We start from the raw sequence: 54,072 nt of genomic DNA on the forward strand, positions 1-54,072 counted from the left end.
TCCAGAAACAACAGCTCAGATTTCCACACCTGAATGCTTGCAGCTGTGCCACTCTCCAACTTGCACGTGCAGGTCCTGTGAATGTGCTGAGAGTATTTGCTCTCACAGACAGGTAACTTCCCTAGCTAGCTGAGCAGCCCAGGTGCCACATCTGACTGTACTCACAGCTGTAGCCATCACTGCTGAAACACGTGGAGCTAGTTTGGGAAATCTGAGCTCTCCTTTCAATAAATACAATCAGAAAGGCATTGGGGGCACTTCTGCTTTTTTTGTTCCAGGTATGTACAGCACCTAGCACACTGGGCTCCTGGTCTGTAACTGAGACCCCCAAGCACTGCCATGGGACAAAGAAATAATACTAATTCAATCATTAATAAGTAACCTGAATACACAAGAATGTGTGAACCCTGAGGAACCTTTGATGCTTTATTCCTTGCAGGGCTGTAGGAGGCCAGCCCCCTGCTGGACATGTTTTAGATAGTCTGGATTGATGGATTTGTTTATTAACTCTCAAACAGAAAATCATCTGTCTCAGCATCTGCCGTTGCAAAAGACACTCCTGCACCAGGCAGAGTTTGGACTTGCGGGGAGTCCTGCGTGGGTGATCAGGCGGGAGGGATGGTCTTTGTTCAGCCCCTTGCATGTCAGCGTAACGTGTTTAAGTGGGAGTGCTGACATGGGCAGAACCAGGCTGGGTTTTAGCCTACGCAAATGCCCTTCTTGCCTAAAATCCATCGCTGATTCCACTGCCCTGGCCCTGCGCTGCCCATCCCAACCCAGAGCAAGTAATGAATTCAGCCTGCTTGCTCTGGTAGTGATGCTGTTTCCATGAGCCCATGTGATGCTCCGATAGTGCAGCTGCTGCTGCTCTCTCCTTCCCCTGTTCTTCCAATCTCAGGCTGTCATGGCGACTCCCAACAATGTTACTCCCACCAACTGCAGCTGGTGGCCCATTTCAGCTGTCGATAACGATGCAGGGAAATCCAAAGAGGCTGAGGAAAACCAGGACCTGACAGACCCTGCTCTCAGATCCAAGGACAGACTCGTTTTGTATCACTGGACGCAATCTTTCAGCTCACAAAAGGTAAATGCTCTGCTGGATTCCCAGGAAAGAATCACCTCCAGTATCCAGGGCATACGCCTGCCTCGGGAGAATGGCTTGCTTATAGAAGAGGAGACTGGCTGTTTCACAGGGATGGAAAGGGGAGCTGCTGGCAAGGAGAATGTGTAAATAGCGGGGTATTTTGTGCCTGCATTTCTGCAATTTAACTGGCTTGCTCGGGGTGGAAGGGGGGAGTTCACGGTAATTTTGTCTTCGGGTTAGGATCAGATTTGATTCTGGGAGATGTTTCTGATTTATCATTCATTTGAAGCCTGAATCTCACATGAATCTGAGTGGAAGAAGTGTGGACAAAGACAAACATAACTGAAATACTGGCTATCTAGGACTACCCTGGTACTGGAGGCAGGGGAGGGAGCCATATCTACAATGGTTACCTTGAGTTCCTATATATCCTAGTACCAAACTCTACCCAGGGAGGTGAATATAGGGCTCTGCTCTGTGCCAGGAAATGCATTTGCTCTGGACACTGCTGCAATGCTATTGAAATCCTGTTCCCCAGACTCTCGGTCTGCTTGGGGCTGTCACGCTTGCATGTCAGGGATAAATAACAATCAATCACCTTTTCCAGTTGATAGCCAATGTTCCATGCTGCATCTTGGGGGAGCAGGGGCTGTGCAACAAACCTGCCAGAAGCAGCCCCAGCCCTGCACTTTACATTAATTATATATGGGAGTTGAATTATTCATAGCAGAGAAGGTGAATATAAAGTTTGCAAGACGCCAGGGCCCTTGGATTGCTCTCCCTTGCAGCCCAAGCCCAGTCAGGGAAGCAGGTGGGGGGGGAGGGACACTGAGAAACCCCAGGGCACACAATGCAGCAGGATGGCTGCACATGTGCTGTCTGTTCTTCCCACTCTCCCTCCTGAGACAGGTGGCTGAAGGGCTTATTCTGCATTTGCACTACTGAGATCATGAGGCCGATTTGGCTGCTTTTCCTGGCTTTTCCTCCTTCCTTCCCTGGCTTGCCATACCCCTTTGGTGGAGGTGGCTATGTACGCCCTTATGTTTTGTTTTACTCCTTTGTCTCCCAGTGCTGGGAAGGAAACGGTTAACCCTCCACTCACACAGGATTTTCTACAACCAGTCCTGAGCTAGCACCACCTCTGCCAGAACCCAGGGGAGTCCATGGGCAATGCATCGCACATTTAAAGTCACAGCACAAAGAGTAGCACTTGGGAGCTGAAACCCAAGTCAATCTTTTTAAATCATCTGTGAGGAAATAGTAATGCTTCTACAATGTATTCACTGCAACTGGGGCTCAACCAACCAATATACTGCATATGACAGAGCACAATGCTGTATGTGCAAGTGCATTGGAGCCAGCCTGTGGGACTAGGCACATCCCTGCTGTGGACTGAAATACCCTTCAGAGCTTTTGTCAAACAGGAAATCTGCTTCCTAACAGCCATGAAGAATCCTCTAGGAGCTCCCTGGACACTCAGATGGACCCATCAACTTCCCACAGAGGCTTCTGAATATTGACTTTTAGGTGGGCTTTGGGGGTCAGGTTGTGAGAGGTGGGGAGCACCTGCTGGGCCCTTGCCAGGCTATGTCCCACCCTATGGAGAAACAGAAGGGCTTTTATGTTGAAGAGGTGTCTTGTTTAGAGCAAGGTGTCTGGCACAAATAGACATCACCAAATGTTGGAGCGTGCAGATGGGTGAGCACAGGAACACCTATAGGGACCCACCAGCAGAGCACTACAGGGCAGCCTTGCCAGCAGGCCAAGGAGAGAACAAAGGGGGTTGCACAGGGGCTGGGCCCAGGCTGGCTGTTCAGCACCGTGGCCAGAGCACGAGGGGCACCAGTCTCCTGTTGAAATTGAAATTGGGGGTTTTGTGCCTGGTGTCACCCACCTGTGTTAGTCGCACGTGGGGTATGTTGGGCCCAAGGATTTTGAACAAGGCCTCGGGTGCCCTGTCATTAACAGACACTGCCAGTCACTGAGACTCAATGCCTAGAAAGGAATTCAGGCCTTGAAGTTATTAGTAAAGCTCCCAGTGACACCAGTGGTGCCAGGATTTGACTCCAGGCCTCTAGGATGAAAGATGCCATCAGTGACTTTTATTCTCTGGGCATATAAATACTAGATTGCTAGTTAAGAAAATAAAACTTACCTGAGAAAAGAAGCTGGTTTTGCAGGCAGAATTTCTACACCCAAAGACACGTCTCAGAAGCTGACTTCAGTCTTTAGGGGACTGATCTTTGGCAAGAGCCTCTCACAGCCAGCTTTCCACTTCAAATCCACTGGGACCCAGAGTTGTTCCCTTCTGACAGACCATTGTCTGTGGCTGCGGGGGGCAGGACACAGAGCGATGGTCTTCAGTTGCAGCAAGGGGAAGTTAGATTGGCTATTAGGAAGAATTTTCTCACTCTGAGGCTGCTTAAGCATTGGAGCAGGATATAGCAATTGTGGGATCTCCATGCTTGGAAGATTTTAAGAGCAGGTTAGATGGGTTTAGTTAAGTATGAACCTACCATGATCAAGGGTCGAGACATGATTTCCTGAAGTCCCCTCCAACCCTACTATTCTATGATTCAGTGGCAGGTCTTGGTGTTTTGTATACAGAGAGTTGGTCCTGGAAGATCCCAGCAGATCACATTTCCATCTTTGAGAAGCTGCCAGAGCAATTGGTGTTAACGGCTGCCTTGTTAGCAATCTTGTTTAAGAGCCTGATAACAGAATAAGCTCTCTGGAATGGACTCAGCCCAGAGGCAGATCTGCTGGGCCAGGGTTGAACTCAAGTGGCTGAGGGTGCCGTGTGGGGGCACCATGTGCTGTGATTAGTGAGCCAGGCCAGCCATGTCCTGTTTCTTGGCATTCATGAGATACTGGTTATGCAAGTAGATGTGTGAAGGTTTATTCAGGGATTTGAACAGGGTGGAATAGGATCACACACAACCACCTACTAGGTAGATGGGGATTTGGTCCTGAGTGTCTAAGGAGTGCTGTCAGGTAGTCCTCTGGAGCAAAGTGCTGTGCCTGACATGCAATGAGCAGGGTTGTCACCATGACCTGCTGTAACTGCTGTCAGCACACGGTGACACCTGATACTGGCTCTGCCTCCGCTCCAGAACCAGCCCTTGTCTTCTTCATGGCTGCATGATGGGCTGATCTCCCTCCATTCCGGGATGGGGCATTCCAGGATTGCCTAGGCTAGGATCTAATGCCTTTTCAGCAGGACATAGGTAGAGAGGGAGCAGTCTGAAAATAAGATGCAATGATTGCCACTGCTTTGAGTTGGAAAGGAAAAAAAAGTCCCCAGTGCTGTAAATAATTGTTTGTTACATTCTACAGAGACTGTCCTGTCCCAAAGAACAGGATTGCATATTTTAAGTTTTATTTTTAGCAATGTCTAGTTTTCAAAAAAAACACTGCTCACTTGTGTTTCCATTCAGCACCTCTGTAGCAGGCACCTGTTAGGTGCCACATCCATTTCCTTTGTTGCCAGTGTGACCTATTTAGGTTTTAATGGTCTATTTTCAGAAACAAAGGGACCTAAAATTAGATTCCAAAATCCATATGGGAGACCCTCAGCTAAACAGCCTGATGTTTAGATGTGCAGAGTCCCCCCAGCATTTCTTCAACTTAGGAGAAGCTGAGAATTTTCAGCATCTTGGAAAATCAGGCTAGATATTTAATACCTTCAGTATGGGCATAAGAGCTTCACCTGGGACATGTGGCTTGGAAAATGTTGGCCATATATACTGTTCACATTCCTAATGTGTTTCCACTGAGGGTCTGGCAGCACTTTCTAAATGTTAAGTAGTCTCATCTCAAATATTCCTACCTTGTGGCAGTTGGTATCATTGTTCTAATATTACCCTCGGGGAAACGGAGGTTAATCACCCAAGATCACACAGGAAGGCTGTAGCAGAGTGAGGATCAGAGCTCAGCTCTCCCAGTCCCACACCATAGCTGTGTGCTGCCTGTCCTGCCTGATTTTAGTTTCATTCAGGAGATACTTAAAAAGATCTTGAATTCATATAACAGAGCAGTGGAAGGTGCTGAGCATCAGTTGGAATATCAATTAGCATCCCAGGTGTTTAGAGAGGTTTGACAAGGAACAGCTTTCATTGCAATCTCAGCTGTGGGGCCGACACACTGGGAAGGAGGAGAGGTCACACTGGCTTCTTACTGTACTCCGCAGCATTTCCTATGATAGCTCAGGGTGCCGGATCAGCGGCACTGAACTTCCTAGGGGTTATTACCCAGGTGGGCTGGCTAGATGCAAAGGGCATTAGGCTGGGATCAGGAGACATGCATTCTAATCCACATTGAGCCACTAGGTTGCTGGATGACCTTGATTATGACACATGACCTTTTGTGCCTCAGTTTCCTATCTGAAAAACAGGGATATGAAGCCGACTTTCTCTATGGATCTATGGACAAAAAGCGCTAGATGAAACCCAGGTCAGATTCCTTCTTGTGTCACTGACATTAGAATTGTTTAGCCCCAGTGGTGAAGTGCAAATAAGCCCCCACCCAGATGACAACAAGGGCAATAATCTGTGAAGTTGAGAGGCCTCCCCACCCCATGAGATGCAGTGTTTGGCTATTAGCCTTATGTGTGGCCAATGGGGATGATATGGCCCTATGAGGGGCAGGCCAGGGGCACTAGATAATGCAGCTCTATCTTGCTGCCAACTTTCAGGAGGTGACTGTATCTTAAAGACTGCAAAAGGGAAACACTTCAGGAGCAGGGAAAGAGGCAGAAACTGGACAAGGCATCGGAGTTGTGATCCCCACTGGTGAAACTGCTGAGCAGCATAGGCAGTGCAGAATGTGCAATCCGTCTTCCTGCCTCGGCAGATCCCAGTGGTGCTGGAAGGGAGCATGGACTGGACGGACACATCAAAATGCTACTTTCCCTGAGTGACAAACAGATCAGCTGGTGACAAAGCCAGGCATTCTTATGGAAGCTTAGGGGCTTTCTAAGTGTTCAGTGCCCTTTACAGCTAATAACGTAAGACAGGGCACAGCTTGAGCTGAACTACAGAGAGCTGACAGGCAAACCCCTTTGGCCAGGATGGGGTAGAAGCCCTGTGTGATTCAATCTCACTACATTTACAAACCCATGCAGATGCGTACACCCACAGAGACAGGCGCTGGCATATACAGTCTTATATACACGCTCACAGCAACTGTGACACCTGCTGAGGAACAAACATGCTTCCACAGTGCTTCACATCCACATTCACACAATCACTGTCCTGCAATGTGGTACTGCATCACACACCCACACCAGAAGCCCTAGGGAAGGAGCCAGAGCATGAACTGTAGCTGCTATCAGCATTACCAGTATTTATGATTTGTATTGTATTGGCATTGGGAGCTTCAGTCCTGGCCCAGGACACTTCTGTGCTAAGTGCTGTACAAAAAAGAACAAAAAGACAGGAGTTGACCCAGACTGCTCACTAGCTAAAGCACTTGTCAGTTCCTTATTAGTGGTTTTGATAGACTCCTGGAGCCATGTGAGTGGTTCGGGGCAGAACAGGCATGGACAGTACGAGCAGTAGCACGGTGGAACAAGCCACTCAGGGGAGTCATGTAATCCCTTTCACTGGCAATGGTTGGAGAAGAGATTGAAGGGGCAGCTCTCTGGGATGCTTTAGGAAGAGTGAATTTTGCATATGTACAGAGAGTTGGCCGAAGTGACCCTCGAGGTCTCTTCTGACCCCATGTCTTTGAGAAACTCACATTTTTCATAAAGGCAAAACAGTCTCTCTCCCTGATGCCTATCCCCATGTATTTGTCCTGTATTAGAAACTGAGTGCAGGAGAGTATCAGGATGTAATGAGAAAGGAGGAACAGGCTGGCAAGGGAACAGATAGGAGGCAAGAAGATGAGGGATGTCATGGGCATCAGGACAAAGAGGAGAGTAGCAGGTGGCAGGAGAAGTTGTGGTACTATGGGTGGTGAGAGCAAGTAAGGGTAAAATAGGCAGTGCAAACAAAAGGGTGCAACAAACAGGTGGTAGGGAGATGCCTAAGTTTCACTGTGATTGGAGTGAACATCTTTAGACCAAGGCTCTCTGAGTTCTGGGGCCGTGCTCTTCCAGGCATGCACTGCCTGAGTGAGCTCCAGCCTCCCTGCACTTCTCACAGTGTCAGGTGAAAGCACAGAGGAAAATGAAACAAGATGTATTGGGAGAGATGGAGCAGAAAGTAAAGCAACATGACTGCAGCACACATAAGCAACTGCCATCCCCAAGTCTCAAGCAAACCCAGCATGAGACTTTTGTTAGCACACTGGGTGTTACAGGCAGAGGCAGCCAAAGCTCCTTTCAGAGTTTGTTCAGAGGCATGCTGGAGGAAATGGGAAATGTGATTCTCTGGTGCCAAAGGCTGCATAGGAATGGTAATGACCGAGTGCGCAGTTACACTCAGAGGTAACTGCCTCTCAGGGAAGAGGAGAGGACCTTGTTCAGGTGCAGAGTGGGCCAGTGGCACAGCTGGGAATGGAAACCAGGAGTGTCACCTCCCCATTTCCTGCTCAAACCAAGCAGCAGAAGCACTGAACAGGGGGCCTCAAGGAGCCAAGGCTCTGCTTTATTGCCAAACTCAGCTCAGAGAATGAAGGAAACCAACCATAGGCCAGAAGGGAACTTCATCTTGCAGGACAATGCTGTCCCACTGATTGTTTGCAAGCTGCATGAGGCCTGTGAGGGGTTCAGTTGCAGTCCTCCGGCTCCCACCTAGCCACCGCTCCCCCTATTGCTCTGGCTGTAGTAGCTTCAGAGGCCCATGGGGTGCAGCACAGCACAGCACAGCACAGTCTGTGATGCCAGGAGAGCTGGCAGTAAGACTGCGAAATTTCGCCTGCAGTTTCGTTTTGGCACTGTTTTGACTCGTTTCGAGCTCAAAACAGCAAAATCAAAATGAAACAGAGAACTTCGAAACAGCCTCAAAACGAAATGAGGCAAGTTAAAATGTTTTGAAATTTTCAAAACATTTCGAGTTTTGAAGCTCAAGCTGGGCCTGCCTGCAGCGAAACAGAAACTAAAGTAAAGAGAGGTAGGGGGAAGATGGAGGAAGGGGAGGAAGGAGTGCTCTTGTTATTGACTGCATAGCTGGCCAGTGACTGTCACCCTTCCCTGAGGTCCCTTCTAATCCCAGTGCTCTGGGGGAGGGATGGAAAAACTGCATAAAGGGCAGCATTATTTGAACTGCCCTGCTTTCTGCCTTGGTGTCAGTTGAGTGAGGGCACACCCTAACACAAGCACCCATGTCACGAGTTTTGCCTGCCAGCAGTGAGAGGTGCAGGGCCCAGAACCCAGAAGCCCTGCACCGATCTCCTTCACAGCTGGCAGGCTTTGTTGCCTCAGCAGGGGCCACCATCCCTGCAGTTTTGACCCCACTGTGGCTTAACACATCTACGTGACATGAGTTTTTTGCCTTCAAGACTTTGAGGTGTAGTGTCCCTGAAACCCCTGCACCTATATCCTTGCAACTTGGCAACCTTCATGTCCTCATAAGGGGCTACCATTCTTGCATGTTTTCATCCAAATCAGGCAAGAAATGACAAAGTTATAGGCTGTTTCGAGCTTCCCCATTATAGATTATGGGTGAAATGTTGAAACAGCATTGAAACAGCAAAACTGTTTCGGCAAAATGAAACGGAGCAGTGGTTTTGAATCGAAATGAAATTCAAAACGAAACACTGTTCCATCAAAACACAAGTTGAAATGGAACGGTGCCATTTCGCACACACCTAGTAATTCCCACGTGAGCAGGGAAGGACCCTGGGACTCCCCCCACCAACTGGTGAAACTGCGCAGCTCTACACAAACCTGCGGGGCTTCGTCCCCGCTGCCCAGCCCCACGGGCCTCCTGCTGCGATTTGCAGGGAATGCACCTGTTCCTCAGGGGGTTCATGGCCTCAGCAGGGGCTAGCAGGCCTGCAGTTTTCACCCTGCTGTGCCTTAACACACACACACACACACACACACACACACACACACTGTCACCCATGTCACCAGTTTTGCTTGTCAGCAACTTGAGGTGCAGTTTCCCCCAAACCCCTGCACCTATCTCCTTGAAACTTGGCAGGCTTTGTTGCCTCAGCAGGGGCAGTTTTGACCCCACTGTGGTTTAACATATACACATGACATGAGTTGTTTGCTTTCAAGATTTTGAGGTATAGTTTCCCTGAAACCCCTGTACCTATCTCCTTGAAACTTGGCAGACTCCATGCCCTCAGAAGGGGCTACCACTCTTGTAAGTTTCATCCAAATTAGGCCAAAAATTACAAAGTTATAGGCTGTTTTGGCTTCCTCATTATAGCCTATGGGCGAAACGTCGAAACAGCAAAATCATTTTGACAAAACAAAATGGAACAGCGGTTTCGAATCGAAACGAAATTTGAAACAAAATGCTGTTCCATTGAAATGTTGAAACGCAAGTTGAAACGGGATGGTGCTGTTTTGCACAGCCCTAGCTAGCAGCCCAGAATACCTGAGCAGTCAGTGCAGCAGGAGAGCATGGGCAAGGCAGGCAGTGGGGAGGGGTGCTTGGGCACACAGTACAGCAGTAGGGAGCACTTGGGTGCTCAGGTCAATGGCAGCACAGAGGTGGCATGTGGCTGAGGCCCAGGTCCCCACTGATGTGGCTTTTGCTAGTGCGGCTTAAGAGGCATGCAGCCCCCCACCGTTTAGAAGTTGAACAGCCCTTTATATGAAACCCTTCTCCACAAATACTTCACAAAGAGAAATGAGAGAGATGGGGGAGGAGGTCAGAGGCAAAAGAGGAATGAGTGGCAGGACAATGAGGTGGATATACTGGGTAAGGTGGTTTCCCAGGGGGAGCTACAAAAGGGAAGGCTCTCTCCCCTCTGAGGCTGGCACTGCAGGGACTGAGGGGGGCCAAGGCAGCGGGCTACAATGCCAGGCCACTCTGTCCTTGCACTGCTGCTTTCCACAGTTTCCCAGGAGATGCCTGCTGCTTTTCCCGCTCTTACAAGGAGATTCTGTCTTCTCTAGGGGGCAGCTCAGCAAACCCACCAAACACCCTACCAAGGCTGCTTCTTCCAGCACTGGTGTGCCTGCGCTCCTCCCCTGAGCCTCCATTAGCTGGACTGCAACCATCACTGGGTAAGGCGAGTAAGACTGCTATGGGGTGCTGTGTTCAAACAGTGTTCCCATGAGCAAAAAACTCCAGAGCAATAAGTCTTGGAGTTTATTCATGTGCATTAATCACATGTGTAGATGTACCCCATGAGTCTTTCAGCCTCTCTGCCCTTAGAGGCGTCAGAGCCAGCTCCCCAGCTAGTATAAATCGCTGCATCACTCTCAGTTCCAGTGGAGTGGTACTGATTTATCACTGGGGGCTGGCCCTCTTTTTACACCCCTTGTCTCCTCTACACTTTGCCTTCTGCTATGCTCACTGTTCCTGCGAAGGAAGTGCTTCGTGATCCTTGCTCTCCTCCTCGGCTAATTACATATTGCACTCCTATTGGCTGAAAGGCAGTGAGTCAGCAGTAGGATGATACATGCAGACAAATACATGCAGACGCCTGGACTATATCCTCACCTGATGGCACTGTGCCCGTTTATAGCAGTAGCGACTAGTATATAGTATAGATGGTATTTCTAGAGAAACAATACTTCAGTTGGGAATTTCTGGAGGTCTGCAAGCTCATGGCTCCATTGCACAAAGAAGCACAGGGAGTGATCCTAGCATTGATGCTCTACATACTGCTTGTTTTCATGAAGAGCTCTAATGAGCCCTGTGAACTTCACAACGCAGAAGAGGGCCTAGTGCTGTGGACACCAGAGACTGCCTGGTGACCAGCCCTGAGCCTTCTCTACCCTTCTCTACCTTCTGCTGTAGGTCCGCCTGGTCATTGCGGAGAAGGGACTGCCCTGTGAAGAGCGGGATGTCAGCATGCCACTGATTGAGCACAAAGAGCCCTGGTTCATGCGTCTTAACCTTGGGGAGGAGGTACCTGTGATCATCCATGGGGACAATATCATCAGTGATTACAACCAGATCATTGACTACATGGAGAAGAACTTCACAGGAGGTAACAAGGGCTGGGTGAAAGATTAATCAGCAGCAGTGTTTTTTCAATGGAGAATTGGGTTTAGCCATAAGAACTTTTGTTTGCCAAAAACATTCTGCTTTGTATTGGGGAAAGTTCAACTTTCCCTCAAAAACCCTGAACAAGAAAACCTAAGAAGTGTTTCACTAAAGTCAGAAAAACTTCATCTGGAAACCAGTAAATACATAAATAAATAAATAAATGCTACCACAGGGTCTGGAGGGATCTGTACATCAGGTACCTCACTCCTCATGGCCCCAAAATGGGTCCCAAGCCCAACTTCCTCTCCCATGAGGCACCACAATCATAAGCAATCCCATAATGCACTATGGCCATTCAGCAAGAAAACCTAGTGCATCATGGGTGATATTGGCCAGCCAGGAAGCCTACTGGCCAGCCTGGGAACCCATTGGCCAGCCCAGGAGCCAACCTGGAAAGAAATATTATTAATTTTTGCTCCATTTCTCCCTGGGAAAAAAATTCTGAACAATTCTAGCCTCCATGGCACAAGGACATGAGGGGATCATGGGGCAGCATTGGCACATCATGCACTTTCCTGGGGCAGGGAGCTGAGGGCTCTGGGGTTGCAGGCAGGCTTTGATGACATTGTCCCAACCTGCTTGTCTGAGAGTCCCAAGAGCAGACATTTTTCGGGTTTCCAGGTCCTTTAGATTTTGACTCAGTTGCATGTCCCATCAGCAGTATTTTTGCAGTGGTTTTGATTCTGGCCTCCACCAAAATGGACAAGGGCGGAAGAAATGATTTAGGACAAAGAACTCATCTAACTTTTGAGAGAGAGAGAGAGAGAGAGAGAGAGAGAGAGAGAGATGCTTTTTGACTTTGCCTTGGAGATGGGGCGGGAATTGGAAGAAGAGTCTAAAACTGGAAGCAGACACCCTTGACCCTTTATGTGCATCCTCATGATGAGAGCATCTGCACAGTGAGATGGAGAAGAACTGGAAAAAATATCATCCCTCCCTCCCCTACAAACTCTACAGCTCTGAACCAGCCAGGGGCTGAGGTTTAGTAAAACCAAAGGCATGCCCATGAGGTTTGACAAAATCAAAGCCAACCATGGGTTTTGCTCAGTTTTACTTAAACATAACAGAACTGCAGAGTTTTGTCACTGACCCGGAAGGATTCAGAAGTTCCTGTCCTGCCACCAAGCTGCTTTGAGACACCTTTGTCCACGCACAGCTGGGCAGGCTGGCTGATTTCATATGCTGGTGTTTTACAGTTATGCATTTGATAAAGCTTTTACTGAAAATGTTTATGGAGTGGTAACAGGGATCAGTCTCTGAGTGAGAGCTGTGCTAATCCTGTGCATGGCACTCAGCTCTAAAGATTCACTTATTACCATCCTAAGCATGATTTCATTATTCTCACATCCATTAACCCTCTTGTTTCCTTGCCTCATGTTTAATTCTCCTCCTGCTATTCTCATCTCTAGATTATCACACTTAAGGGCAAGGGCTTTGTCCTTATGAATACCCCATCATGCAAAACACCATGCGCATCTCTGGCTCTATATAAATACCGACAAGCATGTCCACCTCTCTTCGCTTGGAGGGAGAGTCACTATGATGTTGTGCTTAACGCTGGTCTGAGGCAGGGTGAAGTGTGAGAACCTAACCTGGAGAACGTCTGACTGTGTCAGGCTGTCCCCTCTGGAAGCTGGAGTATGATGCCCGGGAGGGAAGGGCACCAAGAACCCATGCAGTTGGTTTAGGGTGTATCGCCACTACTATGAGCACAGGTCATGTAGACAAACCCAGGCTAGTTTGGGTACTGGCAGCAGCATAGGCATAGAACGGAAGTCAGTGCAGGCTGCAAAGGCTGCCCAAAAAGCTGGGTGAACACTCAGGCAGTTGACCTTCACTGAGCAGCTTTGGCTTTGACTGCAGTGCACATAAAGAGATTTAATGGCCTGGCAAAGGTCAGCAGCACAGGGCTCCAACTTGCCCAGAAGCCTGCAGCTCTTCTCCTTAGATGTGTGTAGAAAGAGAAATTGCACCTGTGGTGAGCTGTTGAGTCCGCATTGCAGCCCCGATTCCTGCCTGAGGACCCGTTTGTAAATCATCAGTTTGGGGAAAAAAAAAAAAGATGCGAGTGGCAGCTGTCATGGGATGCCCAAGATAGGCGTCAGCTGAGAAATGAGGGTATGTATTTTTGTTTTTGGTTGAATCTACTGCTGGGGAACAAATTGGGACTTCTGGTGCTGGAGGGTGAATCTTTTGCTTTACTCAGAGGTAGCCTGGTTAGTGGCAGGGCCCCTGCCCTCCCCCTGACACCTGGCCAAGGTGTCACACCCCAGAGTGCTGTGAACCAGGGTGTGAGGTGAGAGCTGCAGGTGACAGGTCTCCAGCACTTCCCCAAAATTTCTTTTTTCAGTGTTTTCCCTCATTTTTCAGAGCTAGCAAGTTCAGGGCTGTCAGACCAGGACAATCAAGCTGGAACACTTCAAAAGCAGGAGGGGGAAGTAAGTCTGACTGTGGCATCACAAAACCTGTCACCTCAGGAGGGGAGAAATGTCAGAACTTGCCTTAAAATAGATTCCAAACAAGGGCAATTTGGAAGCTTAGCTTCTGTCCTCTCCCAGAACCCAGCTCCTTTCTTCCAGAGCTGATATTCAGATGCAGAACATTTCTCCACTGACAGTGAGGCTTTAATTTGGGTTTAGCAGAATGGGCTGGCCTCTGTTGAATCCCCAGAGCTTCACAAACAGATGTAGAGGGAGACCTTGCTGCCCCCTCCCAGCTCCTCCTGAAAGGGGGTTATTGCTTTTGTACCAGAAAGCAGCCCAGAATTGTCCAATGACGGGCCACAGCCATGAGCTGTTATCTGTTTCATTCTTGCAATTCCCCTTTATTTTAAATCCCCACAGTGCCACTGTATGTGTATGATTTTACATGGTCTACTCTCCATTAGGGTTACACATGCAAAAATGCAGGCAGAAGGTAGCCTAGCATATGTGATAGCAGCCTGTCACTAGCAAGAGGCATCAACTAAGCCTTTCAGATGAAACAGCTCCCAAAGATAGATATTTATAGATCTTGGGAGTCCCCAGACAAAGGTTAGAAGGGAGAGACTGAGAAGTTATGTCGGCTCCAATGATATTATAGACGTGACTTTTTGAAACATATGCACAATTGTATGTCGAAGTTGCAGACGCATTACCTGAAAATTCACTCGTATTTTGGGTAGTTGGCAGAGCAGTGGTACCTTATAGGCTAATTCAGAGAGACACAAGCTTTCATAAACAACAAGCTTACTTCTTCAGATACTGTAATGATGATGACATTATTGAAGGCATAAAACATCTGTGTTTAGCTGAAAGGGATCCCGGTTCATAGGTGACTACTGAGCAGTAGCATTATTTTTCATATTAAATATGTGCTTATGGTTGCACATATAGTTCCATGGCTTCAGAAAAGTTTTCTTTCCTTCCCCAAATAAATAAGCAAATTGAAAAAATAAATGCTTCATTTTCATAGGACATAGGAGTGAGGGGCTGAAGGGGATCTCCTGGGCCAGGCAGTCAGGTCTACTGTGTCCTCTTCACATTTTTGAGCGAGTTGCTTAAAACGTGAAGTGGCTCAACCTGAATATTTTTCTTTTATTGTGGATACTGGAAATTAAAATGTTTGCTTTGTGACCTCCCAAAAAGTTGAAGAATTTTCTTTTTAACGAGCCTCCCCCAGTTTGCAATGATCTCTCTCTGCTGGCCTTAAATAGCATGCTTCATCACAGTCCTCCTTTTTGTGTCCTTATGGCAAGGTATTTATAACTTTGTGACAAGGTATTTAGCCAGATTTGTTGGAATCTGACAAGGTGGTGCCATGAGCACTTTTGCTATGGCCTACAAACTTGTGACCTCCGGGCTGTCAACCAGCAGTTTTTCCTGCCCAAGTGCAGGGGGGGCTGGACCCGATGGTCTGCAGGGTCCCTTCTAGCCCCTGACATCTATGAAACCATGCACCTTAGCACCCACACCACAGTGATGCTTCAATGCCTAGTTTCCACAGTGAATGTATACTCTGCACCTGCCAGAGTTGCACCCCTTGTGTGAACAGCTGCTCACCTAGAAGTATGTGGGGCTTTTTTGTAATTCAGTTAATAATACACTTCCCTGAGAAGTGCTACTGTGAAGGTACCTGGGAAGGTTAGGCAGACTCAGCTGGGAGGGTCAGTGGTATTAGCTATATTAACAAATTTCACAATAATCTCCAGACTACATTAGCCATAGAGAGGATTGCAGCAAAGCCAGATCTTTGAAGATGAAATAAGTCACTCACTCGATAAAAATGTGTCATTCCTGCAAATGCCCTTTACAATAAATTCTTATAGGGCTTCATTTTATCCAAGGTTTGAAGCATAATTTAGCTCCATTACTTACCAGCAAAGGTTACATATGCCATAGCATCAGCAACACTCAGGCCAATCACATAAAGCTGATTCAGTGTGCAAAAGGTGGAGTAAGAGCTATTTTAGTGAGCTAATGCCTCCAACACCAGCTGAAGGATGTAGTCACTGAATACCCTTGCTCAAAGAGACAGCTGTTCTGAATGTGTTGGATTCCAGCACTGGAAGTTCAGCATGAACTGATAGGATACTGGCCAGGAGCCACATGGAAGGAGTGTGTACACTACAGGTTCATTATTATTATTTCATTCAGTGGGTGGTTTCTCTCAATGAAAAGCCCCAGTTCTGGGCTGGGATCTGCTCCTTTGCTTTTGGTACAGAAGCAGCACAGAAATCAACAAACAGCTCCTGAGGGGCCGTCAGCCCCAAAACAGTGTCCTTAGCACCCACAAAAATTTTTCACATCAGCTCAAGCCGCAGCAGTGCTGGAGCCCAATTCAACCTGAATAACTTTAATGTAACCAACTCAGGGAAACCGGGGATGGAGATGCCTCATTTAGCTCCATCTGGATCCATCCCTGGGGGCCAAGGCATAATTGTTCCCTCCAGCACGTTTACGAGTTCTTTATACAGTCTAGATTTATAGACTTCTGTGGAAGAGGCAGTTCACCTACGTCTCAAGATAAGCCTGTCTCCTTGCTGCTAGTGGCACTTACCCAGTCCACCTCACAGGGAGGCTGAGAAGTCTAATTAGCTAGTATCTGATCTGTGCTCCACGATACAGAGCACTTTTGATGTGCTACCTGCTCCTATTTCCTTCCTAAGCCTGATCCTCTTTCCAGTGTGAAGACGTACTATAGAGAGAGCCCTGGTCTGGGTCCTGGGTTCAGACATTCCCATAGAATTCAGTGCAAGTTTGCTGAAAGAAGAGCTGAGAAAACACTGAAAGGAGCCCTTGAGGCCCCCTTATACAGGTATACAAGTATGTGCTGGTGCCACAGAGCCATGCTGGTATCCACAGTGAGTTTTACACGAGACGGGGCAGGCACAAACCCAGCCCTTTACTTAGCTGTTGAGAATCCCGCATTCAGAAGTATTAAGGTTTGCAAGGCAACAACCAGCCCTGCCAATTCACTGGTGCTGTGTCCAGATGGAAATTACTCTGTGGGTACTGGCAGCTGCTACATGGCCTGTACCAGAATAATTGGCCAATGCTACCACTTTGATAAAAAGACATTTCAGGTCTGATCCTGTAGTTCTTTTTCCTATTGATTTCAATAGAGCTACATGCCATTAGCAGGACTGTTAGCTCAAGTCCTTAATTAAGAAGAACCAATAGCCAATGTTAACAAAATCTCTCTGTAGATAATTACTTTAACCCAGATCAAGACACGGGCTCATTGAAACTTGGGAAGTCAGCTCTGTACTGCAGACAGCATATGGACAACATGGCTAACAGAGTCCCCTGTGGTAAATTCACTCATTGCCTATTAGAAGCTATCTGCAAAAGCCATAAACATTTGTGTGTCTATAAAAACAGCCCATATATTATCGGGGGGGAGAAAACATTCCTTATTCTGGCATCCTCCTTTCAGTATTTTTAGCAATGCAGGGGGTTGGACTAGATGACCTACTGAGGTCCCTTCCAATGCTAATTTTTTATGATTCTGTATAATAAAATGAGTGACACAAACTGTCACCTGAAGCTTGTATTACCCATGTGGAAAGAACCAGCAGAAACAAACCCATAAATGGTGAAGTTACTAAATATCGAAACAAAAGCTGGAGGAACCACAACTAGCTTAGAAACTATTTCCAGACTGCAGAGGAGCAGTGGCCTTATGGTTACTGCACTGAATTGGCGCTCAGGAGATCTCAGCCTGATTCCTGGCTCTGCCAGTCTTTCTGTCAGGGCCTGGCAAAGTCACTTAGGATGCCCAAGATAACTGGTACCAACCACCATAGATTCAGTGGGTCCCTTAACTTGTTAGGTTCTTCAGAGCCTTAATCTCTCTGGGCTTCATTTTCCAGCTGCAAAATGGGAATCCTTTTTTTCCTCAGAGGCAAGACAAACATTTTTTTTTTTGGTGAGGTGCTCAAGGGTTGAACCTTTCCCACAGATGGAAGTTTCAGGCTCTGAAAGACTGATTTCCAAAAAAACCCCAGAAGCAAAGGCCTGCAGGCAAAGATGCATGTTCAACTGTGTGCCTAATCTGTGCACACAATAATCAAGAGGGAACAGCATGTCTATTTGCATGTGATTGCATATGCATTCACAGTAATTACCTGTGAATGCATGCCAGTGCAAACAGTCTAGCCCATGACAAATTTGAAAAACAGGCAAAAAACCTGCATTTTTTTAATAAGAAAAGGATCTTAAAATTTGTCAGTGAAGAAGCCAGCAAGCAGAGCGTTGTCAGAGCTGGGGTGATGACACAATTCATAATGCAGCCCCAGCTGCTCTTTTGGTATCTATTGTGCTGAAATATGAAGATGTAAAGCTCTATGTAAGTGCTAAATATTGTGGTTGTTATTAAGTGTTATGACTCTGGGTGTTGGACAATGCAAAAATTAGCATAAAGCTAAAGCAGACGTATTGGCTCAGAAGTGGCACTTGTCCAAGGCAAGGGTACTGATTAGCTGAGAGATTCTACCTGGAATAGAGAGCACTGTAAAATATGTCTGCTGCCTACATATGCAGAGGACTGAGAAAATACCCCGCAGATGCCGAGAGATGCTTTGAGTTCAGTGTTTTTTGCTAGGAAAAAAATGGAGCTCCTGTTGTTTGAATGAAACAACTACCAGAAACCCAGTGGCAGCTCCAAAGTACACACTAACTATGGAAACCAGGCACTGAACTGTCATGCTCCATGTGCAGCGCACTGTACATGAGCAAGGCACACAGTCATTATGCAAGCAGGGACAGCAGATCCCAGAGCAGGATTACTTGACTGACAAGATGACTTGGATTTGATCCCTGGGGTCACTTCACTTGAACTTCAACTTTCTGGGAAACCATTTGAACTGATAGTTTCATGGCTATTCCCATCTCCTATCAGAATTGGCATGGGCTAGGCATGAAGTGGTGTCATAAAACAGGAACTAATAAAAGCCACTCCAGATTAATCTTTGCCAGCCCATGGCCCAAAGACAGTCAAGCCAGATGGGGACAGGCTGCTACTGTTTACGGTAACCCATGCTGCCATGTGCTTCTGCATTTCAGAAAATGTCGCCCAGCTGATCCCTGAACCGGGGAGCCTTCTCCACTCCAGAGTGATGCAGTACAGAGAGATCCTGGACTCGCTGCCAATGGATGCCTACACTCATGGCTGCATCCTCCACCCTGAGCTCACCATGGACTCCATGATTCCAAAGTACGCTACAGCTGAGATCCGCAGTAAGTGGCTAACTTTAGCAGGGCTGCCAAGGGTTAGTCAACAGCACAGCAGTGCATGACATCTATCTACTTATTTATGTGTTTATTTATGCAACCTCCACAGCAACAGGCTGCTGTGGATCTTCATTTGATAACCCTAAGGCAGAGCAGACACAGATAGCAGCCCTTCTTCTCTCCAGGTCTCCTGCACATCACGTGACCAAACCCCACCTTGAACAGCTTCAACCTTCCCTCAGTGCCTGCACAAGCAGATCTGTGTTGGGTCCAGGAGATAATAATAAAGAGACTCTTTTCTGTGATGACCAGGAGATAGTTTAGGGAGGCCCAAAAAGCAATCTGACCCCCCGTGCTGTGTCTTGGCATCCTTGAGAGCAAATGTCTGATGCTACTTGGACTCCCTCCTACATATTACTTTGTCTTTCCAGGGAACTCAGCTCCTAATGTTCATTCTCATTAGTTCAAAGCCTTTCTGTCCAAGTTCCTCATTTATGCAGTCAACCACATTTTACACTGTTTCCCTCCCTAGAGTGGAAAATAGGTCTCTTGAAACAATGAAAATCTTTCCACCATTTTGAAAATCAGAGTCTTTCTTCGCTTCTGTGAATCAGCTTTTAACCATTCCTCAGGGGTTACAGCTGCAACTGGTCCAGTTTTTCCCCAAGAAACATTTTCCAGTGGAAGATGCTATTTCATTGGCATCAGAACTTTCTGTGGGAACAAAGTTCATTTTGATAACATTTTGTTTCCCAAACCAAAGCATTTGGAAATGTTGATGCATTCTGTTTTGATGTTCCCAGAATGGGATGCTTTGATTTTTCATTTTGAAAGGGCTTTCCATTTCATGAATTTTATTTTCAACAAAAAAAATATTTAAACAGTCAAAACCAAAAACTTCAGTGTTTCACCTGACCTGAATACTTCATCACTAGTTCAGCTCTTAACCTCTCATTTAGATGAAGAATGAAAACAAATGTTTTCAGGTTTGCAGCAGAAGGTTAAACTTCACAGTGGAATTCATGTGCCACCAAATCATAGTGTGGTTTTTTTCCCCCATCCTCTTAATTTCTGTCATTAGATCTCTCTCCCTCTCATCTACACTTTCTTTTGCTGCCTGCTTTTTCATGGACTCATTCGTCTACTCTCACTCTCCCTGTTTCTCACCACTCTCACTCTCCCTGGTTTTTTTCACTCTCTTTCTTCCCCTACCTACCACTGAGCTTTTTTAAAATATTATTTTCAATCATTGAAAGGTTATAAGAGGAAGACTGTCCAGGGATTGAATTACAAACACGGGATGAATTGGCATAAGACACTGTACTTGACCTTCGAGCATTCATGAAAGATTGACGATGCTTAATTTAACTCAGTGGCAAAGATTCCTCGTAAAGTGTAGTTCAAATCTGGAAAGTGACTTTGTCAGAATGACATGTGTCTTGTCTCTCAATAACTCTGGAGCAAAATGGCTCCAGTTAGAAGAGCAAACATTTTTACCTTCTGCAAGTGCAGCCTGGGATCTGAAAGTCAGGCTGGGCTCATATATCACAGGCTGTCCTCATATGAGCTTCCCATCTCTGCCTGACCATGAGTGCCTCGGTGCCCTCACCTCCTCTTCCTGGGACTTCAAAATCTTCTCTTTTCCATCCTTCTTGAAGTTCCTTCATGGTGTCATAGGAACTTTCCACCTGCTTTTCATCCCCAAGATGTGCTTTAAACACACAGACTGTATGAGCAAGTGCAGGAGCACAGACTCCTGATGCAAATAACTGATTCAAACACACCGGACTAAATTCTGCTCTCAGTGGAGTTAATTTCAATCCAGAAAAAAAGTTAACAGGTGAGAGCCCAAGCTGATGACGTTTACACTGGAAAGGGACAAGCTGATGCTTTATGGCAGAACTGTTGGGAAACACAGGAATATTCTGTCCTTTGGGAGTGAAATGAAAGACAGAGGTGGGGCATGAAGAAGCAAGGAAGCATAAAGTGCCTCTCCATGCAGGGACACAGCTCTGTGAGAACTAAATACAACTTTAATGAGGTTATTCTATGTTTACCCTGAGGTAATTAAGAAAAGCATTTAGCCAATAATCACTGTATCTAAACAAACATGCAAATGTAAAGATTCAATTAGGCAGGACCCTCTTTCTGAACATGTGGTTGCTTCTGTCCAGATCATCCTGCCTCCAATAAGTGCAGTGATTCAGATACAGCTATTTCCAGTGCACAAAACACTGTTGTTATTGAGTTCCATACCCTCCCATGCTCCTTTCTGACTCACTTTATTACCATCGAGCGATGCCAAAGTACAGAAAAACAGTTTATGGCCCAGAGAAGCAGACTTGGTGGCTTCTTTCCCAAACTGTTTTAAAGGAGGGGTTTTGCAAGAGCTGGGCACATCTATTAATGGTACTTCACTCTGCAGCTGTGTTGTTGGTACCAACGTCTTAAGCTGCTGTCTTAATACAGAGGTCAGAGGAGACAGCTGGATTGCAGCCATGCATGTTGTGTTGAGGTCACCCAGGGTAGTCAGGTCCAAGGACAAATGGTAACAGCAATCTTAGTAGGGAGAATCTAGCCCAGCTATGTATGTTACTATTATTTCCTGCAATAGCACCAGGCAGGACTGTACTTGCTGCTGTAGAAACATACAGAGAACTTGGCCCCAGAAGACATCTCAGTCTAATTTACAGCAAGATACAACAAGAGATTATAAGAAAACAAAGGAAGGGTGGACAAGGGACAGGGATATGGTTTTACCCAGACCTGTTGAGTACATGTCTTAATTATTCCTACTGATTCAGTGTCAATAGGCCACATAATACAATAACTTGGAGCCAAATTCCATTTTCTCTTGCACTGGAAATCCAGTGACTTTCCTGGACATAATCCAGGCAGTGGGTTTTGACCCAAGCTGTCTTTCAAATACCCCAGCCTTGAAGAACTGTGGCCATATTTACGTGTGTCACTACCCAGGGTTGGCAAGGGAAGGGAAGGGGGCTTTCCTGGGCAGTGTCTTTATAACACAGACCTTGTAGAGCAGGGGTGGGTAATTATTTGGGCTAGAGGACCACTTAGGGAGTTTTGGTGAGCTGTTGTGGGCCAGGTCAGCACCTGGCCCCCACCACCCCACAACAGCTCACCAAAACTCCCCAAGCGGCTCGACCCTGGGGCCTTAGGACAGAGCCCCACACTGGCCCCACACTGTGATGATGGGGTCTCCATGGACACTGGCTCAGGACCCATGGAAACAGGGTGCACTTGGCTGGGCAGATGGGAGGGGGCCATGGGCGGGAAGGGAGCGGTATCTGGGTGTGGGACAGAAGGGTGGGGCTGGGATCAGGATCAGGGTCAGGACTGCAGGCAGCGCCATGCACGGAGTAGATTACAGCTCTGCCTTGGGCCCATGTTATCACTGCCCCACAATCCCAGTCCCAGCCCTACCTGCCCATCTTGCTCCAGGATGCTGCTCCATGCCCAGCCATGGCCACCCGACCAAGTGTGCCCTGCCCGAGTCGGTCCTGGGCCAGTCTCCATGGAGACACCACCCACCCACTCCATCAGGTGCCCACAGCAGTGGGTGCAAGGTGGACAGGCTGGGGTGCCTGGGCAGTGAGGCCAGGTTTGGTGGCAGAGACTGGCAGCAGCAGCTGGAAGGAGCTGCTGCTACAGGGTTGCCAGGAAGTGAGTCTGGCCACCATGCCACCCAGCCCCATTGTGTGCCTGGGGGCGGTGGGACTGCTTATGTATGCCCAGGCTGCCCACCGTGTGTGGGCCGGGCAGGGCTGAGGAACCCACTGCGGACTGGATAAAATCACTTGGTGAGCCTGATTCTGCCCACCCCCATTGCAGAGCCTAGGCTGTGTGTGGATGAAACGAGAGGTGTGTGCGCAACACTTTAAAAGCGGGCTAAGTGCTTTTGCACCACTTTAATGGTGTCGGTGTTTGCACGCCTCAGCAGTGTATTGCACATTAATTCCAGCCACTGTAGGAAACTCGGCACCTTAAATGACTTGGGGTGCAGCAAACTAAAACTCCTTCGACTCCCCCCCGGAGCCTGCCTGCCTGAGCTGCGCAGGGCCCCGGTGTTTCCCTCCATGGCTGCACTGTCCCCGGGACCACCCAAGCCAGATGCCTGTGGATGGGTGCCGCCTGGTGGGGGGCCCACTGCTGCTGTGGAGGGAAGCACCAGGCCCCCCACCCCTGCAGCCCAGGGACCTCTCTGCCCACTGGCAGCTCACCCTTCCCTCCCCACGGGAGGCAGGTAAGTCAGCGGGGTGTGTGCATGACATAGGGGTTTAATCAGCCCTAAATTGAAGTGGTGTTTTTTAAAACCCAGCACTTCAATTTAGGGCCCTCGTTCCATCTACACATACCACTACTAGATGCTATTTCCAACCTGGTGTAAGCAAGCACGTCAGCAAAGCTACATATCACTTTCCCTAGAGCACACTGCATTCAACATGCTTTCTGAAGAGACTGCTTTAGAACTGCTTTGTCTACAATGCTTGGCTTCATTATGACTTTTTTTGCCAATCTCTCTTTCTACAGCTCCTCTAGGCCTCCTTTAACCAACCCACCATGCAATGGTCACATGCCTTACATACTCCCCCACCCTCCATGGAGCATTCTCTTAGCCAATTTATTGCATCAGTCTGTTTACATCTGCATAGCATTTAATGAGTTACACTTTCTCTTCTTATTTGTTGAAGGTCATACATCATACATCCTGACTAATTCTTTTAGCTGGAATCATTTTCTCAAGACCCACAGTCCAGACTGATCTGTTCTTGCCTTGGTTCATGCTCCTGCTGGGACTCTCTTCTGTTATTTTCGTTTAACATCTGATGCATGGTTGACTCTTGACTCACTCTTCCTTTCAGAGATTTTCTTCTCCTGAAATGCCAGGGGCTTTGCATGCCAAGTTAAGCAGCCTCATATATGCTACTATATTGTCCCGTGATAGATGAGGTTTGCTGCCAGTGGACTGGTTTTCTCCCTTTGCCTGCAAGTGCAGTGAAGCAGCTAGAATTGCAGTGAGAATCCCAGAAGGTAAAATTCTCACCCCAGTAAAGTCAAGACAAGCTTTGCCATTGACTTCAAAAGGACCAGGATTTATCCCAAGAGGCACAGCATGCACGTGACAGCAGAGAGCCATTACACCCTCCTCTTGAGCGAGAAAGGCGACGTGCTGGCGGTTTGGCAGGCAGGTTTCTGCAAATGAAAAGCTGTTTTTTAAAAAGGGATCATTTGAGAACTCTAAATGGCAAATGAGGAGTTTTGCAGTTTCAAGGCCTCGAGTTAATGTAACCTACTCCTGGCAGTCATCCCAGGCTGATGCTGGCATCTCTTACAGAGATCTCTAACACTTAGACACAGCCAAGCCCCATTTTGAGCCACTAGGAAGAATAGAAACAGGTTTATACTCCTGCAGAGATTCACCCAGAGTCAGGTGAATTATGTCACATCCCTGGGGCCTCTCTCTCAAGTTTTAGATGCTTTTTCCATTTTACCCATCTTCTTTTCCTATGGATCCCCAGTTACCTCCTTTCCTATTGAGTTTCCTCACAAGCACTCCTAATGATCAGCGGATGAGGTGGTCTTATTGTTTTCCTACACTAGTTCTGTATGTCAAGACATTTGAAATCTAGATTGTGTGTGTGTGTGTGTGTATATATATGTGCGTCCACGTGCACACATGTACATGCGTGGGTGTACACACACACATATTACTGCCTTTTACCAAAGGCAACAGCAAATAAGACCTCTGTCCAGGGAGCTGGACTAGAGGACCCCTGAAGTCCCTTTCAACCCTGTTCTGTGATTTTACCTATCAGGCCTACTTACCCACATAGCAGCCTTTTTCAGTAGTCAAACAAGTTTCTCCGCTTCATCTCGTGTTGTCTTCCACATACTCATTCAGGGTCTGTCTACCCTGAGTGCCAAGCAGCCTAAGGGAGGAATCATGAACAACGCATGCCCCCAGCAGCTGGGGGGGCACAGCAGCGGCAGGAGCATGGCGGTGGTGTGAGCGCGTTGGTGGTAAGCAGGAGCTCCCACAGATGCTGCTGGCACTGCTGGCAGTGGAGGGTGGTGAGTGCTGACCAGGGGTCGGCAGCTACCCACAGACACTGCTGGTGGTGTCAGCAGCGGAGGGGTGAAGGGGGTGGCGAGTGGCGAGTACCTGCTGTCAGCAAAGTCTTTTTGTAGGGGGTGCAACGCCATGCTCAGGGGGTGCACGTGCACTCACATGCACCCTCTATGCATCACCCCTGGGAGGAATTAGAATGACCACCTATCCCTAATTGGGGGGGGGACAGTCCTGAAATAGGAACGTCAAGTCCCGGTCCCAGGCTGCATGACTCAGGGACAGTATTTGTCCCAGATTCACACTATCATGCAGGGATCTGGGTTTTCCATTCACCATGGAAAAACACAGGAAACGGTGGGTTTCTCCTTGCAAACTGGCAGAGTTCCAGCCATGGCAAGGTGCCCTCCCTCCATCCAGTGGCAGTGGGGGCAGTAGTGTGGAGTTTTGCCCCCCACTGCTGCTGGGTGGGCAGGGGGTGCTCAGCCAGCACAAGGCTCCTGGGGGAAGGGCAACAGGGTGAGGAGCCCTGAGCCCACAGACGCCAGTTCGCATCCTTTGCTGGTCTGCTCAGCTCTGCTCTGGCCATATCACCGGTGGGAGGGGAGGGGAAGGTTGTGGGGGGCGGCAGCATGTGTCTTGCCTTTCCATTTTGAAAAGATAGTCAGCCTAGGAGGATCACATTTGAACACACCCCATACATCCACAGCTTCACCCCCATTTCTGGTGAGGTACATGATCGGGAGCCGGTGGATATGGCATGCTTGAAACAGCCATCTCTGGGACCACCAGGAATGCAATGTAAATATATCTTAATTGATCATTATTATTTATTTCTAGTGTGGTAGTGCCTAAGAGCCCACTGATGGGCCAGGGCATCCTGTTACTGGGCACTGCCCAGATGCAGAACAGTAGAAACACTTCCTGTCCCAAACACTTACCATCCTACTGTTCATGAAGACTGTGCTCTTTGCCCTTTGCTGGGTATATGTGAATAGTCAATGACCACGCTGCTGGGGAGCAACAGCTTTACGTAGGGAAGGCGGCAGAGCATTTCCTTACTGACGTGTGCCTAACTGGTATTCTCAGGTAGAGCTCACAACTAGAACCTGACAGAAGTGGAAGGGCAGTGTGGGGCTTTTTGGGCTGGAGCAAATAAATTGCTCCCTTGTCAAGAGGCTTAGTACCAATGGGACAGAAAAACAGAAAGGACAGTGTGTGTGTGTGTGTGTGTGTGTGTGTGTGTGTGTGTGTGTGTGAGCAGACAAGGTTCCTTGGGTGAATTTGATATCTTTTATTAGACCAACCCAAATGGTTGGAGAATAGTTATTAAGCAAGCTTTCGGGTTCAAAAACCCTTCGTCAGGCTAAGGAAGCGTCAGCAGTTGGCGTGCGCTCTTCCTGGATGGAATGAAAAGTAAAGAAGCCAGGGGCTGGGCTGGGCTGGGCTGGGGAGTCAGTTGCCAGGCAGATTATAATGTATCAAAAATCCAATGTCTGTTTAGTCCATGATCTCTAGTATCCAGGAGGTTGATGAAATGGAGCTCATAGGCTCATGTCTGGGAAGTGTTGTGTAAATTTCCCTTGAGGATCAGGACTGAGAGATTGGAGAGAGAGTGGCCCTCCTGTGAGAAATGTGCCCCCACCGGTAATTGAGTGTTTCTGTCTTTGATAGATTTCCGGTGTGCGTTCATTCTGGTGCGCAGTTGTTGTTTGGTCTCTCCTACATATTTTCCAACAGGGCACTTGGTACATTGGATGAGATGTATTACATTTCTGGAGGTGCAGCTGTAAGATCCAGGGATGCTGCTGGCTCTGTTGTGGGGTGTAGTAATATAATAGTGGGGGTGGTGGAGATGTGGGGGCAGGTTTTGCATTTCTTGTCCTGGCAGGGTCTGGATCCTTTTGGTGTGTTCTGGACTTGAGGAAGTTTGCTTCTGGTGATGAGGTTGGCGAGATTCAGTGCTTGTTTGAAGGCTAGGATGGGTGGCTCTGGGAAGATCTTTTTAAGAATAGGGTCTCTTTCTAATATGGATTGCAATTTTTTGAGGATTTTCCGTACAGGTTCAAGGGAGGGGTGATACGTCATAACCAGCGGTGTGCGATTTGTGGGGGTTTTTCTTCTGTACTGCAGCAGTTCTTCACGTGGTATCTGGGTGGCTCTTTCAAACGTGTGATCTACCTCTCTGGAGGAGTGTCCTTGCTGGGTGAAAGCCTTTTTAAGATTGGTGAGGTGGCAATCCCAGGTGTTCTCTTCAGTACAGATGCGGTGGTATCTGAGGGCTTGGCTGTATATCACAGCTTTTTTGGTGTGTTTCGGGTGATTGCTGGTTCTGTGCAGATATGTGTGTTGGTCTCTGGGTTTCTTGTATACTGTGGTCTGTATTTTACCCTTCTGGATACTGATCCTTGTGTCTAAAAAGGAGATGTTGGTGCTGGAGTATGCTAAAGAAAGTCAGATGGAGGGACGGTGACTGTTGAATTTCTGATGGAACTCAATCAGAGATTGCAGGTTCTCACTCCAAATGATGAAGATGTCATCGATGTATCTTAGGTATAGTAAGGGTTTGATGGTGCAGTTCTTGAGGAAGTCTTCTTCCAGGTGGCTCATAAAAAGGTTGGCATACTGTGGGGCATTTTAGTGCCCATAGCTGTTCCCATCATCTGGAGGAAGTGTTGATTATTAAAAGTTAAATTGTTGTGTGTGAGGGTGAAGTGTATAAGCTCAGTAATATCTTTGGGTCTGTATTCTGGGTTGTAATCTTGTTCCTGTAGATATGTAAGGCAGGCTTGGATGCCATCCTGGTGTGGGATGTTGGTATATAGGCTGGTAACGTCCATGGTGGCTAGGGGTGTGTTGCTGGGAAGGTGGTCTATGTTTTTAAGTTTCTGTAGCAAGTCTGTAGTGTCTTGGATAAAACTTGCTCTGTGGGTGACAAGCGGTTTTAGGATGGATTCGACAAAACTTGATATTTCCTCAGTTAGTGTCCCATGGTTGGATATGATAGGTCTGCCAGGGTTCCCTTGTTTGTGGATTTTAGGGAGCATGTAAAAAGTCCCCGGGTTAGGTAGCGTGGGGATCAAGGTCTGTAGTTTTTCTTGTAGTCTTGATGGAAATGATTTGATGGTATTGTTGAGTTTTTTGGTGAAAAGGGGAGTAGGATCTTCTTGTAGTTCTTTGTAGTAGGTGGTGTCAGAGAGTTGTCTCTTGGCTTCCTTTATGTAATCCTCATGGTTTAGGATGACTATGGCTCCTCCTTTGTCTGCTGGTTTTATTACCATTTGGTGGTTAGCTCTTAGAGATTCTATGGCCTTTTTCTCTGGTAGAGAGAGGTTGTTGTGGTGGCGCGTGTTGCTGATTATTTCATTGTTCATTCTTTCCCTGAAAGTAGTCAATGTAGCGGTCAAGGTTAGGGTTTCGTCCACTGCGAGGTGTCCAATCTGATGTTTTTTTGGGCTTTTTGGCATTGATCCTTTCCTGAATGTTGTCAGAGGACGAGTTGTTGTTGGGAGTGGGTTCAGTTTGGTCATGGAAATATTCTTTGAGGTGCAGGCATCAGAAGAATTCTTCTAGTTCTCCACATTGAAGTATTTTATTAGGGTATTTTTCTGGACAGAAATTTTGGCCTTTAGAAAGGACAGATTTTTCAGTTTTGGTAAGCGTGTGTGGAGAGATTGATAATATTTGTGGGTTGGTTGCTGCTTGCAGTTTCATCAAGTCTGAGGTTGGAAGGTCGTAAGGTGTTGGTGTTGTTCCTCTGATGGTTGTTTTGTGGCTGGGGAGCTTGTTCTTGGAGTAATTTGTTCCATTTCTTCTTTTTGTGTAGGATGAATGCTGTAGAAAGTTTTTTGTAGTCCCTTTGTATCCAATGTATATTGTCAGGGAACATGCATGGATTTCTATCTTTTAAGTTGTTGTAGTGTATGACGATTTCCTTCCTGAGTTGGTCTCTTTTGGAGTAGAGTAGGTGAAGTAGATGATTTCTAATTTTCTCTGAAGTTCTTCTGCATAGCTGTGCAGCATATTTGGAGTTGTGTGTAGTAGTCAGGGGATTGTAGATGTTTAGTCCTCAGGGAATGAAGTTGTGTTTCTTGCAAAAGCTTAGAAAATATATGTCGCTGTTGAGTCTGGCTTCTTTCTTGTTCACGTTGTACAGTTTCCACATGGATGCAAAAAGCACACCACTGAATGCTTTCAAGTCATTACCATTCTGATTCCAAACTCTGTGCCTGGGACATCACTCGCTCATTAGAGGGAGAGCTTCTCACTGCAGCACTGAATGATTACTCTTGGCTTAGGAGGGAGAGATACAGAATTTCCAAGGGAACCTTTGCAATCAGTAAAGTATTTGCTCAGCTCTATCAGTGTCCCTGCAATGGCTGCTTTGTATGCACACGGCAAATGAGAGCTGGACAGTTAAAGGAACCTGACACAATCTATTGATCTGCTAGAGATGAAGCTGCAGGCACCGTGATGTGCAGCAGCAAGTGTTCGGGAAAGCTTGAAAAAAACTGTGTGCTGGCAGATTGACTAGGATCCAGGGATGGAAATGAAGAGTTTAAAAGTATTTGAAACCCACTGGGCTGAGATGGATCTGCTTGGAGTCCATTACAGAACTTGCCCCTTTTGTTGCAGAGCTATCACTAAACTGACTGTTTAACAGCTGGTAAGTGCTTTAAAATGCAAATGCTTATTATAATTTCTTGGAAATTGCTGTGCCACATGGGGATGCAGGGCTGGGCTTGTGGCCCAAATTTAAGGTAGTCTGAACAAAAGATTCCTGAGATACAGCCCATCTCTCTACCTGCACACACCAAAAAGGGAAATGTAGCTTTCTTTTGGACACCTCTCAGCCTCAAACCAGAATCCTGCCCTGCCCTGTGCTAGGGGCAGCTGCAGTGACTGTTGCAGGGTCCCTTGCAGTGGGTTTCCTCAGTTCACACTGTGATAGAGGAGCAGTACCTAAGAAAAGATGAACCCCTTGATTTGGTGCTGAGTTATGTGGGTTGTGCAAGCAGAATAGCATGAAGGTCAGCTGTTGCTGTAGGGACCTGTAACATCCTGGTAGCATTCATAATAGGGCATCCTAGGCAGGGCTCATGCAGGTTCCAGAGGGACTCCTTAGAACAAAGGTCAACACATGGTAACATCTGCATCAAGGCTCAATTGTGCCGAGAAGGTGAAGTGTTCAAGTATAGGTCAGGCAGAGCCAGTCTGTGTCCCCACAAGCCCAGCCTTCATGCAAGGTTTGACCTAGATATGGGCTATTTCAGGGATATGGGCTATTTTCTTTCCCCACTCCATGTGCTGTGTCCTTACAGTGTTTTATATTTTCTGCAAGAAGAAAATAGAGTATCACCTTATCTGTCAGGGGCAGGCCCAGGCCAGCAATGTATCTAGACTTCTGGTGGCCCCGAGTGAACTTTTAGTATCAGGCCCCTCTTCGCCAGACATAATAATAATAATTTTAAAAGTACCATTTTCAGGCCCTCTTTCTGTCCAGGCCCCAGGCGGCCGCCCAGTTTGCCCATGCCTGTGTCCAGCCTTGGCACGGGCATTGCTCAAAGAGGTAGAAGGTAAGGCACCGCAGCAAGGCCAGAGTATAGCCAAACTGCAGTCCTGGACTTCCAGAGGTTCAAGTATTGCTACACTCAGTACTGGGGAGGTGGCATGGGAAAGGCACTGGCAGTCAACTGTAACTCTTTACGTGGTAAATTATGACTTCTCTTTCCCTGGACCATGAATGGTTGAGAATAAGTTGCAAGTGTAACCCCAGAACCTGCCTTTAGCAAAGTAAAGGGGAAATGTGCTGACTGCTCCATTCTTGCCTTGAGAAGAGGAGGATGGAGAGCTTTACCCATCACCTCGATCCTGATCTGCAGCACCCACTGCTGTTACAGCCTTAGCCTCCCCATACACAACTATCAGTGCCTTGAGGTCAAAGCCAATGCATCAGAACAGATCACAACTCCCTTCACTGGTCCATTCCTTGGCATTGGGCTGCTGACTGTACCCAAATCTGCCCTAGGACCTGCATACCCAGCAAGGTCCAACATTTCCCTCCCAGCAGGGTAAGGAGGATGTCTAAGGAAACTCCTTCTGGTCTGCAGCCCATTCCTCCCCCTGCAGCGCTGTGTTGGGTAAAGGTCACACTTTAGAACAGATAAACAATGGGGTGGTTTTGCCACCAATGGTGTTAATCGCTCTGGCTGTGCAGGGAATGAAGCGCAAGTGAGAGGCCGATTTATAGACTAGCCCTGCATCCTCCTGAGCTACTGATGTTGTGATAATTACCAATGATTATTTATGGGAGGTGCAGGGTGGTAAGGAGGAGGAATCAGTATGAATCACTTTATTCATGGGTTAGCCTGAAGGGTTATTAACTCCTTCAACCTCTTGAAAGTACTCTGCATCTCTAACTCTCAGGGTCAGGGTAGGGGGTGGGGCACTTGGCCATCTACACAGTGCAGTTGTTATACAAAACCCCTATGTTCCTGCCACATCCCCTAACCCTACTAGTTTCACTGGTAGCAGGGCCCTTCATGGTATAATAGATCTGCCTCTCCTTCTTGCTGACAGTGGAAAGTGTCCTCACCTCTAGTTTGAACCAGCCTGCTCTCTGATGAACCAATTGTTCTGATGAATCCACTGTTATGATTAATAGGCCAGATTTGGCTCTCAATCACACTGCTGTACATCTAGAGTAGTGGTATTGAAACCATCTGTATAAGTGAGAACACAGTTTTGTTCAGTGTAGTCTAGACTGCAAAAACCATCAACTTCCAAACTGGGAAGTAACCATCGGCTCCATATGGATTGGCTAATGCTTTGTGGAGACCACTGCCTATTACACTAATCAGCAACATCTCTGTTTCTTTGTCTTCTGCGTCTGTATTCATATGTTGTCTCTTGGCTTATGTTTAGATTGAAGGCTTTTTGAAGCAAGTAACAACTGACTTTTTGTTTTGGGTTTGTGTAGCACCTAGTACAGTGGAGTCCTACATGCTACTGTAATACAATTAATGAGCAATAATAATAATGGAACATAAAACATTATTAAAGTGCTTTCCAGAGTGCTTTGTAAGTTCTTGTCTGTCCACATAGCACCTTATATACAAACGATCTGCACTGCAAGGTGATTGAATACCTTAAAGGACTCATTTCAAACCATCTGGAATCAAAATTTACCCTCAGTCAAAATTCAGGGTTTTACTTCTCACCTTTTGAAGCTGTCTTTTTTTTTACTGTAAAATTAAGGCCCTTGCTGGTGTAAATTAACATTGTTCCATTGATTTCCCCCTGAGCCTCTCCAGATCACACTACCGAGGACCTGCCTTGCTAGTTTCACTAGAACTTGTAAGATCTCCTCTCTGGACAACTGTAGCTCTTGAGTCTACTTCTCCTCTTGCCCTGTCCCCATTTGGTGCACTGTTAAATCATGTCTGCCCTAGCTGGAAATGTAACATTGCTACCAAGAAACAGCTTCAAAAGTGAGTTATACGCTGAGCTAAATCCAGCTCTGGTGTTGAGGTAGTACAACTCTTATGGTTAAAACTCCAGTCACCTCTGTTAACACCAGGGCTCTCAGCAACTGAGGTGAAGATAATATTTTCATAGCCAGGCTTTTTTCACACAGTGCCTTTTCATCATCATCTTGGTTGACTGCAACCTTCCACCTACTATGAGAGAGCATGCAAAAGCTTCCCCAGCCTCTCTTTCTTTCTCTCATCAGGACATTTAGTTAATGCCAGCACAGAGCTGATGAAGTTGGACCATGATGATGAACCACAGCTATCAGAGCCATATCTTTCCAAACAGAAGAAACTCATGGTAAGGCCTTCATAGCAGCATTTTATTTCAAGGAAGAGGAGGGAGAATGGTATAGTCACAGGTACCCATTGCTAGGACTGGGATATTTACTGAGAACCTGGGAGAACATTTGGGTTTATAAGGTCCATTTTAAAGAGCTATTTCCTTGAAAATTATACCTGTGTCTGTATCAATGGGATTGGACTCACTGTGAGGGAATCCTGTGTGTTATTGCAGCTGGGATTCTACCTAGGAACCATGTAATCTGCAGGAAGCAGATCAGTTAGGGGGTCCCACAGCAGACCCTACTGATTCAGCCAGAGAGGTATCTGCTGAGCTGCTCTTATCTGGGTATTGCTTCCTCCAGGCCAAAGTGGTAAGATCTAAGATGAACAAGTCTCACATGGGAATTGTCTGCCCTTTGCTGAGCTCTTTGGAGCTGGGCTGAGTTGGTCTTCAGTGGAAACCACTTTGATTAGGATCTGACTTTAGCTAAGCTAATAGGAACTATACTTAGGCTAAAATAGAAGGCCCCTTTCCTTAGTTGAGTAGGTCTCTGCCAAGAGCCACTGTTTACACAGATAAATATTATCTCAAGAGAAACTAACAGACTCTGTTGGAAGCTGTCAAAACAGGTAGAAAATGAAGGGATTTGGAAGGTGCTGTAATGGTCCACATTTCCTTGGACTCATGTTCTAGTGCCACAAGCATTGGTCAGGAAAGAGCACGTGCTCCATGATGCTTCAGTGTCACTCATTCACTGTAGATCTCTGGCTTTCATTTAGGCCAAGATCTTGGAACACGACAATGTGAACTACTTGAAGAAAATCCTCGGCGAGCTGGGAATGGTGCTAGATCAGATTGAGGCTGAGTTGGAGAAGAGGAAACTCGAGTATCAAGGTAGGCATTAGGTCCCTTTGTGAGTATTTGCTACTGTGGGAGCCAGGAAATGTTGAAGAGCTGGCCCTGTACAGAGCCATGGCTTTGTAGCTCTGCGACATTCATATCCTCATTCAAATGTGAGGCATTCCCTTCTCTTCACGTGTAGACACCCTAATTCATGACCACTGAGTTGCTGATCCTATTACTCACTCCGGCATGGGCTAGGCAATTGCCATGGTTCATATAGTCACACCTGCCTGGACAGCCAGCTCCTTGTCTTAATTGAACACTTTTCAGTAGCACCATGGTTTTTAGTGTATTTCCTTGACCCACCACTCTACGGTGCTCCCTCTCTCCTGCTCCAGCCGGCAGCTGCCTGTAGCATATGTCATTCAATATTTGTTTTGGAAAAAAACCCATTCTATAGCAGCACTCCCAAGCCCAGGAATGGTCTTAAATAGATGTTAATGCTCAGAGGTACCTTTTGAGCACTATGCAATGTAGCACACAGGGGATTAATCCTCCAAATAAATGCTCCCCTCTGATCTCAGACACACTGGTTACATGTTCCCACATGTCCTTCCCTCCTCATTTTCATTCTGTTCACTGAGTGGTGACATCCCATAAGGAACTACCCCGGAAACCAGATGAACTCTCAGAGGTAGAGAAGCAGTTACACTCTTGCTGCTATGGTGAAATCTCAGTGGCGTGATTTGCCATGCACCAGCCATATCTGCTGCTCCAACCACCTCCCATCACTCGCATGTAAGATAGAAGCCAAATTCTTATGAGCGCTGTCCTGATGTTGCAGAATAATTCCTGAGAACATCAGTGGTGGGAATGAGCATATGGACCACTTCTGGCTTCGACCCTGCCCAAGTCCACCCAAAGAATCCTATATGGTGTATCAAATCAGACCAAACTTCTTAGGAGGAATGGCCAGTGAAGTCAGCCCAAGGATATATAGCTGAAGTAGAGGGAATGTTCCCGTCTTCTCCTGCAGTAGATGGGAAACAAGGAGTTCAGCTCAGAGAGGGGTTTAGAAATACAGCACTGCAAGACAAGGAGCTAAATAAGACTTTGCCCATGAGTTACGCAGCAGGGAGGCCTCTGCAGAAAGAGATTAAGCAGCCTTCACTGCTCAGGCAGTGGGGGATTAATGAATGGCTTTTTCTGCATAAAACACGACATTTCTAATAACTACTTGTCAATGTATTTTAGCATCAGCCTGTGCAGGCTTTGTATATGGTGCTGAAACTCATTAGCATTCATTTAACTGAAGAAGCTTCAGTTCACTCCCTGTCACTAGGGGATGGATAAAGTCACACAAAAAGGCCAAAGCGATACCAATTTGAGATGGAGTCAGCAATTATGAATGCCAACCACTGAAAAAAGTAGGGAGAAGGAAGGAAAAATATTCTTGGGCTGGCAAGTAGTGGCTTGGTTTTTCAGTGGTGCACAAAAGAGGTCTGTACAACTCTAGCTCTACTTTTCACCCCAAAATATTGTAAATGCAACACACACAACCTGCATCTAAAAACCCTTGAAGTGGTTGGACACTGACAGCCTTTGTCCCCCTGCTTTACCTGCGATAGGTTAGGGTGTTTTTGGTGCCTCTGGGCAATATGCCGTGTAATTTTGGAACAGGGTTGATTGGGTAGTTTAAGGAATAGGTTAAGCAAGGACTTGTATGGAATGATTGGGATAAGGATGATCCTGCCTAGAGCAGGTGGTTGGATTAGATCAGAGGTTCCCAACCACCAGGTCACAGCTGTGAAGTGTTGGCTGCTAAGTTGTCTGTCTGCCCAAGTTAAAGCTGAGCAGTGGGGCAGCCGGCTCTGTGCACCCCATTCTGCTCTCACCACCATGGCTGTGCCTGGCAAGGCACCACCCACACAGCAGATACTAGGGCCTGCACTAGGCCAGGCAGGACCCCCCAGCTCCACCCGTGGCTGGGAGCAGGGGGGGGTGGTGCAGACATGGAAATGCCCAAGGCAGAGGGTGGGGAGGCAGCGCAGCCCCTTCTTCCCAGGTGGCCCCAGCTGGGTCCTCCCGGGCCAAACTGCATAGCCCCTTGCCCTGCAGGGTCCCCTGATGCCCATGGCTGCAATGCCCCAACCTGATCCAATCCTCGCAACCTCCCCCCCACACCATAAAAATTAAATAAGTAAATTAGACTGCTTCTATATCCGGTCTACCAAAATTCGTTGAGCGAGTTTGCCGGTCCGCACTATAAAAAAGGTTGGGAACTACTGGATTGAATGAGCTCTGGAGGTCCCTTCCAGTGCTACTTTTCTATGAGTGCGATTTTCATGTCCAGAAACACCATTTATACATATGCTACTGGTGCTCAATTTTTGCATTCAAACAAAGCAATTAAATTAGGCTTGCACTTGCATATGGGCAGTCTTGGTCACCTATATTTAGTGTTTAGAGGCAGGAAAAACCTGTTCATAGTATAAACAATAGCTCTTTGCACTTCTGTAGTACCTTCCACTAATACATCCTATAAAGTGTGTCACAAATAGCAATGGACTCAGCCTCCCACCCTCTGCTAGGCAGGGAAACGGACTCTGAATCACTCTCCTGAAGTCACACAACAAATCACTGTCAGAGCCGGGGCTAGAACCCAAACCTAACAGCCTGTAAGTGGCTCTTACCACTGCAAAATATACATCCCAACATATTCACACTACTGGACACACTTCAGATGTCAGGTTTTTCTTCCCTGTCATTTTGTCTCCCTCTGGTTTTTCCAGTTCTGCTATTTTCATGGCAGCTCAGCCTCCTGTATCTGGGTTTCCAAAAGGCAGGCACTGCTGCCTGTCAGAAAGCTGCAGACTTCCTGAAAAGCAAGGATATTCCCAAGGACACATAGTGCGGCTCTGCTGGTTCCTCTTGAATGCTCTGTAATAAGGGTGGGGGCCATAGCAGGAGCTTACCATAAGCAGTAAGAAGAACCTGTCTGGCCACAGGGGCTTTGGGATGTAGGCAGTCCAGTCCCCCTGCTCTGGGAGAGCTCAGGGAATAGTAAATGGAAAAATCCTGTGTGCTGCGTAGAGATGGCTGGTGTTTTATGGCTAGTGCCTCAGATGTCAGCAGAAGAGAATAAAGATTTAATTAACAGTCAATCACAGGGAATGAAAGCCTGCTGAAGAGAAAGCAGTTGATTATTCAACAAGAGCAAATCAACCCAACAGGGTTCCCTTCCCAAATGAACCCTGGCATGGGAACAGAGGGAAGGCTTCAGCTGGAACTAAACTGCTGCACAGCAGAGAGGGGAGTGGAAGGCCGGATAGATGGACAACCACTGTCAGGATCTGTCCCTGGCTAGACTAATCCCCCTGGGCTGTAACTGCCAAGGAGGGGACTGCCTCCTCACTGCTAAAGGATCCCAAGGACTTCTCTAATAACATTTCACTTGGTACCTTCCCCTTCCATTGTGCTTCTCACCCTCACTCATCACATTTCACAGACACGCTGAGATTGCAAGTCCTTTGGGGCAGTGATATGGGCACTGCCTGTGTCTGGTGATGCGCTTGGCACACTCTCCCGTGCTCTGATGAAAGCTACAAGAAATAGGAACAGGGCTCCTGAGCAGTGTGACAAGCAGGGCTGGAGGGGCTCCAGACCCTTGTATCCCTGGGCTGGAGTGGAGCTCAGAACTAGTCAGTCATGCACCTGCAGCTGCCGTTGCTGCAGGGCAAGAGAGTGGGCTCTGGCTGGGCTGGGAGATGTGTCACTCCCAGGGCAAAGGAGGCAGGCAGACTCCATAAGCACTAAGATCAACCCTGGGGGATCGGAATTAAGCAAAGCCCCTTAGTCACTTCAGATGTGTAGCATGACTCTGCGTTCATGCCTACGAATCTTGTCTGAAAACATGCTCATTAACTCTGATACCAGTGCTTTCAAGTCAGTGGAATGATGCCTCGTGACCGTGCCTTTTGGGCCAAAGCCTCTTGGGCATGAAGTCAAGGGCTGCTGTTAATGTCATAGAATCATAGAATAAAAGGACTGGAAGGGACGTGTAAGATCATCAAGTCTGGTCCCCTGCCATGGGCAGGAGGTAACTGGGTTCAAATGAGCTCAACAAGGTGCTTGTCCAGCCTCCTATTGCACACTTCCAGGGAAGGCAACTGCACCAGCTCTGCTGGGAGTGTGTTCTAGATACCCTTATGGAAAATAAATTTTTCCTTATGTCCAGCCTAAATTTTTCCTCAACCAGCTTGTGTCCATTGGACCTTGTCCTCCCAAGGGGTGCCTTTCTGAAGAGTTGTCAGCTGAATACACTTGGTTTCCTTCTGGCTTCCTGCAAAGCTGCTCCCATCTCCTTCTTCATAGCACTAGATGCCCAAATTCTACCCAATTTGTGCCATTTCTTTGGCACCTCCCCTGGAGTCTGTGAGTTATGCTACAGCAGCTCTAGCCTTCAGTATTCTGTCTGGGTGAATCCAGATAAGGCTTTATCCTGCTGGGACTGCCACCCCTGGGGCCTCCACCTTTGCACTAAAATGTGAAATTTGCCCTCTGAGCTAAGAGAAAGTAACTCCCCAAAGACCAGAACTGTCCTGGAGAGAAAAGCTCTAAGAAATGAAGCTATATATAATGTTTAAACTTCAATAGAGCCCTCCTAGAGTGAAGCCATTTCCTTTCCCCCAGGGCAGTTCACCTCCGAGTGTAGTTTTGTGTCATTGCAGCCTTGCACAGCACAGCACAGCACAGCACGGCATGTCCAAAACAAGCTAGAACTTGCATTCCACTTTGCTAAACCTGGTTTTGCAAGATCCCTGGGCTCTCCCTGCCAGCAGAGTCTGGGGATGGAACAGAAAAATTCTTTCTCTACTACAGACTGCCTTTGCATTGGGTCTGACATTCCTCAGATTCCCACAAGGTACCCAGGAGGCTTCCAGCTGCAATGTGCTAGCGATTCATTAGCTACTGAAACAATTTATTGATTAATTAGACACGGGTGCTGCCACCCACTCTGGGCCTCTGGCAGTATTAGGCCAGCTGCCAAGGCAATAAAAACGAGGCCTTGCAATTAACATTAGCTCTATTGTTCCAGCCTTCAAGGCCAGCAGGCACTCCTTGTTTGCTGTTTCTTGCACAGGCAGTGCCATAAAACTGTCTGTCTTTGCCTCGTTTGTCTAATGATCATTAGCCTCTGAGCTTGCCAGACAAGGGCTCTGTGTGAAGTGCATGGATATTCACCCAGCTGTGGAATGGGTTAATAAAGCAATAACTAATAGCTACACTAAATGGCAAATAAGGAGAAGCTGGTTTGACTGCAGTACATATCTGGTTTTCACACTACAGCAGAGAGGGCAGCATCTTCATTGCTGGACAGACCATCGTCTGTGGGTAACAAGCTCGTGGAGAACACTCACAGTTCCCCTTCCCCACTATTGCATCTTTGCATGGAGACACCAAAAAGCTGTGGGTTTCCCTCTTGTACTTTGAATAAGACAACAGAGGCTTTTTGTCATCCTGAGAAGGGGAAAGAGAGCGGTGATCAGGTTTCATCAGGACAGAGTACTTGGCATCCTTTGGATCCAACTAGCCTCTCTGTCAGTTTCTGATCTGGCTGTCTTAATTTGTTCAAACAGGGGTGGAACAGAGCTGTGACGTCCTCATTTAAACATTCCTTGCAGAATCGTGACACTACAGGATTAATGTAGTAGTGCATGGGCCCAGCCTGCAATGCTGCCTGTGCAGGAAAGGGTGGGCTCTGGAGAGGGGGCCAATATTCATACAACTATAGTTTGGGCTTTGTGAGAGTCAATCAGAAATGTTTAGTAGTGAGTAGACTGTAGTTCAAGTTCTGTCCTACAGTGACTGCAGCCACTCTGCTCTTTAGTCTCCCAGTGCAGGACAGGGTCCGTCTCCCACCAAGCATTTCCCTTTCTGCCTTCTGGAATTTCCTCAGATAGCCTGTGAAGAACATGCTGTCAAATGCCCTGTTACACAATGCAGTTCACAGGTATTTCCATCAGTGCACTGAAGAGCCAACATAAGAGCTGATTGTATTTCATACAGTCCCACAAGCTATTGGGCAATGGGAAAAAAAAAAAAAAAAAATGTTCAGGCATCAAAATTGTTTAAGCACTTCCAAAATTATTTTTTTCCTCACTTGCTTAATCAAGGGATTGGAAAAGAACCTATTGAATTTCCTCCCTCTCTGTGCCTCATACTTATAATGTAATCAGTTATCACAGGGTTATGAATCTCACACATACTATTATTACACTATTTGCAGAGTTTGCCATGCCAGTCACCAAGGCAGGTGTTAAACTAACATTTATTTACCTAACAATAAGAAATAACCAGCAAAGCCAGCACAGCACTAAGTTAGCTGTAATCTAGCCTAAAATGTATTCTTATCTCCACTCTCTGAATAGAACTTTCCTTGTGTGTTTAAGACAATTGGAAGTATCCCAGACAAAGCATCATGCATGGTGCATAGTATCTTGAAACTTCAGGCTGAAGATTAACCTTTTATAACAACTGCACCCCATATCTGAGACCAGACACCATGGTCTATTACTCACAGGCTCTGCAAACCATGTCTTTTATGCAGGGGTCTAGGCTTAAGTGCTCTGCTCCACAAACTGGTTTGGCATTGCCCTGCAGCTCTATGCTTCATTCAGTGGCTTTCTTTTGGAGGGTAGTTTCTGCACTAAAATCTTTGGCATTAAAGGTTCTGCCCACTGCTTTATCTATAAATCATTTATCTTCTGGCTATTTGCCTTGAAAAGTCAAATAATTAAAGCACCCCACAACCCTAGTGCAGAAAAGATTTAAGAAAGAGCTTTCTTCAGCCAAACCCTAAAGGAAAGATGAGCTCTGACCTGCTTCCTCTGCCTTTCATTCCCCAAGTCCCTGTCTTTTTTTTCCTACCTATCCTTCCCTATGGGTTTATATACCACACCCCTCAGGTTATCACCTGCTGCTGCTAATAAGGTTCACCTGGTGCTTTATCCCTGTTAGCATAGTGCAGGGCTAGGAGGATGTTTGGGAAGTGTTTTAAGCTCTTCCTGGCCAGAATCTCTGCAGAAATCCCTCTGCACTATCACAGCCTCTAACTCTTTGACATCTCTTTCATACTTAGTGTTCACATTAAACGTTGACTCCCCTTGAAACCTGACTCCAAACACAGAAGCGCTGAAGAGTTTCCTCAAGGAAGTCAGGCAAGGTTCTTTGAGTAGAAGTGATATCATTTATTAGACCAACTGAGTAGTTGGAAAAAGTTCTTAACAATCCAAATCACACCAAATGGATCCAGACCATGCCAGGACAAGGAATGCAAAACTTGCCAGCACATCTTCGCCATCCCCACTATAACTACACCCCACAACAGATCCATCACCATTCCTGGATCCTTATACCTGTACCTCCAGAAATGTTATACATCTCATCCATTGCACCAAATGCCCTGATGGAAAATATGTAGGAGAAACCAAACAACAACTGTGCACCAGAATGAACGCACACTGGAAATCTATCAAAGACAAGAACACCCAACTACCTGTAGGGGCTCATTTATCACAAGACAATCGCTCCCTCTCTGATCTTTCAGTTCTAATCCTCAGAGGGAATTCACAAAACACCTTTCACAGATGAGCCTATGAACTTCACTTCATCAACCTACTGGATACAAAAAATCATGGACTCAATATAGACATTGGATTTATGGCACATTAGTTACAACCTGCCTGACATCTGATTCACCAGGTACCTGCCAGACCTGACCTTTTACCCTTCCCCCCCCCCCCCCCCCGCTTCTCCCCTACTTTTCTGCCCTTTGTCTTCCTAATCTCCAGCCATTTCCTTTTTCACAGACTGCCTCTTTTCTACCTTCAATTACCACTACTGTAGTCTCCCTTACTCACTTTTGGGTTTTTTTCCCCTGCTCTCCCCCCACACTCCCCATCTTCCCTACTTTACTTTTTGTTTTCTTAATTTCTACCTATTTACCTATTTACATTCTCACTGACATCTTGTCACACTTTTAGCTTCTCTCATTCCCTGGAGTCTCAGAACAGCAGAGACTTCCTATGCCTGAAGAAGGGTGACTGTGCCGGATAGCTTGCTAAGAATTTTTTTCCAACTACAAGGGCCGGCCCACAATTTTTTGGCTCCCCCTGCAAGATATAGTTTTGGGGCCCCCTGATGTGAAGAAGCTGGTATTGGCGTCAGCAGTGGGGGGTGGTGAGTGGCTGAAGAAGGCAGTGTTGGCGGGGGGAGCACGAAGAAGCTGGTGGCCAGGTTGCCAGCAGGGGGAGGGGGTGGCAAGCAGCCGGACATGAAGCTGGCAGCAGTGGCTACGGAGCCTCCTGCAGCCGCAGGTTCTGCAGGAGAGGATGGGCCAGCTCTGCCAACTACTCAGTTGGTCTAATAAAAGATATCACATCTACTCAAAGAACCTTGCCTGCCTGTGCCCTTAGACCAACACGGCTACAACCAAAAACCCAGCCTCAAGGAAGTCAGGAGTTTAAAGAGGCAAAAAGAGCCCCCTTAGCAACAGCCCCAGACTGCTGGCATGGCTGGGCTATTGTGCTAAGTCCTGCTCCCTGCTGGAAGAGTATTTAATTCTTAAGTATTTCTGACATCCCTAAAGTTGAAAATAGGGAGTGTTACTGGGGACGACAATGAGACACTTCCTTCATTTCCAAAGCATCTGACAACATCCAGCCCGTAGCCAAGGGCCCGTGAAATTGCTCTGCATGAATGTTTAGGACAGCTGGGGAGTTTTTATACTAGACTTATCAGGGGCAGGATGGGACCTACTATCTATAGGTAGGGATGTACCTAAATCACAGTTTCGCACATTTTGCAGAAACCACGAAACCACGAAAAACAGCTTGTCTGTGATTGCTGTGATCATTGGGAAATCCAGCATTGGCCACAATTTCCTGCAAAATCAACCAAAATAAAAACTGGCAGTGATGTAGACTGAGGGAAGATGCCTTCTGCCAATCAGCAGCAAGGGGCAGGGCAAAAAAAGCGGTAGCAATGTAAACTGAGTGAAGGCACCCTCCACCAATCAGTGTTGAGGGGCAGGGCCACCAGGACCCCTCAGCCAATCAGTGGTGAGGGACAGGGCCCCCATGAAGTGCCCACAGACTGAGCTCTGAGCACCACGAGTAGACCATGAAAACCCTTTATCTTGCTGCAACTTAGTTAGGTTCCTATCTTTAAGCATCCAACAAAAAGGGGACCTGAGCTGTTTCAAAATCCAACACAGCCGGGTGTCCTGCCCATTATTTTTCAGACTCCATAGGGTCTGGTCCACTTCCTTGAAAAATCACTGGGAAACAGTAAGGCAAAACACTGCTAAAATCTCTTAGCCTTTTGTGGGCTTAGTGTCAAGCCCTAAATTTCCAAACAGCAGGTCATTCTTATCATGTCTGTTTTGTGGCTTCATTCTCCAGGGCAGAAGTGTGAACTCTGGCTCTGCGGATGTGTATTTACTTTGGCTGATGTCCTGCTGGGAGCCACACTGCACCGCCTCAAGTTTCTAGGACTTTCTAAGAAATACTGGGAAGATGGCAGCAGACCCAACCTACAGTCTTTCTTTGACAGGATACAAAAACGCTTTGCCTTCAGGAAAGTTTTAGGAGACATACACACCACCCTCCTCTCAGCCGTGGTGCCCAACGCTTTCAGGCTGGTCAAACGGAAACCCCCGTCCTTCTTCGGAGCTTCCTTCCTCATGGGATCCCTGGGAGGAATGGGATATTTTGCTTATTGGTATTTAAAGAAAAAATACATCTAATGCTGGCTCTTTGGTGTTTAGTTTGGTGTCTCTGTGCTGTGTGAAATCATGATGAATCCTCAGTAACTGTAATGACATTTGAAGCAAGATATGAATACTTATTGTTAATGTAACATTCCATAGTCTAGAAGTAGAAACTTATACTGCAAGGAAATAAGGCAACAAAAATAAGTCAACTTGTAAATGCCTTTTTTTTAGGTTGAAGTATTAAACTGTAGTGAACGTCGTGTGTTGCGCTCGGGCGTTGACTGGGCTCCCACACCCACCGCAGTGTGAAACGGCCTCCAGAGTAGGCAGATTCTGGTGGCAGAGAGATGGCCACCCTGGATGGTTTCCCAAGCACCAGGTTAAACAATGGGATCGGGATACTCTGTTCTGTACATTTACGTTTTCAAAATGTTCGTTGGCCGCATCACACATTTCACAAGTGCAAGTAGCAGAGACTCTTCTCGTAGAAACTCCTTCGTTGTTGTCAGCTGGGGCTTTGTCTGGAAGCAGGGAAGGCAGAGCCAGTGGGGGGAAGAGAAAATAGATGGGCAATGTCAAAGTGGGTTTGCATTATTTAAGTATCCCTTTTTCTATTATTTCCATGAAAACTAGTGTTTTTATTGAGCTGCTCTTAGAATGTATCTACTTTCTATGTTGGTTTTTTTTTAATGTTTAACTTGTGTCTTTTACTAAAAGCCACATTTGTTTCCCGCATATAAATTATGTTAACTTCTAGTCTGAATTCCATTTTATAGAAGGGGTTTTTTGTTTTGTTTTTTAGCCTCATGGCTCTGTGACTTGAATATCCTTTCATGGATTTGCAAAGCATCTTTCACTGACTGAGCATCGAGACTCTGAAAAATGCAGCCATTTTCAGAACTTTTCAGCACTTTCCTGAAGATGCCATGGCTTTCTCTTTCATTGGGAGCTCATTTCAGTAATTTTCTCGCTGTGTATTTTCTTAGAGACACTTTGCACAGAATCGCGTTTATCACTTTCTTGTGCCTTTTGCATGTTGGAAAGAAAAATGGGCGTCACTGCTACTCATGCTTAGAAAACTCTGAGATTCTAAATAAATCATATGGGAGGAGTAACTGCTTTACATTTCTAAATGCGTTTGATATCCTTTGATGCTTATTTCAAGGTGGATCAGTGTGTGTTGAGACTTCAGGTCAGTTTGTGCTGTTTCTCATACATTATGGGTTGATATAGAGTCCATAAAGAAGTAATATATAGTCCCTTTTCTAGATAATTTTTATCTTATTACTGAACTGCTTAGAATGTCTTCTCTCTTGCTTACAGATGCAAGGCTATTAATCAGTGGTAAATAGCTGTGCATCTCTGGACTTGGGAACTTAGACAAGCACTGCATAGGTCATGGTATTTTATTGTGCCTCTGACATGAAGAGGGAAAAATGATCTTTATGCATTTGAAAGACAGAGGATTTCACAGTGGTTTCAGTGCTCAACCAGTCATAAAAAGTTTCTAAAAGTGACACAAAGGACCAATGCATACATCTGGACAAATGCACAGGCAAAAATGCATACATGTATACCAAATATTCATGGTTAATTATCTCAGCCATACACACACACTTGAGTATACACCCATCTACTTTGCATCAATTTGCACCTAGCTTAGGTGCTTTCCTGATGACATAGGCCTATATTTTTCAACATTTAAGTGTGTGTACAGTCATTGGCTCTTGCAAAAAAATCCAAATTCAGCAGCTGTACATGAAACAGGCCAATTACAGATAAAGATACACTGACATCACCAACTGGGGGCAGGGCTAAAAGCATAAAAGTGTTCTTACAAATATTGCTGGGGTGTCTGTGGAAATGTGTTAGAAATCTGGCCTAGAGTAACAAATAGAGGTGATAGGATACAATTTGAGGGATGACTGAAGAAAAGAAGAGGGTCCTAATTTTTATCCTTCCTCTTAAAAGCTGAAAGGGAGAACTTTCTACAGACCTATGAGTGACTGGTGCCTCCTGGACCTGGGGGAGCACCTGCAGAAGCCACTGACCCTGGCAGGGGGGGTACCAGCCCTACCAACAGCATCAGTGTCAGCTGTCAGGGGGAGGACCGGCCCCGTCGGGGGGGGCATGTGCACCCCCGTGCACCCCCTACCATTCGCCTATGTCAGCAGCTAAAGACCAGTTCAGATCAACCTACGTGTGACAAACGTCAGTCGTGTTGTTTAATGCACTAATGAAAGGCACTCTACCTCCCTGATGATGAACTGGACATAAGAGCCTGAATAGAATAGAGCAGAATAATATCAGACAGTACAGACTAGGGGGTCTGTACTAGGGGATAAGGGGGGCCCTTTGATGAGATATTCAAGCCAATTAAATAAACAAATTAATAAATAAAGACTGGAGGAAGTGGAAGAAGCAAATATTGTTCCTAGAAGAAATGAATCTGGGTTCCCTGTTATTTAACTTGGTAGTGTAATCAACAGGACTCTGTTCCAGGAAAATACTGAGAGTATGGCGGGGACTATAATACAGGTTAGATGGATCCAAAAGCCCCTACAGAAATGAACCAGTGACTGAGCATTGCTGCTCTGACCAAGTATACACCTTGCTGTGAAATGCTTCTACTGCACTTAAGGCAGGTATGATAAAATGGAATCTCAGGTCCACATGAGTTGGTCTTAAATGGACTTTAATCTGTGAGCCTCTGTTACTCAGGTGAGGAATGATTGTCTCCTTATCTCTGGGCACATCTACATGAGACAGTACTATGCAGTTGCTCCTGCGCAATTATTTAGTACTTGTATTAGCAAGTACTAAATAAATTAACAGTAACCAGAGTTACTGTGCAGTAGCGCTGGCAAATGCCTTTTGGGTGACATTACTATGGAGTAGCTAATAATACTGCACAGTAGCGTATTAACACTGTCCATGCTGTGACGTGCTACTGCGCAGTATTTTCCCGCTACTGTGCAGTTAGCATCTCATGTAGACGGACCCACTGAAGACAGAATCAGCCGCCAGCTGTTTCAGAAGGGCCAGATGTTCACAGCCAGAGACAGTCTTCCTGGCAATATTGTTGAGTACTGAAGACATGGCTCCTTCCCATAAAGCTTGGATTGGGATTGCAGGCCCAGCCCTGAGCAAGGGCTGGTCCCAAACCTGCAATGTCACAGAAGTAGTACTGGGAGCTCATGTGTCTCAGAGATGTATCCTGAGTAAATGCCTGTTCTCTTGTGGGTGTAGTAATTTAGCGGTACACTGTGACCACTACCATACTGGCTTAGTACGTGGGACAGGTACAGGCCTGATTGCCAGGCATCTGCTAATACCCAGCCTGTGCCCACACACTTGCTCCAGGGAGACAGCATGCAGGTGAGTATCCCTACTTGCTCCTAGATGCTTGGAGACAGGGTCTAGGTAGCCCAAATAAGGGTAGAAGAGTCCTTACCCCCCTTAACTGAAGTTGCAGTCTCAGTTATAATCTAGCACTAAGTGTTCTAGCCTCAGCCTGGCTTCAGATCTTGCACTTGAAGTTTTCCAATGGAATATGTTTGGTGTTGAAATTTCTGACAGCTTGATTGTATGTTTTTAGGCAACTGACTCCGTTAACATCTGTACTTGCACTGAAACACAGAACCTGCAATTATCTCAGAACAAGAGATCAGAAGCTCCTTTTCAAAACAGACCCGGTGGCACTCATCAGAGTGAGCAAGCATTACCCACTACCCAGCTTCAGGCCAGGTAACAATGACTTCAACTCTCAGCTATAGATTCTGCCCAATTCCATGCTACTCCACTTTTTGCTTAGGTTTAACTGGCTCCCAGCCTTCAGGTTTCTGAAAACTAAAAGATTTCAAAATCTTTCCTTTCATTGGAAAGACTCAAGTATAAAGAACATAAAATGATGTCATTTTGTCTAGTGATTAATTTTGTTTTACCACAGCTTCTTTCTCTCTCTTGCGCACTTTTCAAGGCAGAGAGCAAACTCACTCCCTTGAAATAATGCATTAAAAAATAATCCTTGCCGGAGGACTAGGTGGTTCAGAGGACTGGGAATGTACTTTGGAGCCTTTCCTGTTTTTGGTTGACAATACAAGTCAAGCCCAGGTCAGAGATGATCGAAGGACATCTGGTATGTGTTTTGTAACCCATGTAGAAAATATTGCTGAACCTTGGTCTTTTTCTCAGTGGACAAGTGACCACATTACACAGTTGCTGACAATCTCAGAGGACTAAGGACTATAGGAACACAGAGAAAGAACTGTCCTCTCAGCTTGTTCCTGTAAGGCCATGGTTGGCCAAGGTCCCTCATTAGGGAGGCCTGGGAAAAGCTTACACTAGCAGTGCACGTGTTGTTCCTATTGTGAGAATAAATAGAAAGCTTTGTGCTCTGGGATGTCAATCAGAAGTATAAATCATAGTTAGGGTTAGTACTTATGAATATACTTAAGACCAACTTGTATTTGAAATGGATGTTGAAGAAACTGAACTTCCCAACGCTACAAAGGTTTAAGTCAAATCAGTGTGAGCTGCTTCAAAATGTTGTCCCAGGAAACCACATTAATTGCTCAAATCTCCCCAGTTCTACTGAAGATCTTCAGATATGGTGAGCATAGAACTCACTGACAAGTCACTGCTAAGTAATCGAAGGATAAGACACTGCTTGGAACATCAAAAATAACTATCCAAATTCTGTGCAGAAGGTCAGAGTGTGACGTGGCTCCTATTGAAATCTCTGGCAAAGCTCCCATTGTTTCAGCAGGGAAGACTCAAGTTCTGTGGCCACAATTTGGCAAACTACATCTCTATACAAAGCACTTAAACATCCGCTTAACATCGCACGCATAAGGAACTCACATTTACTTTAAGTAGTTTTTGTGAACTGGAATGGGTTCTTACAGGGGTTTACATGCTTTGCTGAATCGAAGCCCAAATGACCAGACCTAAAGAATTCAGAGCAGTCCATTTCCAACAGTAAATATTACTAGTAACAGTTTTATAGCCGGTGCAGGATAAAAACAGTGGAACTTTTGTTCAGTCTGAAACAAATGCATTATTGTCCTTTGTATATTTGACTCTTTTGGTTCTTGCTTTGGACTCCTGGCATGCTCAACTGACCTTATACTTTGTTTTATGATATTACTTTCTATTACATGAGGACAGCTTACATCTTTCACTATGAGGAATTAACAGTTGGCTTCTTAAATGTCTTAGGGAAACAATAACAATAATACATAAATCAGATGTATAATTAATACATAAATCAGATGCATAATTTATTCATCAAAACCCAGATTTATTTATCATTTATTGCATTTAGTGAAATCAAACTGTGACAACCAGGGAAATCAGTATTGAATGAAGCCTGTAGCTATCCATATATTACAGTCTAGCGCTGTGTGTACAGAAAGTTTTGATTGTAGCTGTCAGTTCTGAAGCAGATTGCTTTTCCTTTGGCTTCATTTTAACATTGAATAATTCTTGATTTCCAGACATCAGGTTCAGTATCAGCAATGAATTGGTCTCTGAACTACTCCATTTACTGTTGGCTGAGAATATGCTGCTGCTGCATTTGTTAGAGCAGCATATTCATCATCTAGTCTAGTGCATGTGGATGATGGCTGGGTTCAGCTCCTGACTGAGTGACTTTGGTAAACCCTGTGCCTGGGTTTATCCATCCAGAGCTTGTGGAGAATAGTGCTTACCAACCTCACAGTGAGGTATGGAGGCTTTTTGTTCAAAAAAACGGATGGGGACTTCCAAATGAAGAAACTGTTCATCTGCCATACTGAGGATCAAATCCATCCCTGGTGTTATGCAGCAGAAATCAGTAAGAATTACACCAGGGATACATATGACCCAAGGATTTGCCTTTCTCCTAATAATTCAGGGTCACAACTGATGTGATTGGCTACTGCAGATGAGGTAATGGGATTTAGGGCAGAGGGTGCTTGAGGAATGAAGATGTAAATCAATGTCAGGATTTTGACAATATCAAAATGGCTAGGTTTACGGGATAGTTTAGGAAAGCTTGTCTGCAGGCTGACAGAAGGGATTACCGAGAGCAAACTCCAAAAGCCCATAGTGCTACTCAGACCATAGAGGTTCAAAGGGCAGCATTATTCACCCATTGGCAGTCAGTATATATGGAACAGAATGATAGAAAGGGAACATGGGATACAGAAGACACTACAATAGTTAGGTCTGCTATAGCTCATGGACTGTCTCAGCAGATATAGCCCATCCATGCTCTTTACCTGGGGCTATCTCCATACACAGCCAATTAGACTCACTGGCCACCCTGAATCAGAAAAAGGGAGAGCTGGAAGCGCTCATATGGTTCAACTGCCTCCTGTGAGGCATATCTAAATTGTCCCAGACAGTTGTTTATCTAACCTGTTGTTAAAAATCTCCGATACAGGAAACTCCACAATCTCCCTAAGGAGCCTGTTCAAGTGTGTTGTCAACTCTCACAGAGAGGTTTTCCTAATACAAAACTTTCCTTGCTGCAGATTAAGCTGATTTCTTCTTGTCCTTCCCCCAGAGGCCTTGAGGAGATTCACTCCTTCCTTGGCCTGCCCTAACCCTGAAACATATAAACATACCTCCGCCGGGAGCTCTTGCATCTCCGTGGATGTCAAGCTGTTCCTTTCATCAAGACTGAGCTAATCCACAGGGACAAGAAGCTCCAAGGCCTGACTCTCAGCAGGCCCAACTCCACTGATGTCCCCAGCACCAAAGCCAGTCAAGTTACATCTATCAAGAGTTTGGCCTTGATAACTAAATGCTTCCCCCACCTTGCCCTTCTTAGTTTCCCAGCCTTCTGGGGCTGGTGTTGGTTTGTGACAAGTCAGTGCCCCCTTGTCAGGGTGCCCAGAGTTGTCCTATCATTCCCTTCCTAAGTCTCCTCTTCTCTCCTCCTTTCTACCTCTTCACTCTACAGTTTTGCAATTGCGCTTTTCTGTTGTGGTTCTTCTCTATCTCCCCAGTTCATCTCTTCCACTTTTTTCTAGTCTCCTTCCTTCATTCACCTCTATCTTCTCAGTTTGCTCGCTACTTCTAATCACATTTTTCTGCTCACCCCACAGTGCATAACCAGCAACATATGAACACTGTAAAATAGGCAGCTGTATATCAGGAGCCTGGAGTCTGCAAAGCTCCTCTTCAATAGACTCTTCTACGGACATTTAGTGGGTTTCAGGTTCTCCTTACAAGATGAAACAAAATAGCTCTTCCCCAAGGATGCAGGGACCAGGTACTGGCAGGGTCCTTTCCCTCCTTGCTTTTACCTTTGAGATTTATAGAGTATCCTTCATGTTTTGATTCTGCACCTTGTAGTTGTGGGTGAGAGCTTGAAGAAGTGATTTTAGGGAGTCCTTGGGTAAATGGTTGCCAGCAAACACAGTAGACTGGACTAGACAGCTTGGCAGGCTCCTTTGAGTCCTATATTCCAGAGAATGAACTATAGGACTCTCAGCCTGTCAAACTGTAAAATCTTCTGTTGACAATAATTTTTCTCCTTTTTCTAGTCCTATTTCTCCTCTGCTCTATGAAGCTTCTCTCTGCTCCTTCCAGGGCTGCTCCTCATGTCTCAGTTCACCCCCACCTGATGACCAATTCCTTTTTCATTCTGGTTCAGTTCTTCTAATGAAATGACAGTGCAATGAAAGCTGTGCATCTGGGCAAATGGATGAGAATCCTGGCTCAAGGGCATTCTGGAAACAGAAACAAGTATTTTGCAGACTAAAATGCTGTCTCATGCATTCTTCCCTTTACATTGAACAGAGACATTACTTTAGAGGCAGTCTTCAAGAACACATCTTATTACTGTTTTTTAAAAGCAATTTCTTCCCAGCGCCTACTCCCTCCTGGAGGTAACTATTTTTGTCTTCAATCTTCCTTTGGGGCTGTGCTCTGTGCATGCTGCTCCACATAAGGAAACCATCAGACCTTAGAGAAGAAATGACGGGAGAGGTGCACAATTCCCATGCAACAAAAATTCAGACAGCTGAAGCGTTGGCTCACTATAGCCAAACACACAGGCAAAGTCGTAATCATTTTGTCTTAGAAAGCTTGAGCCAGGTCCCATGATTCCCAGGCCAAGTAGCCATCCAAGACAGTTCCAGACCCTAAAACGTAAGAATACATCTTCACAGCAGTAAAAGATGCAACTACAGCTCATGTTCACTAGGGCTGTGCAAGGCTTTGGACCATGCTTCGGACCCTGCACCTATCTCCTTGAAACTTGGCAGGCTTCATGGCCTCAGCAGGGGACACCACCCCTGCAGTTTTCACCCCCTTGTGGTGTAACACATACACGTGACATGAGTTTTGCTTTCAAGAATTTGGGGTGCAGCTCCCCCCAAACCCCTGCACCGATCTTCTTGAAACTTGGGAGGCTGCATGCTCTCAGCAGAGGCTACCACCTCTGCAAGTTTAATTCAAATCAGACAAAAAACAACAAAGTTATAGATATTTTATTGATTCCCCATTATACCCTATGGCCGGATCTCTGAGGTGGCTCTAAAGCTTCAGAGCCACTTCAGCCTGATCAAAGCAGGAACCCGGCCCGGAGCTCTGTATTGGATCACCGGCATCCGAAGCAGCCAGATCCGAAGCCGGATCAAATAGCTGCCTACTCGCACAGTCCTAATTTTCACCTCCCCAAGCTAGCTTTAACTGCTTAGTTCAGATACTGCTAGCAGAGTAGCTAGGGCAATATGATGTTCAATGTATGCTGACCTGAAAACCTAGGTAAATAGTCAGGTAATTGCCATAACAGCTGCACTTTTACAGTATCTGAGTTAGCTGGTTTAAAGTGCTAGCTGGGGTGTTTCATGAGCTGCAGTCACATCTTTTGATTGCAGCATGGATGCATCCCAACTATACCTCCCTCCCAATTACTATCTGTCAGGGCATGTAGGCCAGATTGAAAAGGGCAGAGCACTAAAAATAAGGGCCTAAAGAAACCTTCAAGAAATGCTCAGTTGCAAGTGTGAGAAGAAAAAGAGCAAGAAAGAAGTCTCTTTACCATAGGTAGCCAGTCCATTCCCTGCTGCCCAGTCCTTTGGCTAGTGCAGGTTTGCTCCCTGAAGCTTTTGCTCCATCCTTTTTATACATGGCCACAAATAGGGTCTCAGCATTTCCATTCGGGGTCACGAGCCCCACAGAAATTCATTTACTGTGGGTGGCCTTGGAATAGAAGCTGGACCACAAAATGACAGGTGAGGTCCCAGCCCAAAGACTGGGAATTGCTGCCCTTACTGCTTTACCTAAGATCTGATGGGAAATTGAGCTGAACCACAATGGAATTCATGTGTGCTACCGCTCACACTAATGCCTTCAACACCAGACCACTCGTTTTGCCTGTTGCAATAAAAGGCAACCATTGTACGATACGTCAGACAAACAGATCAAGTTCTACAAGTGTTTCAATTTGAAATCTGCCTAGTCACCTTTACAAAACCAGCAACAGTAAAGACTCTTACACCAAAAACTTATTTTATTGGACATGTTAAATCTCTGTAACCTTTAAAATAAAATGCAATCAATTTTATTTGGTAAAAAACCGTGTCCTACTCTGCTCCAAATATACAACCCACAAGAGCCAGCTGTGACCACAGGCTGCTGGGGAAGTGGTGGCTGGAATGCAGGAGACTTTGAAGAGCCACTAACTATAAATACAAGCAGCAAATAAAGTACTAACACATTTCAAACCCAGAGAAACAACAGGTGCTTGTTTCTGGGATCTATAAATAGAGACCTTTAAAACATGGAGGAAGGATCTTGAGTGGGGCTCAAAAGGCCAGTACTACTGTTAGATGTGGGCAAAGCAACCCCTAAAAATGGGCAGCTGGTTCCAAAGGCAAACAAGCATTTTAATTAACAGTCAAAGGATTACAAGACCACAGGCGACAGTGGTGGAGTCTCCCCTCTTCGTAGGATGAGGCTGGTGAATGACTCAGTCTGACACCAAAGGGAGGCAAGTCTCACTCCTTTTAGAGGTCCTTAATTTTCTTGGTCAGCGCAGCTATCCCCCAAGCTACATCTGACGTACCTGAAGTTTTGGCTCACTGGTGGCCCATAGTCTGTCAGGTCCATCATAAACATCCTCACATTACCTGACACATAACAAGCAATTCTAGGCCCTGCGCAGCAATGGTGGCAGTCATTGCCATTCTTATGCCTTAAAAATTGCTGCTCCAGGGCTCGTACTCTGGTTGCCCACCCCTAGTTGTTACTGTATTACCTGCAATTATCTAGTATGTTGTTCTCTCCAGACCCTACCTCAGTTTTGTTTCACACCCGAGCTTTCACTTTCACCCAAATGCTGTCCACCTCACAGCACAAATCTGTTCTCACCTTTTATGATCATAGAAAAATAGGCTTGAAAGTCACCTGAGGTCACCTGGTCCAACCCCCTGCTTAGGGCAAAATCATCCTAGTTGAAAACATCCCAGACAAATGTTTGTCTAACACACACTTAGAAACTTCCAAAGATGAAGGTACCACATATCTCTAGGTAATCTGTTGTAGTCCTTAAAACACCCTCCTAGTGAGAAAGCGATGTAATTTATAAGACATTATATGTAATGAAAATATTAGTGAAATTCATCCCAAATCATTTT

At 46.3% G+C, this 54,072-nt stretch overlaps 1 protein-coding gene across 2 annotated transcripts; it reads left to right on the top strand.

Annotated features, from left to right (window-relative positions):
• Positions 1 to 560: 560 nt before the first annotated feature.
• On the top strand, positions 561 to 44,553 carry GDAP1L1 (ganglioside induced differentiation associated protein 1 like 1). 2 transcript variants are annotated; one of them, XM_006275227.4, is made up of 6 exons: positions 561 to 1,084; positions 10,954 to 11,146; positions 18,750 to 18,923; positions 32,738 to 32,835; positions 33,600 to 33,714; positions 43,128 to 44,553. In XM_006275227.4, exons 1-6 carry the CDS (start codon positions 905 to 907, stop codon positions 43,469 to 43,471), a joined length of 1,104 nt encoding a protein of 367 aa, XP_006275289.1. In that variant the 5' UTR covers positions 561 to 904; the 3' UTR covers positions 43,472 to 44,553. The 2 variants fall into 2 exon arrangements, with proteins under 2 accessions (XP_006275289.1, XP_019340109.1); XM_019484564.2 differs by lacking the exon at positions 561 to 1,084 and adding an exon at positions 1,138 to 1,227.
• The last annotated feature ends 9,519 nt before the right edge of the window (positions 44,554 to 54,072 follow it).

This window comes from Alligator mississippiensis, chromosome 9, assembly GCF_030867095.1.
Source record: "Alligator mississippiensis isolate rAllMis1 chromosome 9, rAllMis1, whole genome shotgun sequence".
Lineage (NCBI taxonomy): Eukaryota > Metazoa > Chordata > Crocodylia > Alligatoridae > Alligator > Alligator mississippiensis.

What these genes read in the sequence shown, in the direction of transcription:
- GDAP1L1 (XM_006275227.4), top strand. Translation starts at nt 905, where the DNA reads ATGGCGACTCCCAACAATGTTACTCCCACCAACTGCAGCTGGTGGCCC. An exon ending in GGAGAAGAACTTCACAGGAG is followed by an intron (nt 11,147 to 18,749) that starts GTAACAAGGGCT and finishes TCTGCATTTCAG; the next exon opens with AAAATGTCGCCCAGCTGATC. An exon ending in GAGGAAACTCGAGTATCAAG is followed by an intron (nt 33,715 to 43,127) that starts GTAGGCATTAGG and finishes TTCATTCTCCAG; the next exon opens with GGCAGAAGTGTGAACTCTGG.